We start from the raw sequence: 72,089 nt of genomic DNA on the forward strand, positions 1-72,089 counted from the left end.
AATGGGCTTGACATTCATTTTGTCATTGAGCCCCCTGCCCATACTGGCCCTAAGTCTCACAATCCATTCAAGTTTTTTCGTCTCAACTTTCAATTTCACATCACCTCCCCCCAAGGTTGTCCACAACTCTGTCAATGGCCATGAAGGTGAACCTATGTGTGTCACCAAGGGTTCCTACATGTTTGGCTAAGGCATTTGTCTCTGCCTTCCCCCTATATCATAGGAGTGTTCCCGCATACAATCTCTCAACCTCCTGGTCGTCATCCTTACATAGAATGACGCACAGGCCACACAATGGGCCAAGTACACAATATTTGTACTATTACAGTTTGCAGAGAGTTTAAACTTAAACACTCTGTCCATATCAGGATGCTTGAAATCTCCACTACAATCTATATACATACAGAAATTGCAGGCTTTACAGGGAACGGTACCACCTTTACCCCCACTAGCACGATTCTTTACCAGGCCATGTTGTGACCTAGGTCCACACAGGATCCTTTTCAAGTTCTTTTCATTTTTATATACAGACTTTGGGATATCACCTACTAAACCTTTAATAGCATCATCAGCACACAGGATGTTACAATTCCTGTGAAAAATGTTTTGTAGAAGCTTGATGTTGCTGGAGTAAGTTACTGACATTCTCACTTGTCCATCCATAGTCCCTACCCTCTGCACTGGTCGTTCACTATCAAAGAAGTATGGTCTACCCTTTGTGCTCCTACATTCCATTACACCCCTCAGGGTGTCCTGAAGTTCAGTGGGGGCATAACCCCTCTGTAAGAACCTCATCCCCAGATCACCCAACTCACTTTCAAATCTATCCTGATCGGCTGTCAACCTAGAAGTCCTCAGTACCTGCCCCCTCACAATGTTCTTAAAAATGTGTTGGGGATGCATGCTCTTTTTGTGTAAATAACTATTTCTATAGCAATCCTTCCTGTGTATTTCTGTTTCAAATTGTCCATCATCCATCTGTATAACCTTCACATCCAGGAAGTCAACTGTACTAAAAGAGCTCTTCATGGTGAACCTCAAGAAACTGGTGCATCTATTCAAATGTGAAAAAAAAGGGGGCAAAAGTAGACTCAGCCCCCTCCCACAAAATAAAGAGGTCATCTACAAACCTCCTATAGAATTTCAAGCATTTACCATATTCTCCCAGTTGAAATTCCTTCTCCCAACGGGCCATAACAATATTGGCGTAGCCATTGGCACAGGAAGTGCCCATGACCACGCCATCCAACTGCTTGTACAGTGTGTCTTCAAACAAAAATAAATTATTTTCCAAAATGAGCTCCATTAGAAGAGAGAAAAAATCAACACATCGCCCATTGTACAGCCCATCTTCCAACAGGTATTCCTTAAAATATTCAATCCCCACCTGGTTGAGAATAACAGTAAACAATGACTGCACATCCATGGTAATGAGCAGCAACCTATCATCACTCACATACGTATTAATGAATGAATATAGATCTCTCAAGAAATCTTCTGTATCTAACAAAATAATAGAATTATTCCTCAGGACAGGTTTCAGGTGTTGCTCTACGTAGATAGATAGTGTTTCCGTAGACCAGCCCCTCCCTGACACAATGGGTCTCATTGGTGGTTCCAGGGGGTTTTTGTGAATTTTAGGGAGACCCTGTATTATAGGTACCACAGGAAGTTCAACAATAAAATAATTAAATAAATCAATGTTAATAACACTACACTGTAGACATTCAAATACAGCATTATATATAGAGTCATTGCACCTCTGTACCTGTTGAAAATCCACTTTACGATAAAACTTTATATCATTCAACATGTTGAACATGGTGTCCCTATAATAGGAGTAATCCATTACCACCATAGATCCCCCTTTATCCGCTGGTCTTATAGAAATGGAAGTATCATTGTGCAAGCACTCTAAAGCTATTCTTTCTTCTTTACTTAAATTATTAAAGTATCTGCCACTGGAATCACTGTCATATAAATGATAACTATCTCTAACACACACCCTCTCAAAAGCATCAAGTATTGCACTATTAGTAGTAATGAACCCACTAGGTTTCTTAAAAACATTTACATCAGTCTGGTCATTTACAGTTTTACCAAACTGCATTTTCAACGTTATATTTCATGTGAAGGCTTTCAGTTCCAGAATTTTGTCAGTCACTGTCATTTTGTTAGCAGGTATAAATGACATACCTTTACTCAGCAAACTATCTTCAGCCTCAGTGAGAGCTCTCCGTGAAAGATTCCATACTAGAGTCTGCCCCCTTGTTGCCACATCTTCTTGATGGTCATCGATTGCTGCTGCTCCTCCTCCTGGGACATTTTCCGTTTCATGCGGCCTCTGCTTTGTAAATGGTCACGAAAAGAGGCTTGTCATATAGGATATGGAGTGGTTAAAACAGTGGCATTCAAGTTCTGTGATGGCTCTGTGGTGTGTAAACGCATGGTTACTTCGCTATACTTGCTGCGTGCTCCATTAAAGGTGGTAGGTGCGTCAATTGTATTTTTGTCATGAATCTCAGAGCGCCCAACCTCAGGGCAAAGTGCATTGGAAATGGTACTTGCTCCTACCCCTTCTTGTATAAGAGCACAGCTCTCTACAGCATTGTTAGTTCTATCTTGTGCGAGTGGCGTGCTTGCATCAGACGTTATACCTTTGTTCGTCTGGTCATCTACATGATGTGGAACTGTGGTTGGATGCTGTTGGTTCTTATAAGTGGCATCAGGGCAATTCTGCTCTCTAGGCCAAGCAAACACCTGCCCATTCAGGAAATCCTCCTTGTCCCTCAAAATTTTCTTTTTCTTGTAGGCAAGCAGTTGTCGCTCATATACACCAACAGTTTCAATCAAATTGTCAAGTTTGATGTCAGCCAGATTACTAGCAAAGCATTCATACAGTTCCTCTTGTGTCTTATAGACATTGTCTGAAAGTTCAGCCTCCTCAGGCTTAAAGTAATCAATGAGCAATTGCATATATTTGCGGCTTGATTCTATATTAATACACTGCCACCTTGCCAACAAATCTGGATACAAAGTACCATATGTTGGCATATTTAAAACGCGCAGACCACGAGGGACAATATTTAATTGTCAAAGTAAAGTCTCTGTGACTGCAGGTGTTTGAATTTACACAGATCACTATCCAATTTAAAGCACATTTTCTTCAAAGTCACAGCATCATACTCACTGTTGATATCAGGCAACGCCATACTGACAGTCATTTCTTGATTAAGCAGAGGATTCTCTGTAATCTCCACAAACCTTCTTAAGTGTCCCAGGTCTCGGTCATTCCCTCCTCCTTAAAATATTAGCCTGTTCAGGCCCTTCCACTGAGTAGACCTAAACTTCTCCCCTGATACAGTTGCATGGTTCTCTAGCTATCTCGCTGATATGCTGCAGTCAGTACGATGGGACTCAACACTATCTACCCCTCTCTCAGTAAGAACTGGTGCTCCCCAAGGTTCCATTCTTGGACTTCTACTCTTTAATATCTTCACCAACTCATTCCACTCCTCTTGTCCTTGTTCTAACATTGTCCAATACGCAGATGACTCTACATTCATAACTATTGCTAATTCCCCGTTAGAACTCCTAACAAATACCCAGACATCTTTCAACTCAGTAGAGACATAGCTCACTAATAATCAGCTCATCCTCAACCCTAAGAAAACAAAATTACTACTCTTTCTACCTAAATCTGCAAACCACATTAAACTTTCCTTCTTCATAATGTCCCTAAAGAATACTTCAATAGAAGTCAAAACTAGCACAAAACCCCTTGGCATTACCATTGACAGCCAACTATAATTTGATCTTCACATTAACAATTGTATCAAAAAACCCACCAAAAGCTAGGACTACTGTACAGGAACAACAAATTCCTAACTACCGAAACTAGGATTTCTCTTACCCATGCTACCTTCTACCATGCTTAACCTATTGTTCCCAAATACTCACAAATCTGAACTTCTCCCTACTTACCAAATTAAATCAACCTACCACAAATTAGCTAGATTTGCAGCTCAACAAACATATCAATCTCACCACTGTCTCTCCCTAAATACCTGAACTGGCCCAAACTACCTCACCTGTTTCTACAATCTCAACTCCAAATCATACACTCCATCCAGAATCAGCCTGATTTCTGCACAAGTCTATCTTCTCTCATCTCTCACTACTCCCCTACCAGACTTCTCCGAAGCTCAACTCAAGCCCTACTAAAAATCCATAAACCCAAACCCAACACAGCGTGCAACTTATAGAGCTACCATCCCTCTATTGCAAGGAACAAACTCCCACTAGAAATAAGATCCCTGACTCACCCCAAACAATTTAAGCTAGCAACTAAAGACCACTTTAAAAAATACTGGTCCTGCCATTTTACTCACCCTCCTTGATTATTACCTACCTTTTACAGTACAGTCAAACTAACTTACTAAAACTTACATTCACTACTTCATCCTATGCTTCCTATGCAACCTCCAAAGTTGCTTCTATATTCTGCTCCCTGAAATTCTTATGTAACCTTTTAAGTTTCTGTTACTCTGCATACAAAACCTTATATTTACTAAACTCTCCTTTTAAACCAAAACATACAACTTTTTCTACTTTTTTAACATTCTCCTTTTTGTTTATAGTACTGTTTTATCTGTCAACAATATACATGTATGTAGCTTACATATAACTACCAAAATTCTCTATTGCTATTTTTATTGAAATGTATCTGTATTGCTATTTTTATTGCATTCTATATCTTTGGAGCTTTCTTCCCCGGGCCTCCGCTGAAGAAGGGCAATAGCTCAGCCAGATACTCCGGACAACAAATGTAAAATAAAATAAAAATAAATAAATAAATAAAACAATGTGGTTCAAAGGAGCAAAATGGTACTTTCAGGAAAGTAATAAATTGCATAAATTAATAGTCCAACAGACTTCTCTGTATAGAGACAGAAACATTACTATACTGTAGAGACATTTAATTCCAGTCTGTCTAGATTTATGGTCCTATTTTGACTGAACTGACATTACTAATATTCTTGTGTACAAATTTACCACCAATACCACCTCTGAGACACTTATTCAAAGCACCAAAATATCTAAATCTCCTACTCTCCCAGTTATCTGTAAGGATCATTTACTTAAAGCGATAACCATGATCACAAATGCTTCCTTCATGGGACCTGTCAGTTTACCTGCTTTTTAACTGATAGTCTTAAACAAGTCCTGACAGACATACCCCTAAAACTGTTCACTTAAATTTACTTACTGGTTTTGTCTTCAATCAGTGGCACACAGCAGTGGTGATGCAGCTTCCCAAGGATGACCTTCCAACTGTTCTGGGTAACTAAATGGTTCATAGGTGCATAGTTATATACTAGGTTAACAACCACCAGGGCCTTTATAAGCTCAGGTGTATAATCCAATCCAGTTGTGTCCCTATGATATCATGGGCATTTATTTGGAGGGGGGTATGTTAATTAGGAAGTTTCTAGAGGTAATGGGGAAGGAGGTATGTTAAACAGAGGCAGATGGGGTCCAGACCTGGGATGAATTTCAGATTTTCCATCCATTGTTAAAGGTTATGCTTAAATAGGCTTTGGGTTGGACTCTGCTTCACATGGATGGGGAGCCCTTTCTAGAGCATGGAGATCTTCTGAGACACATATCTTTCTCGCCAACATGTCTTATTTATGTCACAAGCAAAATTTAAATCATTGGATCTAGTTGTTCTGAGTCTGGTTATTTTGTGGATGTGCAAAAGGTCCATCAGAGCTGGATCTGAGGATGCCTTGCATGGCAGGCAAAGATGTCTTCTCAGTAACCTGATGGAGACAGAGTATAGAGATAGGGCTTTAAGGCAGTCCATACAGGAAAATGTGTTTATACCCTGGATTTTCCTGATAAGGAACCTTTGTGGGTGTTCCAACTGCTGTGTATGCCTGGTTAAGTAGATGCTGAAGGGGACATTATACTCAATTATATGTCTGATAAGGGCCAAATAAAGTTGCACTATGACTTCCTTGGACCTGGATGACATTCCCTTACTTATAAGTTGGACAACATAGAAGAATTTTCTTACTACCTTGGCCACATGTTGATCAAGGGCCAGATTACTGTCTAAATATGTTCCCAGATCCCTCACTGCTAGGTCAACTCTTAGGGATGTCTTATCATAGATTCATACTCTGTTACTAGGCTAATGATCCAGGGGGCCTTTCTAGGCCTAGCCAAGTTTTCCTGAAAGAATGATGATGTCCTGCATCCAAATAGGACATTGAGGGCCATGTATTTATAAGCTACCTCTGTCCATATGGGACATGGGTGCCAGGCCTGGTGTACATTTCATATTCCCCATCCAATTGTCTAGGTTGTGCTTAAAGTGAATAATAAATGAACTCAGCTTCACATGGATGGGAAGCCTGTTCCATAGGAGGGGCAGTCTCTGGGACACATATCTGTCTTTCCAGCATGTTCTGTTTAAATCACAGAAAAATGCAGGTCCCTAGACCTTGTATTTCTGGTACTCTTTGACTTACAAATATGTAGTAGATTCATAAGTGTGGGGTTTGTGGATGATTTGTAAGCTAGGCATAGATCATCCCTCAGCAATGTATAGAAGACTGAGTAGAGGAAATGGCTTTTAGTCAGGTTTGTTATGCCTTGCATTCTTTTTGTAAGGAACCTTTGAGGTCACTGTAGTTGCTGCATATGCCTGGTCAGGTACATATCAAAGGGAGCATTGTACTCTATGATTGGCCTGATAACGGTAAAGTACAGTGGGATAATGACCTCTTTTGACCTAGATGCCATGCCCTTACTTATAATTTGTGCAACATAAAAAGACTTCATCGCTACTGTGGCCACATGCTAGTCGAAGTTAAGGTTACTCTCTATGCACGTATCCAGATCCTTGACCACTGGATTGACTTATAGGGGGTGTATTGCAAACATGGTAATTAGCCAGAATGGTTGATTTCCCAAAGGTACAATTATGCATTTCTTAGCACTAAGTTTAAGACCATAGCTTTGTTACCATTTGTTAGTCAGAAATAGACCTTCTTGAAGAATGCTAGTTTCTGTGGGAGAGTCGATGATAACCCTCACCTTGCAATCATCTGCAAATTTAGTAAGCCATAAACCTAAATAGATGCCAAAAAGGAGCAGACCTGGTACCAAGCCCTGGGAGAATCCAATGGTGTCTGGCCTATTGGTGGAGGTGGCCTCACCTATTTTGACCTACTGAGTCCTGTCAGTGAACCAGATGGCTATCCAGTGGGTGATAAAAGAGTATATACCTAAATTAGTGAGCCTGTGTATAATGCCTAAGTGGAGTATTGTATCAGACACCTTGACCAGGTTGAGGTAAGCTGTGTGCACAGTCTTATCTTCATCCAGTCCTTTGGTGACCCTCTCAAAAAAGTCCACCAGATTTAATAAGCATGCTCTTCCATTAACAAAGCCAAACTGTTTTGGACTATAAGGGGGGAATGTGGGTTGAAACTTGAGCTGTACCTGTCAGCCAAAAGGTTGGCAATGGCCTCCAGTTCAATGTGGGTGATGCCATTTACAATAAGTTCTGGCATTGCTGTGTATTTCCTCTGTGGTTACGGACATAGCTGTAGAAAGCTTTGTGATTGTTCTTTGCCTGAGAAACTATTTTTTCTTCAAATGTAGCCTTTGAAATATTAATTAACTCTCTTAGCTGCCTGTTTAGATTAGTCAAGGGGCTTTTAGTATGTATAGATTTGTTCCTATTAAGCTTGACAAGATTCAAGGGGCTTTTAGTATGTATAGATTTGTTCCTATTAAGCTTGACAAGATTTTTGTTTTCTTTTATTGTATAATTGATTGACATTGTGGTTACATCAGGGTGGTTTGTCTTTTAGGTTCTTATTATTCTTAATATGAGTGGGCACAGCTCACTCTGTACAGCTATCAATGTGTCTGTACAAAGATTTTTTAAATAGCTCAGTGTATTTTATGGTGTTTACTGGATTTGGGGGTGCTTGGAATTTAGCCAAAGTGTTGCTTAGTAGAGAGAGAGAGGTTAGCCTTGGAATAGTTCCTAAAGGTTTTTGGTTTCACTGGTTACCAGATTTAATTTCTATCTTAAGTAATACTCATTATGGTCAGATATGATGATTAAAGATATTATATTGGGTGAGGAACATTGGGCTTCCATATTCATGAATCCAAGGTCAGGGATGTTTGTACCCTTGGACCCAGCTGTTCCAGGATGTTGATATTAACAAAGTTTTGGAGTTGCTGGGCTTGTGTATTAGAAGTGATGCAGGATTCCCAATCTATAGAGGTTTATGAGAGCCCCCCCATGAATATCATATTGGGTTGAATGGTGAGGGAGTCTAGTACATTGAGACAGGTAGGTTGGGTTTTCTGGTAGATGGAGGGAGACCTATATTCTGTAAGGATATAGTACGGCGCCCTGTTTATAGTGAGTTGCACATATATGACTTCCAGTGGGTCATACATTGAGACAGGTAGTTTGGGTTTCCTGGGAGATGGGAGGGTGACCTATATTTTGTAAGCATGTGGGAAGACACCCTGTTGATAGTGAGTTGCACATGTACGAGTTCCAGTGAGTCATACACTTTAACTAGTCTGGATGTGAGATTAGACTGACACTCCTCCACCTTTAGTTCCCTCCTGTTCAGTAGCTGGTCTAAGGGTGTGAAAGGCATTATAACCTTGCAATACTGGGGTTCTCTCAATGACTTTAAACCATGTCTCCATTACTACACAGATGTCTACACTTTCCAGGTAGATGAAGGGTTGCAGGAGTGGAGTTTCTTGTAGTACCACCTTCAGATATTCCTTCATAGATTCAGTTAAGTCAGTAGGTTTATCAGTTGGCATTTTCTAAAAAAGGCATTATGGGGGTGAAAAAGGTATTTGCCAATATCTGAAAGCCTAGAGGGGATAAGTGCAGACCATCCCTGGCAAATCAGTGTGGTCTGTCAACCATGTCCTCCAAGGCTGTCCAATATTGTACCACCTGGGCTGTCACCTGAAGCTAAGCCAATTGTTAAAATCAATCATTTTCTGTTGGTAAAGTGTCATCATCCTTGGTGAAGGTAGTATGCTGCCCAGTACTAGTCTCATACCTGCCCGAGACACATAATCAACAAGCTCAATCATGTCTCATTTAATATAGTCAAGGGAGGTACGTCTCAGGTTATTAACACCCATAAGGGCTATGACAGAGTCATACTTGTACCTGTGGTTCAATGACCCGAGTGACTGTGTGACTTGATGGATCCTAGCCCCAGAAAGGCAACTTACTATGACTCTCTCTGGTGAGAGGGACAGCAGTGTGCTTTACTATAGAATAACCAATGACCAGGAAGTTTAGTTGTGTGTTGGTTTGCCTTAAGGGCTTAGCAGTGGAGTCATTGGATAGAGTGATACTATGTGCAGCTATTGGTGGTCTTTTAATGGAGCATTTGCATGATGGCTGGGGACCCTTTCTTTGATTGTACTGTGCAAGAGATCTTAGTGTTTTAGGAAGGTTACCTGTAAGTGCCTCAACATAAGCAGTTTTATGTGTAGGGTCTTTAACTTGTGCAGTAGGTATTGTGCAAGTGTCACTAACAACCTCTGTAGGATTAGTTTTGGTTATATGAGAGAGTTTTTCCTCCAATGTTAATTGTGTACCCTTGGATACACAATCTGTTTTATTAAGAATAAGTGGGTTGTCAGTGTACATGAGGCAATTATTACAATGTCTCAGAATACCCATATCAAAAAGACTGGCTAAAGAGAGAGTTGGGAAGTGCATATCCATGGCCACTGATCTACTAGGGAGGAGTGAGGAAAATTGAAATATTGAACAATTCAATAAGACAAGCAACTTGCTGAGCAATGCTCAAGTATGAGCAAACTAAATGCTCTAGTAGTTAAAAAAAAATCTGACTAGACAGTAATAACACAGGAGTACAGACCACAGACAAGAACAAAGACACTTAGAATAACAGGCACAATAAGCCTTCACCAGAAATTCCCAGCTCAGAAGGGTGAAGGCTACCCTGTCTTCCCACAAGAGTGTAGCCAACAAACATTCCTAATGTAAAATTACTGGTTTGGAGCACAAAGTGCTTAAATTAGAACAAAAGATAGTTAGAATAACAGACACAATAAGCCTTCACCAGCAATTCCCAGCTCAGAAGGACAGAGGCTACCCTCTCCTCCCAAGAGAGTGTAGACCACATACCTTCTTAATGTAAAATAACTGGCCTGTAGCCCAAACGCTTAAACCAGAAGTAAGACACTTTTAGAATAACAGCCACAGTAAGCCTTCAACCAGCAATTCCTAACCTAGAAGGGTGTAAGCTATTTCTCCTGCCACAAGAGTGTATAGTGCAGACCTTCATTATGTAAGATAACTATTTTGAAGCCCAACTGCTTAAATCATAAGATAACTGTTTTGAAGCCTGACTTCTTAAATCCTGTCTAAGAGGCTTAGAATAACAGTTAAAATTGAATCAGGCGACTAACAAGTAATAATGCATGCAGCAGATTAGATGCAACTGAACACTTTAAGAATATGCAGCAAAAAGCAAAATAAAGTAGGAAGAAACACAGATACAGTAAAAGCAGCCGAATAAAGTGCATTTTTTATTGATGGAGTAATTAGCTTGAGTGGCAGTTTTCCTAAAAGGCACTATAATGCATTTCTTGGCATTGAGTTTTAATACTTGACTTTGGCTCCAGTCATTTGTTTGTGTTTGACCTTCTTGTAAGATGTTTCTGTCATGGGGAATCTGTGATGTCCCCACTCCAGGCTAGTAATCAAGGAACCTGAATCCTCACCACTGACACTAGGGAGGGACATTCACTTGGAACAAAAATAGATACACACAGTATTTTCAGATGCAGTGCTCTGCATCAAGCACAATTTCCCTTAAGAGCACATAGGGAACACACACTCAGTTGAGGGTCTGGGTTTCTTCCTCTGTCTCCCTCCAGGTCCTCAGTAGGACTCCCCACTGGCAGCTGTAGAGCTGAGTCCTCAGCTGAGTGTCCAATCTAAGTCCTCCAGCACCATCTCTGTGAAACCAGAGCTTTGTGTCCTTTTTCCAAGCAGCTCACACACACACACACACACACACACACACACACACACACACACACACACACACACACACACACACACACACACACTGAGAAAGGCTGGTGCAGGTTTACCAGCTATGCCCCTCTGCCCAGACTATAAGGTAATTACTGCCACCAGACACTCCAAAGCCAGCTATTCTAAGGCTCTACAAGGGTACCCAATTATATTGAGTGAAATTAATATTGAGAAATGGTAGTGTTTGACCAATGCAGTAAGGCTTATAGGAGTGGCCACACAGAGTCACCAAACAGAGAGAAGTACTCTCAAAGGCTAAAATATTCTCTAAAGGACCAGCCACAATGAAACGTTTAAATATATTTAATAATAAATAAAAGCAAAAGAAAATAAACACCAGAGTTTCAATCACAGGAAATATTAAAATAACACAGATGCATAGATTCACACAGATTCACAAAAACAGTACTTAACTAATCTCACTATATTTTCCTGACTGATCTAAAGAATTACTATTCCCTGGTTACTTACTAGAGCAAGGTAAGATGAAGTAGGTGAGGGGTCCTTCCTTGTCAGGTTCGAAAACAGAGTGCTCTGAGACTTAGTTTCATCTAGTATTAAAAAAACATAATTTCAGTGATGGATTACAGAATGCCATCACACACAACTGGTCATATGATTTCTGGTTCCCATACTACCCCCTTAGCTAGAAGCTAGACCAGAATATTGCACATATGTGTTACCATACACACAGAGCTTTGCTAATATGTGTTATAACATCTGGAAGCTATAAAACTATAAAACACTTCCACTCCTCCTACAAGAGCTAATACACCATTTTCTGGCACAGACATTTAGTCTCTGGCTGCAATCAGAACTTTAAAACACAATCTTTATGCCTAAACCAGATAATTATATTTCTTACTATTTTTCAAAGTTAGCTGGACTGATATTAACCTCTTCTCTTCCAGTATCCTCTGTTAAACAAATACATTTAATCAGTTACAGTACAGTCAGGACCCACTGTTGGTACATTTTTAACACAAGCAGCTTTACAAATACATTTTTCAACACAAGCATCTGTACATATCAATTTGATATACAAATTACATATACTTCTTTACAATTCTGGCTAGCTGTGCTGGCATATGTTACACATCCACTGCTCTACTTCTCCTGGCATAGCTGGCAATACCTCACATCATCACAGAATCTATGATGGCTCTCACTTTGCAGTCATCTGCAAACTTGTTCAGTCAAGGGCCCTTGACATTAGCATTTCCCTCGGAGAAGTAGGTACCAAATAGGTGTAGTCCCAGCATGGACATCTGAGGTATCCCACAGGTGACCGGTCTCTTAATGGAGGTAGTATCACCATTCCTGATTTCCTGGATCCTATCGGTGAGCCAGCTGGCAATCTAGCGAGTTGTGAAGGGGTTTATGCCTAGTTCAGTGAGTTTGCCAACTATGCATGAATGAGGTATCTTATAAAATGCTTTAACCAGGTCCAGGTAGGCAGTATGTACCATTTTCCCCTCATCCATTACATTGGTGACCTTCTCAAAGAAGTCCACCAGGTTTAGTAAGTATGATCTTCCTTGCCAAAACCAGACTGGGTTGTGTCCTGTGTCTGAAGGTTGCTTATGTCTTTGTTAATCATTTTCATGTCTATTTCCACTAATAGGTCTATAGTTTCTAGGGTTGGTTGTTGATCCACCCTTGTGAACTAGAATAACCATTGCAGCCCTCTATTCTCATCGTGTTATGCATGTTTTGAAGCTATATTTGAAAAATGATTCAAGTGGTCCTGATAGGTCATGTTTCCATTTAGCAGGCATTCTGGGATATTGTTAGTGACCACTGAGGCTGTGTTTGGCCATAGTGAAAGTGCCCAGAACCTGTTCCCTGTAAATATGCTTGTAGGTATTTCAAGGGGGGAGGCAGGGAGAGTGGGGGTGTGAAGTTTGAGCTGATTTGTCAATCAGCAAATTCGTATTTCACTCTGTTCAGTGAAGGTGGCACCACTGACCACCAGTTCAGCACACTAATGTGTGATGCCTTTGATGTTTTGGACATAGCTGTAAAGGCCTTTTCATTGTCTTTAGCTTTTAAGGCTATCTTGACCTCATAATTGGCCTTGTTACATTCCTGATTTAAGCCATGACTTTTTTATAGGTTCATAGATGTGTACTAGGCTAATGGCCCTGGAACCTTTACAAGCCTAGCCCATAGGATTACCCTGGTATTGTGCCACCCAACCTTAGTTCCCAGTGCCTTTGTCGAGTAGAGCTGCTGGAGTGATCCCCGGGGTGAATTTTCTAACATTAACTGGGATTACTACTCAAGTACTAACTCCCTTGCCCAACATTTCCTAGAATTTATAAACTCAAATGCCCTGAATCAACTCGTCAACACTCCCACCAGAGGTGACAACATATTGGACCTGGTCATCACCAACATGGGTGACCAGTGTTTCACACCAGAGGTCAACCCCTCGCTGGTTAGATCTGCCCATAAACAAATCACTCTGGATATCGACATTCCGCCCCCATCCCTGGACAAGGAAACCACTGTGAAAAACTTTTCAAAAGCAAACTTCAAGTTACTTAAGACCGAGGTGGAAAATTTCAAAGCCCACATGCTAAAGGATAATGCTATCCAAGCTGCAAAATCCTTTACTAATGCATTCTACGGGCACTTACAAGAATACATGGATCGTGCAATCCCAAGCAAAACCAAGACTCACTCCTCCAAGAAAAGGAAACAAGTCTGGTGGACCCCTGCCATAAACAAGCTATACAATAGGAGGAGAAAACTAGTACAGAAAAGAGTAAAATCCCAAGAAGGGAATGCATCCCTGATCAGTATCAGCAAGAAACTACGATCCCTCATAAAAATCATCCAAGGCGAGCTTCGAAAGAAAAATTGTCAAAGACTCCAAAGATAGCTACAAGGCATTCTTTATCTATGTCAAGAATCTAAGTGGCAGTGCTCAGATCTGCTCGGAGTTAGTGCAGAATGGCACAAAATACACTGAACTGACCAATATCACCAACATCCTGGCAGACAGGTTTAGTGCAAGCTTCACCCCCATCTCACACCCAAAAGGGCCCATAACCATACCAGAAGAATGTAGAGCCCCTGAAATCACAGACACTCAGATTAAAACAGGCCTCTCCAAAGCCAAAAACACAGCATTATTGGGACTGGATGGTGCCCCAGGCTGTGTCCTACATGAGCTCAAAGATGAACTAACTCCTCACCTAAACACACTGTTCAAATTCAGCCTCACCACAGGCTACATGCCCATAAGAGTGGTGCACAGCAATGGTTATTCCGCTCCACAAAGGTGGAACCACAACAGACTATGGAAACTATCGCCCTATAAGCCTGACTAGCTTGGTCTGCAAGGCTATGGAGTGCATCATCATGGAACTCCATAACACAGACATTGGAAACCTCCAAACACCGGACCCTACCCAGTTCGGCTTTATTAAGGGCAGATCATGCCTTCTAAACCTGGTGGACGTCTTTGAGAGTTACCAAGGCTATAGATGAGGGAAAGGTGGTACACAAAGCCTACCTAGACCTTGCAAAGGCCTTCGACACCATTCCCTATTCTGGTATTATAGACGAGCTCACCAGCCTGAACATAAACCCCTATGTCACAAGATGGGTTGCCAACTGGCTCATGGACAGAACCCATATGGTGAGAGTTGCAGGAGATAGGTCCAGCTCTAAACCGGTTACAAGTGGTATTCCCCAGGGCTCAGTCCTAGGACCCCTCCTGTTCAGCATATACTTCTCAGAGGTACAGGTAAGCACAGGAGGACTATGGCTTACCAAGTTCACAGACAACTGCAAACTAGGGGCTATAATTGTCTCTCTGGCTGACACAGACATCCCCCAAAAGGGTCTCACTGAGACAGATACCTGGTGTCAAAATCATGGCCTCAAGCTAAATGCCAAAAAGTGCATAGTCAAAACCTTTGGAAAAAACAAAGTACCCACAAACTACCACATCAGTGGTAGTCCCCTAAATATGGAAGATGTAATAAGGGATCTGGGGACCCAAGTAGATAGTAATCTTTCCTTTGATAATCATATTGCCAAAGTGGTTAGAAAATCCTTCTGTGTGGCCCACCTAATCACAAAATGGTTCACATCCAGATCAAAAGAGGTCATTGTGCCCCTCTACTCATCACTCATCAGACCCATCATAGAGTACCACACCCCATTTGGGATGTACCTTATAAGACATCTGCAACAGCTGGAAAGACCACAGAAGTACCTCACCAAGAGGATCACTGTCCTCAAACAGATGCCCTATGCAGCTCGACTGAAGAAACTCCAGCTGTACTTGGTTGCATACCGTCTAATCAGAGGTGATCTCTGCCTGACATACAAGGCCATGTCCAACCCAGAATTGATGGACATGCTCCACCTAAAGAAAACCATATCCCCTCAAGCCACACACTCTAGGGATCTAAACCTCACCACAACAATAAATAGGACGTGCTGGAGGAATAGATTCCTGTCCCAGAGACTTCCCATGCTTTGGAACAAGATTCCAATCTACATTAGGCAGAGTTCCTCACTAAAACTCTTCAAGAGAAACCTTGACGAGTGGATGGGAAACAGAAAGATCACCCTGGGGATCACTTCAGTGGCTCTGCTGGACAGAGGCACAGGGAACTAATCTAAGGGGGCGGCGAAAGCCAAAACATTCTGGCTAGGCTTATAAATGCCTTTGGACAGCTAGCCTAATACCTACCTATGAACCTATTTCACATCCACTCATAAAGATTTCTTTTGAAGAGGGCCAGTGAGGTGCTCCTATTTGACATGTATGGAAAGTCTGTTCCATAGCATGGGCAGCCTCTGGGTTATGAAACTGTCCCTCCAGCTTGTTCTGTTGATTGTGGTAATGACGTTGAGGTCTCTGGAGCATGTGGTGCATAGGGATTGGGACTTTTTTGATGTAGCATTTTTAACAGAGTTGGGTCAGACATGGCTTTGTAAGTCAAGCAGAGAATGCCTCTAAGTAGTTGATATGAGACAGAGAATAGTTGGGAGTTGTTTGAGTCTGTCCATATAGGACAAATGTTTAATGCCCAGGATCCTCTTTGTGAGGTACTTTTCTGGCCTCTCCAGCTGTTGCAGGTGTCTAGTGAGGTACATGCCAAATGGGGCATTGTACTTGATGATTGGCCTAATGAGGGAAGAGTAGAGGGAGACAATGACCTATTTCTGCCTGGATGCAAAACCCTTAGTAATGAGATGTGCCACATAGAAGGACTTTCTGACCACAGTGGCAATGTGGTGGTCAAAAGAAAGGTTGCTGTCAACCTGTGTTCCCAGATTTCTTATAACGCTTTCTGTGTTCGGTGGACTATCATCAGTGTGGTAATTCAGGGGAACCGGGTTTTTCCCAAAGGGGATGACAACACATTTTTTAGCACTGAGCTTAAGGCCATGGTTCTGACACCAGTTGTTGGTCTCAGTAAGGCCTTTCAGTAGGATGTCAACATCACTTGGAGAGCTAATAATAGCTCCCAACTTGCAATTGTCTGTGAACTGTCAGCCAGAGTCATGTCATGTTGGCTTGGACTTCAGAGAAGTAGGTACCAAACAGGAGAGGACCCAGGACTGAACCCTGTGGGACTTCACTCATGACTGGCCGGCATTCTGACTTGGAGTCAGCTACTTTCACACTGTGGATTCTATCTGTGAGCCAGTTTGCAACCCACCTAGTGATAAAGGGGTTGATGCCTAGCTTAGTGAGTTTTTCTATGATTCCTGAGTGGGGAATGGAATCAAAGGCCTTGGCCAGAGCAAGGCAGGCTGTATGAATCACCTTGCCTTCAACCACAGTTCTGGTCACGGATTCAAAGAAGTCGACCAGGTTGAGCAGGCATGATCTACACTTCACAAAACCAAACTGTGTGGGATCCAGAGTTTGAGATTCCCTATATCATTGTTTCTTGGGTCTATGATGATGCATTCCATAGCTTTGCATATCAGACTCATCAGGCTAATGTGGCGATAGTTCCTAGGGTCTGTAGTCACTCCTCCTTTGTGGAGAGGGATGACTATAGTAGTGCCCCATTTGGTAGGGACAAAGCCTGAGGTGAGGCTGTGATTGAACAGGGCACACAGGTGAGGTGTCAGTTCACTCTATAGTTCATGTAGAACACAGCCAGGGATATTGTCAGGTTCCATTTTAGCTGTATTCTTGGCCTTGGACAGTGCTGTTTTAAGCTGTGCAGCAGCAACACTGGGTGCCTGGAAATCTACTGGTATCCAAAGTTGGCACTGAATCTGTCAGCCAGTATATTAGCAATATCTATTGGCTCGGTATAGGATGTACCATTGTGCAGCAGCTCAGAGCAAATCTGGGTATTGCTGTGGAGATTCTTTACATAACTATAGAAGGCCTTGTGGTTGTCTTTACTATCTGCTGAAATTCTGTTTTCAGCTAGCTTTAGAGGATTTGATGAGGGATCTCAACTTTTTGTTGAGGCTGATATGGGAGTTTTTTCAGTCTTAGGACTTCACCTTATTCCACATCAGTTTCCTCCTTCTGTTGTAGAGCTTATTTATGGCAGGTGACCACCAGATTGGCTTCCTTTTTTTTTGGAGGAGAGTGTCTTGGTTCTATTGGGTATGGCGAGATCCATGCATTTGTGTACATGTTCATACAGTGCATTGGTGTACGATTTAGTGGTCATGCAACTATTCTCCATTTGCATGGTTGCCGTGAAGTTAGCCACCTCTGTTTTTAGGAGCCCAAAGTTAGCTTTGGAGAAGTTTTCCATAGTGGTTGCCTTTGCGGAGGAGGTTGGGGGTGGGAGAGATGTGGATTTCCAAGGTAATTAGTTTGTCGTCGGATCTAACCAGGGAGGAGTTGACTATTGGTGTTGAGCAATGGTCGCCCATGTTAGTAATGTCCAGAGCAAGGATGTTGCTACCTCTAGTAGGGGTAAGAATGAGCTGGTCTAGTGCACTGGAATTAATGAATTCCAGGAAACGTTGGGCAAGTGCATTGGTACATGAGTAGTTTTCCCAGTTAATGGAGAAGAAGTTGAAGTCACCCAGTATGTGTGTGTTAGGTTGGACCCTAATATTCTCCAGGGTGCTTAGGAACATGAAGTGTGAGTCTTGGGACATGGTTGGGGACCTATAGGAGGCTATGACCTGAATCACTGTCTTACCCAATGTTAGTTGCACCTGAAGTATCTCTGATGTATTATGTTGGGCTACCAGTCTGGAGGTGTGCACATCCTTTATGAATATGGAAACACCACTGCCTTTGGAGCTTCAGCCCAAGTTCTGGGACTGAAAGGTGAAATTTACAATGTCAATTTATTCAAAATTTTTCAAGATGAGATATATATTTATATTTATATTTATATATTTACATTTTTTTTTAATTAATATAATGGTTAATTGATATGAGATTACGGGGTACAGTATGTGTGGAATGGTTGTGGTTTATCTAGTGGTTTTGTTTTTGTATTTATGTTTATTCATTTTTATTTTTCATTTTTATTTTCATATATTTTTTGTAATAAGAAAAGGTTTTGTCTTTTTAAGTAGGTTGAGGCATTGCTTTGGCTCATTGGTGCATTCAGATGTGATGTCATTCATTAACATGTCTTAATTGTTATATATATATGTTACTTGTGGTGTTCTAACCGACTCTGATGATGCCTTTTTAGGTGAAAGCGCTTAGTCGGTGGATGTTTTGTCATTAAATTTTCCTGTTTTTTTATTGTTGGTCCTGGCGTTCTGTTTTACTTTTACTTTTGTTGCCTTTCGTATTTTTTGAATTTTTGCTGTGCCCTTTTGTGGGGTTGCTTATCTAGTTCAGATTTTTATTGAGAGCCTTGGCAAAGGTAGGTGTGTGGTTTGTGTTTTTATGTGAGGGCAGTGCTGGTGTGTGTACTGGATGGCTATGTGTTCCATGTGGTGTGGTGCAAGTGTTGACCTTCTCCTCTTGACCAGCTATTCCGGTCTTAGCTGGAGAGTACATGGCTTCCAATTTGGATATATAAGTGCATCTCTCACAAGTCTGAGTGTTGGGAGGTAAGAGGAGAGGGTTGTTAAGTGTACATGAGGGAGTTGCTAATAAGAGAAAGCACAGGGAACTGACATTTAGACATTCCTGGAGGGGTTGTTGCGTCTTTCGGCTTTTCCCGGTTAGGGGTCGCCACAGCGGAACTCCGGTCCGCTAATGATTGGTAGTTGATTTTTACATGTCGAGTTACCAGCCCTGACAGACAACCTTCAATGAAGGTATGCCCCATTCACGCATGTCTCCACGCAGAAGACGCTCTAGCTGAGAATCAAACTGGACAGCATCTTACTGTGAGGCGACAATGGGGTGGGCATTAATAATAAGTACTGGAGCTTGTTTCCTTGTAGAACATTTAGTGCTGGTAGTACTTTTCTGTGCTACAATAATTGCTACAAGAATCTGGTAAAGTGCTAGACTAATAAGCTAGTAAAAGTGCAGAAGAGGAGAGGAGAGAACTAGCAGATCTAATGGAAAAATTGAAGAGCAGACGTTTTGGCAGCACTCGGAAGTTTACAGAATCTGTATCTGGACTAGACTAGTTACAGGAAAGCAAGCGCAAATGTGGGCTTTTAAACAGTATGATTACTGTTAAACCAATACTAGAATTTAGACAAAAACAACACTATTGAAATTTAAAACATGTAGTTTGATATATTTTATATTTTATTTTGTAGTCTTGTACGTTTACAATATATATTTGTTTTAATATATGCAAAATTTAATGAATGTTTGTGCTTTTAAATATTAATTAATTTGGTTTTCAATTACATTTTTATAGGATGGCTGTGTCATGTGGTTTTGGTTGTTTGGTATATATATGTATGTTTAAATTTAAATGCTGTTTAATTAACACTGAAGAAGGGACATTCCCGAAAGCTTTGTTGTTTTAATAAAGTGGGTTTTTCTTATTCTATTTGCCTTCTTGGATACGTCTGTCTTTTGAATAGAGAAGACTAAGAACTTTAGGCTGAATTGTGGTTTTATCTACAGCAAATCTGTATCTGGACTAGACTAGTTACAGGAAAGCAAGTGCAAATGTGGGCTTTTAAACCATAAGGTTAAAAGAGATGGAAAACCTGCCCAAACAGCCAATAAACTACAATTTCTGGGCCAGAAACCACTCCTCTTGTGGTATATAGGCTACCTAGTGCTTACCGCTCCCACTGATAAGCTAGAAGGCTTCCCTCCAACACAGAAAGTCTTGGGGGGCTCAGATGCTTAAATACAGTCCTGGATACAGCAAATGTGTATCTGGGCTAGACTAGTTACAGGAAAGGTGGGAAACAAGCACAAATGTGGCCCTTTAAATCTGAAAGTTGAAGGAGATGGAAAAAACTGCCCAAATGGCCAATAAACTACAATTTCTGGGCCAGAAACCACTCCTCTTGTGGTAGATGGGCTACTTAGTGGTAAGCTAGAAGACTTACTTCCAGCAAAGAAAGGCTTGGGTGGCTCAGAAGCTTACAAACAGTCCTGGATACAACAAGTCTGTATCTGGACTAGACTAGTTACAGGAAAGGCAGGAAATAAGCGCAAACGTGGGCTTTTAAACCAGAAAGTTGAAAGAGATGGAAAAACTGGCCAAATTGCTAATAGACTACAATTTCTGGGCCAGAAACCACTCCACTTGTGGTAGATAGGCTACCTAGTGCTTATTGTTTTTTATATACCCTGTTAAGGTTAGTATTCCACCAGTGTGGTTTGTTTTTACAGTTTATTTTGAGCTTACTTCTAGTAGATACAGCAGCCTCTATACAGCCATTTACATGGTTGTACAGGGCCTCTGTGAAGAATTTCACATAGGGCCTCTGTGAATAATTTCACATAGGTTAGTGTCAACTTGAGGTTAGGAGGGGCTTCACTTATAAGGTTTGCTAGTGTTACCAAGCTGGTTTTTATTTTGAAGGGGACAGCTTTGTGGTCTGGCATCACTAGTGAGGACATGGCACTGGGTGGGGGTGGGGGTGGGGGGGTGCAGAGTACCATGTCCAATATAGTTGAACCTCTGGTGGGTGTGCACACTACCAGATCAAGTGTGTTTGTGTTAATACAGTCCAGGTATCATTGTGACTGTCAGTATGAGGCAGTGTATGATTCCCAGTCTATTGAAGGGTACTTAAAGTCTCTCATGAATAGGGCATTTGCTTTAATGGTGAGTATTTCCAGTAGGTCTAGGTATGAGCTATGGGAGTCTAGGGATATAGATAGTAGCCTATAGCTTGCTAGGATATGGTATGGGACTTTGTCTATGGTTATTTGCACATGGATCAATTCTAGGGCCTGATAACCAACCTAGAGTTATGCTTATTGCAAGTATGGATTAAGCCTCCTACACCTTTTATCCTGGTCTGTGCAGCTGATGGTCTAAATGTGTAGGAAGCACTGAAGTCTTGCACTGCCAGCATACTTTCTTCAGATTTAAACCATGTCTGGGTAGAAGCACAGATGTCTGTCTTTTCCAGAGTGAGGAGAACTTCTAGGGTATGGAGTTTCTTGTTTAGGTTTCTAGCATCGAGCAGTAATACTTTAGGTTTCTTTGGGTTTAATGTGCTATGAAGGGAGATTTGTCAATTTGGCATTGTCTAAAAAGGTTGTAAGGGGTGGATAACGTTTTACACAATATTCAGAAGCCTGGGGAGATATGTACAAACCGCACTTTGCAAAGCAGCGTGGTCTGTTAACCATGTCCTCCCATGCTGACAAATATTGAATCCCCCTGGCAAGACACCACAAACTAAGCCAATAATTGACATCAATCATATGTTGTTCATGCTGTGGTATCATCCTTGATGAAGGTAGAATGCTGCTCAATGCAAGGCACATACCTGCCTGAGAAACATATTTGGAGAGGTCAGCAGTGTCTTTTTTTTCATATAGTTCATTGAAGTATGTCTCAAGTTGTCAATGCCCACATGGACTATGATGGAATCATACTGGTACCTGTGGTGTATTGACTTGAGTACCTGCATAACTTGGCAGATCCTGGTTCCAGATAATCAACTAACCATCATCTTTTCCCTGTTCCCTCTGGTGAATGGGGTATGTGTGTGTCATACAATTGAGCCCCCTATGACAAGAGTTGGCTTCCCTTACTGGCTTTCCTCCTGCATCTCCACTGGGTGTAGGAGCATGTATGGCATTTGGTGAGTGCTTTAAAGATTGCTGAGGATAGGCATTACTGTTTATAGGCTTACGAGGTCTTTGAGGTTTCAGAAGATTGTTTTTTAGTGCCTCAGCATAGGTTGGTCTATGTGTGTGTTATAGACACTGTGTTGTGCATGTAGTATATGTGTTCTTGATGACCTTATTTGTATGGGTGGTTTCTGTGGTTTGCTACTATACTAGGTTAGGTTGTGCTAAGATTTGATAGTAGTGCTGTTTAATGTACAGACTAGTGGATGTGGGTTTTCTCCACATACTTGCTTTGTTTTAGCCACACTAAGTTACATATTTCAGTTTTAAGGGAAGTTTTTATAGAGAATATTTAATTTCTGGGCATTTGTGTCTGTACGGGACACTGCTAACTTGATGTAATAACATCATAAAGACTGCTTTCAAATATAATGCTACAATTATCTCAACAAAGCAGTTTCAAGTATTGGGGCCTTTAGAATGATTTAAGGCAAAATCAACAAATAAAGCAAAAATAAAGCAGTACTACTGTAAACAGCTAACTGAAGTGCAAAGCAATAAAATAAATATCTTATCTACCAATGACTGAATATGATTAACTCAGGACTCCCCCTGGCAAGGGTGGCAAGCAGATGGGATCTCTGGGAAAATGGGCAGGAGACGAATTGTAGTATGAGAGGTTTACTCAAGTGCAATATTGGTTTACTTAGTATTATGGATATATGGAAAACAATGGGTGGGCAAGTACTTAAATAGGTTACACAACAGACAATATCAGTGAAAGAATGGACAGAGAGACTTTGGATGTCAGATTACCATAAGGGGTAGAAGCTAGAGTCACTGCCTTTTAAAACCACAACAAGAAAAACGTGGGAGAGCTGGGAGAAAAATTCAACCTGACCTCTTAGTCCTATGGTTAGAATTTCAGAAACGTTTAGCTTAATGTCTCAGAGGGGATTGGGGCATTACAGACCCAATTGTCCCAGACCTTCTGTTTCTCTACAAGTCCAATAACCAGTACTAGAACCATGGACCTAAATCTTCACTAACACATGAATAAAACATGGTAGAGGGGCAGGTTTATAACAAAGCACCTCCCACACCTCTGTAATAATTTTTCCCTGAATGTCAAGCAATGTGACTACTTATTTTTCTTTAAAACTAGACGGCTTGTTGGGTATCCACAAATATACTCCAGGACTGACTGGTATGGCCCCCTTGAAAAAAGGAGGTGCGATCTGAGGGAGGGTACTGGCAAGACAAGAATGGTCATGAGACTCATTCAACCTGGAATATCCATGAATTCTTATGTCAGAATACTCCTTCTGCAACATCTCCAGGATCAAAGAACCAGAGAGCTTCCTTCCTTAGGTCAGAATACTCCGAACTTCTTTGGTCAGACTTCTCTGCTCAGGTATCTTGGCAGAGACTCCAGTGGCCCACTCCAATGAAATCAGGAATCTGATTCTCTGTGCTACTAACACTCCTAGTTTATATTTCAAGGCAGAGTGCTTCCTCCTGAGCTTGCATTTCTGTCTGATGGTTCTGTATTTCCTTTCAATAAACTATCCCCAAAGAAACACATCTTCAATTGCTGTGATATTCTTGGGTGCTACTCAAGTGCAGTCACCATGTTACATGACCTCCCCCTCTCCAGCATAGACCCATCAGTTCTAGCTCCAACAGAGGGGATGCAGGCACAGGACAATCCATCCACTTGAGATGGCTATGGCTGAGATAGTGAAGAACTCTAAACTTAAAGGGTTGAAAACACAATGTCCATGTGGAAAGCTCAGCATTACAATCCTTCTGTCTATATAGCTATTGCAGAGGGTAATTGTCAGTGACCAATCTGAATTCTAACAGATAATATTTGAATGTGCTGAGACCCCACTTGTTTGCTATGCATTCCTTATCGCTGAGGATTCTCATTATTCCTTTGTATATGGATGATGTAACAAATGGGGTGTTCAGCTCCTTCAACAGTTTGTGGCAAGTCTGTTCTGTTAGTCACTTTTGAAACATCAGTGAAGACAGTAACCGGCTTAGCAAAATCTGTGGCTAATAACAGGGAGTCAGAACATAATATGTCCTTTCTCCCTCTGTCTTTACTATTACCTCTGATATTCTGTAGTCCAAACAATAGGCTTATGACATCCTCAACTTGAATTTTGCTAGGTTGGTTGTCCGTCCAGCTTTATGTAGAGAGTCCAGTAAAACCTGGACATTTGGAACGTGACTTTTCTAGTCTTCTGAAATCACTATGCAGTCAAGGTAGACCATGGAATATCTTATGTGTAGTTTAAGGACCTTGTCCTTTAGCCTTTGGAAGGTTGCTGGTGCTCCATGAGGCCCAGCTGACCTGACTTTATAATAAAAAAGGCCATCAGATATGAAGAATCTTATTTTTTAGTTGATGTACCAGTAATGCACCACTTACACCTTCCCTGCTTATGGATTTATCATCCTGCTGATATTCTATAGTACAAATAGGCTTCTTACATTCCCATCTTGTAATTTGTTTGGTTGTCTCCCAGTCCTGCCTTATGTAAAGGCTAAGGAGTCTGGTAAAACTGGGTCCTTTGGAATGCAGCTTTTCCAGTTTTTCTACAAGATCATTATGCAATTAAAGTAGGCCATGGTATATCTGATCTGTTGTTTAAGGAGCTTGCCAATTAACCTTTGGAAGGTTGCTGATGCTGCATAAATCCCAAATGGCCTGACTTTATAGTATAAGAGGACACCTGGTGTGGAGACTGTCATTTTCTCCTTTCTTCAGAAGCTAAAGGAATTTGTGTGTATCATTTTGTTAAAACTTGTCTTGCCTGACTTGCAACTAATTCATCCACTTTAGGCATTAGGTAATCAGATTTAGAAATGCTATTTAGTTTTTTTGAAATCATTAGAAAACCTTACTGACCCATCTAATTCATCCACTTTCGGCATTAGGTAATCAGATTTAGAAATACTATTTAGTTTTCTGAAATCATTAGAAAACCTTATTGACTCATCAGGCTTTGGCAGGTACAATGTGGTTATTCCACTCACCCAGGTATTCTTTTTAGTTTGAGTATTTCCTGTACCACTTCCTTAACTGCTTGGCAATGGGACTCAGGTTTACTGGTATGGTTTTAGATTTACCTTTTTAGCAGACTAAATTTTAGTATTATGTTGATCAATTGGTCCTGTCAGTTAACTCTAGGAATGTCACTCAAAGCACTTCAAAGTACCAAAATTCACATAAGCATAACATTGACTTTGTCCCAGGCTGGAAAAAATGAAGAAGTGCACAAATTGGTGAATAAAATCTTTTGCTAGTGCATTTTGGTGCAAAAATCATTCTTTCGAAAGGTTGTTTGAGGTGAGGTACCGGAAAGCAATAGTAAAAGATTTTATTCACCAATTTGTGTACTTCTTTGTTTTTTCCAGTCTGGGACTCAGTCATTTTATGTTTATGTGAACTCTAGGAATGTCCCAGATTCTAAGTATAACTTGATTAAACTCTTGTTTATGGGATGTTGGCAAGGTTTCACATGCATATAACTTCAAGGTATGCAGAAGACGACTTATACTGCGAACGTACTCATTACAGAAGTCTTAGTTTCTTTCTAATACTTTAGGATATTTTATTGATTTCTGTTCTGATTTCCTTTTTCCACTTTATAGTTCACTTCATTTAGCTTGTCTTTTACTTCAAATGTCCTTGGGACATTGCTAAGACATTCCTGTCAACAGTGGGTAGCATGACAAGGACTTTGTCCCTAGCTGTAAACTACCTGAGATAGTTATAATCACTCTGTCATGCTTCCTTTCACCTTCCATAAGATGCTTTACTATGGAATTACAATGTATAACCTTTCCTGTAGGTCAGTAAAGTGTTCTAGCACACTGTTAAGGGGCTATTCCCCTTCCTATATTTCCTTTAGTATATCTGCCAAAAATCAGTGATGCCTGCCACATAACAGTTTGAATGGCATGAACCCATTTGAGGCTTGAGGTACTTCTCTTACAGCAGAAAGAAGATACGGTAGCAGTTGGCCCAACTTTTTCCCATCCTCTTCTATAGCTTTCCTAAATACGAATGTCATTTTTTTTTAAGATATTCAAGTAATCCATCTTTGTGAATGTAGTGTACAGTGGTCCTCAGCTATATCACCTCAAAGTGCTGGCAAAGCTCATGAATTAATTGAGGCATAAATGGGGTAATGTGGTCATTAAGAATTTATCAGGATATTCCTGCCACAGAAAAAAAGGAATACTAGTTATTTTGCTATGGCTTTAATATTCACTCTCTGCAAAAATATGCAGTGATCACCTGTATATATTGATGAATTTTACAGGACTTTATGGGCGGGGGGCTTTGGTGTTTATCATATTTATGCAAACAGGACTTCTACTATATATAGGGGTATTAAACAGTTCCTAAAGCCTGAGACAGACACCATCTTTTGACATTCTGGGAAAGCTACACAACAATTTTTCTACCTCATTCATAATACCAGGTCAGTAAAAGTAGAAAGTAGAATTTTGCCTTTGTCTTGCTCATCCCCAGATGCCCCCAAAAATGTGTCAATTTGCCAGCTTCATTAAAAGTGTTCTGAAAGGCTTTGGACTTAAACATAGTATTTGCTCTCTTTCTTAGGTCACTTTGTACAGCAAATATTTTTTAATTCAAAGTAAGGATATTGAATAAGGCTGTTCTGGTCAGTTGTTTCCCCTTCCACTAGTGCTATACTCTCTCTAGCCACACTTAGTGTATTGCCCTCCTATTGGGCTTTTTAAAAATAAACATGAATAGTTCCAACCTCACCACCATGAGTATTGAGGAAAAAATAATAAAAAAAAAAAAAAAAAAGAGAAAATAGTGTTCTTAAAACTTTGTTGATGAGCTCAGTCACAATAATTTCCAAAAGTCAAGTAACCCAGGTAGTGTTCCAAAGCAACAAACCTTTATTTGTCACTGACAAGTGATCCTCAGTAACAAAAAAAAAATCAGAAATATTTTAACAATGTTAAACGTATCAGCTTTTACATACTTAGAAGTAGGTGTGGAAAATATACGTATTGTTTCAATTTTAAACCAACCTGTTTATGGCAAACAATATAAACAAGGCTGTAAAAGTGCATTTTAGAACAGCAAGTAAAACCCTCCTTGAAATTCCTCTCCTAGAAACACCATTTTATCCCACTATCTCTCCGACAGCTCTAACTTCTACAGCTTCACTGCTCCCAAACTGCTGTACTTTATACTCCTTCACTCTTTCGCATCCTCTCTCTATTGCTCTCCCTTTCCTATGCCCCCTTATTCCCTCTCACATAACTATACATTTCCTCCCCCTGAACTTTGCTAGGCTCTTAGTTCCATACCTCTACCATCTCCTCCTACTTTGTATATAAACTTATGATCCTATATATACTGTAAATAGTTACGTCTCTCAATAGTTGTTGTATATGTCAAATTGACAGCATAATTTGTATTTCTTAGTTGTTAACCCAGTGTATTTCTTTTTATATTTGTTCTGTAATGTTTATCATGAATTAACTTTTGCACTCTTTTGAAGGTTTTCTTCCTGGGACTCCTCTCAAAAAGGGCTTTGATTCAGTCAGACATTCCTGGTCTAGACACGTGACATAAATAAAGTACACACACACACACACACACACACACACACACACACACACACACACACACACACACACACACACACACACACACACACCGAACTAAATCCTAGCCAACGAAAACACTACCTACCAAACTAGAGAAGTATAAATATAAAAATACATCTGTCTAATGTTGTTGTTGTGTCTTTCGGCTTTTCCCAGTTAGGGGTCGCCACAGCGGAACTCCGGTCCGCTAATGATTGGTAGTTGATTTTTACGTGCCGAGTTACCAGCCCTGACGCACAACCTTCAACGAAGGTACGCCCATTCACGCATGTCTCCACACAGAAGACGCTCCTGCTGAGAATCGAACCGGACAGCGTCTTACTGTGAGGCAACAACACTACCGCAGCACCACCACCGCAGATAAAAATACATCTGTCTAATAATATCTAGTATTAGACTGAACTAAGTCCTAGCCAAGGAAAACACTACCTACCAAACTAGAGAAGTATAAATATAAAAATACATCTGTCTAATGATATCTAGTAAACATCCATCTGTCTGTATTAGTGTGCATAAAACACTTAAGTTATTAACAGCTCAGAAAAAATGTCAGTGCTTTAGTGCTTTGCAAAAACTATCATGACAGTTTTCATATTTACAGCTCCCAGACCATGTTTATACAATGAAAACTAGTAGAAAAACTACACAAAAATACACAAAATGGAGGAAGTAAACTAGTAATGTATAACATTATGCAGGTGTGTGCGTAAGTATGCATGAATGTCCACCAGTATGGTAAATGGGGGAATTATACCAATACTACATGGTAATAACAACATGAAAAAACCCTGGTGTGATGCAATAAATCTAATCAAAGCTGAACTGAGGTTAAAGTAACTAAACGTATATATACTTATACACATTCTACACATCATTTTTATTTAGTATATTTTTAGTACATAACAATATTTCTCAAAAATTACCTAAAACACCTTTACAGATTATGTGGCAGCTTATGTAAATTAAACACATTCTTAATAGAGCAATAGTAGTTAAGCCCTGGTTTTCTGAATGCATAGTTCTTTTTTCTCCCAACACATCACTGACATCCCTTTCAAGCTCATCCATCTCCACATAGTCCAGAATGATACATTTTAAGCCAGAATGTCTGGGATATTCTAATAAGTGTTTGGATAATGCATTCCTCTGGCATTTATGTCTGATGTCACAAAGATGACCTAAGATCCTCTTTTTCAATTTATTCATAGTCTTACCCACATAAAATGCAGGGCAGCCATTGCACATGGCCCTGTATACAACTTTTTCAGTATTGCAGTTGCCACCTGCTGAAGATTTCACCATCTTTTTAAGATACAGGCACCCAAATGAGTCACACTCCATTAAGCATTCACAAAAAGTGCAGTTTAAGTGGCCCAGAAATTTTAGTGCTCGTGTCATCCTGGTTTTTCTCATTTTTCTTTTCTACATACCTACGTACGCTTCGGTTTTTTATATACAAAAGTAGGGTGAGCTCCTAAAATCCTTACAAGCTGCTGGTTTCCAGTGAGGATGGCCCAGTTGTCCTTAATAATGGCTTTAATTGTATTGAAATCCCAATTGTAAGTTAGAATGCAACTGTTCTTGTTTTTGTCTTCTTTTGGGTTAGGGTGTACGGGTTGCATCATTCTACCAAAAGGCCTTTTCCACATAGGGTCATTGTTAGTTTTAGAATCTCTAATGGGATCCAAGATTATATGTAACATGTTTGATTCATATCCTCTGGTTAAGAAATTATTTTCAAGATCATTCATATCTTTGAGAAAAGAGGCCAAATCTGAGGTAATGAATGCTAATCAGCTGTGCACATTTTTGCAGAATGTCCAGATTTTTGCCTCAAATATTTGGTCTGTTCCTCATAAAATTTGTGTTTTTCTGGCAAATCATTGGATAGATCCGAGGACTGAAGTCATTAAATAATGACATACAATTGTATTAAAGACTTTAAATCCTTCAGAAAATGTGTGTTAACACAAATCCTGTTACTCTAGCAACTGCCTAAGTTTATAAGAGGAATATTTAAAATCTGTCCCTATTTTTAGGCCTTTGTTCCCCCCCCCCCATTTTGTCAGGCTTTGTCCATATTTCTTGCACTAAGAAGTTGAGAGGTATGTGTGTAGCCTTGTGATTTTATTACATTGTGCTTAGTTACTAGCTCTGTGAAATAAGTAGTTCACTCTTCTTGGTTTTCTGTATAAGTTACACATTAATTTTCCTCTGTCTTTATCAATACTGGAAGTCATATCAAGGAACTGCACTGACTCTGAACTGATGGAAGTGGTAAATTTCAGCAAGGAGGTAAAGTTATTGATGTAATGGATAAACTCAGTGATTTTAGATTTCTCACCCCACCAAACTATGAATACATCATCAATAAAGTGAAAGTAGCTGGTCATAAAACTCCAGTATTCACTTGCAGTGCAAATTCTTCCTCTCACTTGCCTAAGGCTGTATTGGCCAGGCTAGGGGCCATAGCTGCACTCATGGCTATCCCCCCTCATCTGTTTGTAATCCTGGCCATTGAAACTGAAAAACGTTTAACTCAACACCATGTTTATTAGCTTTCCCAAGCATTCAGTTTGCCCTTGAGTAGCATTGTTACTTCTGCTATAACCCTTCGTAGCTGCTTCACTACAGTATATGTGTGGTATAGGGATTCAACGTCAATAGTTACCAAAATGCTTTGTTCATTCACATACTCTTCTTTTTCTTAAAAAAAATCAAGTAAATCTAAAATAAAAGATGAGTTTGTTTCAGATGTGGCCTCTGATATGGAACTTCCACTTGCAATAACAGGTCTGTAAGGTGGATCTTCCCCTTTCTTATGGGGTTTGGGAATCCTGAAAAAACAAGGTAACTTAGGGTGAGGAATGTTGAAATACTCAAAAAAGTTTTCAGTAATAAATCCTTTATTAAGCAGCTTATCTTTCCATTCTATATATGCAGTTTTAACCTCCTCAAAGGAATGTTTAGAATAAAACTCAGGTGTGTTCAGCATGTTCTCTATTTTCATTATATAACTGTCAGTATTTGTAACAAGTATGCCACCACCATTGTCGGTCTTCATAACACATCTAGTTCTATCATTGCTCAAATTCTTAAGGTGCTAATATCTCATCCTTTGAAATATTATAAAACTTAAGTTTTGTTGTTTTTTGAGAGCCTTTCTTATGTTGAGCTTGCATTTTCTCTAAAAGGCTACAAGTGTGTGATGCAGTAGGGGCAAAAACTACTGGGTCTTTTAATTTTTTTCTTGGATGGATTTATCTTCCTCCATGTTATTTTCTCTCAAAATAGAAGCTTCAAATTCATCTTCCTCACATACAGTTTTAAATCAATGATGGTCTGTGTCTCATCGCTCCTTCACTGAGGTATGAATGTAAGTCCTCTGTTAAGCACTTTTTATTGAAGTGCTATCAGTGGTTTTTTCAAATGATTCCAGATCCTGGGGGCTAAATCCATCTGCAGGCTCATGGCCCTGATGGGTAGAAGTTGATATTCCCCAGGCACCTCAACTCTCTCGCCCCTCTCCACTACTTCCTCCTCCAATTGTTCTGGTCTTCCCTCCTTGGATTCAGATGGTAGCTTGCTTCTTCTCTCTAGAACCTCTGTGAGCTGTATCTTGTGTTGTAGTTAAAGTTGTTGTGATGATAATTCCTGTTCACATGTACTGGGCTCTGGTGATATGAGCCCTGGGATTTGTATTGCAGCTGGGTAGGATTTCGTGGTTCTCTCATGTCTGTCTTTGGGGTCTGAGGGGTACTGGATTCCATCAGTCAGTCCTCCATTTGTCTGTCTCTCATTTGTTTGTTGGGTCCTGTGAGTGTGTTCACACTGTGAAAAACCTGTTCATTCATAACACCCACTTTACCAGCTTGAACATTCAGATGGTTGTTGCCAATATTATTGTAAATGTAATTACTGTTGGCATTACTGGCATCATAATTATTGTTATTGGTATTATTGGTGATATCTGCAGGTGACTTTGTTTCCTTGTTGCTGTCTCTTCTGTTAAAACGTCTCCTGTAGTTTTGCCATCCATTTTTACCTCCCCTTCTGGATCTATGCTACATGAGACACTGTGGATCGTCTTTGTCTATTTGATCTCTGTTCATTGTCTGAATCTTTCTTTCTTGGATGGACTTCTGATAGTTGTGAACCTTCTCTATCACATTCTGGAATTTCTGTTCATAATCTGACTCCTGTTTACATTCAGTCTCAAGGGTCTCAATTATTTCCTTAGTGGCATCCTGTTTTTCTTTGATGTGTTTGATAAGCAAGTCTACTAGTTTGAAGCTAGCTTTCTCAAGGATGTCAGTCCATTCTTGTACTAGTTCTTCACACACATTGTTCCACATTAACTTTTTATTAAGTCTCAGTCCCCTTGGTAATCCTCTTTTATCTCTACACTGTTCCAAATATATTTGCTCCCAGAATAGACCTTGTAGCAGTTTAAGTTGCAATCAGAGTGCATATTCACATTATTACCATGTGAGGTGTCAGTTGTAGTAATGCTGGCAGTTGAAATTAAATGCATTCAGAAAACCAGGACTTAACTACCATTGCTCTACTAAGAGTGGGTTGCATTTATGTAAGCTGTCACACAATCTATAAAGGTTTTTACGGAATTTTTTTAGAAATATTATGTACTGAAAATATACTAAATTATAATACAAATGATGTGTAGAATGTGTATAAATGGGTCACCTTCAGATGCCCGACAACGCGTTTCGCTGACGCGGTATCCGACGGGATGAAAACACCGACAACTCAGATGACCGACAAGGTGAGAATCCGATGGACTCGGTAAGTGTGCGATAGAGTGAGGGATTTAGTGTTAGGGAGCGGACAGGTAAGTGTGCGATAGTGAGGGACTGTGGGTTTAGGGGTGGGTTAAGTGAGTTAGGGTTAGGGTGCAGGTAGGGTAAGTGTGCGGTAGTGTCGGACCTTAGGGTTAGGGGTGGGTAAGTGAGTTAGGGTTAGGGTGCAGGTAGGGTAAGTGTGCGGTAGTGTCGGACCTTAGGGTTAGGGTTTGGGTTAGGGATAGTGGATATTTTATGTAGTGTACTGTGTTGTTTACGTGTAGTGTGTTGGTGTAATGGTTTTCGGTGTTTTGCGTTGTCGGTATTTTTTGTTGTCGGTCTTTTGGTGTCGGTGATTAGTGTGTCGGCGAAACGCGATTTCGGGCATCTGAAGGTGATCCATATAAATATATACAGATGCTTAATTACTTTAACTTCAATTCTGCTTTGATATTTATTGCATCACACTAGGGTTTTTTCATGCCATTGTTACCATGTAGTATTGGTATAATTACCCCATTTACCATACTGTGGATGCTAATTCACACTCATGTACACACCTGCACAATTTTATACATTACTAGTTCACTTCATCCACTGTTTTCTCTATTTGTGTGTGTTTTACTACTAGTTTTCATTGTATAAACATGTTTTGGGGGCTGCAAATTTTTATCAAGTTTAGTATTATTCAAGCCTCAGGGCAGCACAGTGGTGTAGTAGTTAGTGTTGTTGCCTCACAGCAAGAGGTTCTCCAGGTCAGTTCTTGGCTGGGGTGCCTTCTGTGTTGAGTCTGTTTGCCCCTGTGTTCAGGTGGGTTTCCTCCAGGTACTCTGGTTTCCTCGCATATTCCCAAGACATGCTGCAGCTCAATTAGACATTCTAAGCTGGCCATAGGTGTGCATGTGTGTGCCTTCTAAGGAAGGTTGGGCACTGGACTGGCAACTTGACACCATCAAACCTTACTGCCACTTGTTTTGCAGACCGATGATCTGCTGTGGTGACCCCTAATTGGAGCAGCTGAAAGAAGTATTATTCTAGCCTCAGAGTCGCACTTCAGTAACTATTTTGTTCTTTGCTTTGGTATAGTAGAGACAGAAACTAAAGACTCTGTTCAGCATTCTAAATTCTTACACCTTTTCTTTTGTAGTTTGGGCTACTGGAGACTCAGCATCCAGTCTGACAATTCTTTGTACCCATATCCAAACCTTAGTGTGTCTGAAAGCTTCTAGTTCCACAGTTTGATTTTATTAGGTAGATGTACTTCTGACAGTATATCAGGTTGTATACCTGTCCTTTCCTTTCACATTTCTGTTGTTCTTTAAAGTAGGAAAATCCTGACCAAATATCACATCATGTGATATTGGGCACTAAATCTACCAGGTGTAATATTTTTCCTAGAATACTTCATATTTCTACTTGGGTTATATGGTACTCTTTCTTGCATCCATTTATAGTATGTCAGAAAAGTAAGTATTAGTATATGTATTAGTAATATGCTTAGTGCATTTAGAGCTTGAAAAGGGTTAACACATTTATTCTATTTTACACTGCATAAATCTGTACAAATTGCAGAAGCTTTCTGACCTTGTATTGTCATGAAATATGTGCAGCTAAAATCTTTGCTTATGCCTTGGAAATTTACTGAGAAGCAGATGATTTCTGCTTGTGTCAGGAAAATAATGAATAGAACAATACCACTTGTATAAATGTTATGAAACTTAGACAAGGAGTTCCGCTTGTGCTGTGAGAAAATACACAGCTGCAGAAGCTATAGATAATTAGAACAAAGACTGCTTGAAAATATGAACTGCAATCAGCATTTGCTTGTGTCTGAGCTAGAAAAGTACCTTGAAATGTAACATATGCATTAGAACTATACAATAGAAACTTGTAACGGGCTAGTCCCCACCAAGGCCAGGTTGTTTTTCTCAAAAGTTTCTCAAATCTAGTCATGTCAGCAGAAAATGTGAGTAACATCTGCTGTAGAACAACACTGAAAGTTGTGTTTGATTACATCAGCTATAGAAGGCTATGTCTTATAAAACAGTATAAGAATAGCATACTTCCTGTTATTAGTTAGACAAAATCCTGTATTTGCATGTTTGTTGTCTCCTTGCTGCAAGTTATTAAATGTGCCTTAACTGAACCTTACGTGTATTGGTCTTTGAAGTTTTTACCTTTGACATATTACTTCAATTTTCTGGTTGGTAGAAGTTTTATATTTATACACATATAAATTAACTAGTATAGTCATGCTCCCCAAGTCTAACAATGCAAGCAATCTCTTCCCATCAACTACAATAGTACATTTAATATTTGATAACAGCACATTCGATTGGTACACTTTCAGGCATACATTATTTAACAACTTGCTGACAAACATTATTAGTTTGTTTAGGTACAGCAGTTTTGCCACTAGCTGTACATTACCTACTTATGTGAGCTGTCCTAGAACATTTTTAAACAAACTAATTCAGTTGGCCATACTTTTTTCTTGTTTATTGGCATTGACACATGCTTAGGTGAAGACTTGCTACTGGCCCTTGATGCAGACAAGGCAGCTTTAGGGGATGTGCATCTGTTTAAAAAATCCTGGCTGGCAAGGATTTTATTAAAATTGAGTGCTTTCCTCTGTACTGATACAAACACCTTTTCAGAATAACAGAATTTATTTATTTATTTATTTATTTATTTATTTATTTATTTTTATTGGGTTAGTGCACTGATCTCAAAGAATTATTTGCAGGACAGTCTGGGTGAATAGGATCACATAAGAAATGAATAAAACATATTTCTAGATACAAGATTATGCTATAACATTTAGTTTAAGAAGCTGTTTACAATGTCAAAACATAGATGAAAAAAATGGAATTATGCTTCGCAGAGCTTTATGGATAATATATAGACAAGCACAAAAGACAAATTCATTAAAACTCAAACGATCCAAGCTATGGTTTGCAAGTGGTTTTTCCACATCCTTCCTTTTCATAGCTTAATTATGCCGATACAGTCTATGTCTAAAAGTATTTTGCATCTTTCCTATGTCAAATTCTGTGCATAAAAGACGTGGCACATAAACCAAAACAGTAGCATTACAATAATTATAGCCAGTGCATGCAAGTATTTTATTCGCACACCCAAAAATAATAAATTTCCCACAGTGTGTGGGCCTACATTGTTTGTAAGACCTATAAACAAACATACCTGGTGAATGTTTACTAACATGAGTATAAACATTGGATTCAAAAGGGCATCTAAGTTTATATCTTGCCTCATAAATAAAATGGGGTTTATTACCCACCCTACTACTCAAACCTTCTGAAAGGGTTAAAGTCTTTTAATGTTTATTAATAATACTGTGAATAGCTTTATTGTCCAAAGAGATATTCAAACACATAGCCTTACCGTAATCCCCAAGTGAGGATTCACAAACGTAAGAAACATTTTTTTTTCAGAGTAATTGCAAAACAACCTTTCTTTTTTATAGAAATTTCATTAATAATATCTTTCAAGATTAACCCAGGGTACAGCCTGTGTTTTTAAAACACCCATCTCAGATTTAAATGTCTTAATGTCAGAGACCATTCTAGAAAGTCTAATAAACTGGCTTATAACAAGTCTGCTTTTACTGTTATGAAAGTGTCTGTAGGAATCCCTGAATGTAACCTTACCACAGCAATTCTCACTATCCCTACATCCACACCGTCATTAGTTCCAATTCAGTAACATTAATGTCTCAAGTCCCAGACCAGTCTCCTCCGATTCAACAGAACCCAAAATAACTGCCACCATTCAAAGGCCCGTACGATCATAAGTGACCAATGTGATCAAGCAACCACAGCAATCCTCACCATCACCACCTTCATCTCCAAAAACTGGATCACCTCAAGACCCAGACCAATCCCTCCAACATCTAAACAAGCAGACCAAGCTGGATTTCCTCCATTTACCATTGGCACAACTACTATAGTCCCCAAATGGCCCTGTTAGACCCAAAACAGCCATGATTCCAAAACAGAGCAAATCCATAGCCTAAGCCCACAAAAATACCACCATTGCAGATGACTGCACATTCGACCAGCAAATGGACTCCCAAACAGATGGTAAGTCAATAAAACGTACATAAAAATATAAAATGCACACCAGGAGCTAGTGTAGCTCTGCCACACAAAACAACTACATTTTAGCTCAAAACTAAAAAATAAATCTATTTCTTTCAAAATTCTGAAGAAGCTTAACATCTGAAAACTAATACAGGTAGTCAAATGCCTAAATGTGAACCCTTGAAAGGAAGTGATACCTTCAAAATACTTAAAAAATGCTCCAAATGTAAAATGGAGCCCATCTACAGAATAAGTACATCATCCATATAATGTAAATATAAATCCACCAATATAAAATAATCTGATGTGAAAACATATGACTTCTCTCATTCATATTTAACTAAATTGGCAAAAATGGGGGCAGCTGTCATTCCCACTGCAACACCAGGACACTGCATAGAATTCAACCTCAAAATGAAAAAAAAATGCTCCCCTTACTGATTTTGTATCATGCAAAGCAAAGAATGAGTGCATCTTTTTGTATTATAAGCAAGTTGCACAATGAACAGAAATTGTTTACAGGTTAAAACTATAGTTGCAGCTACATTATGAAAAGTAAAAAGCTATTCTAAGTCTTTACTCATTATCATTTCAGTTTTATTTTTCAAGGATATCCAGTTTTAAAACTTGTAAGACACAGTTTCATGTAGCTAAACTGTACTGCAATCCACACAAATTGATACAACCAAATGTAAACTGGCTACTTTGTTAAAAAATGTATACAAGTGGGGTCTTTAGAAAAGGGTAGGAGTAAATTACATAGAAAAAAGTGGGAATTGACAGAATAATACACGCAGAATAATGTTTTGGAGAAATGAGGTTTAAGGGAAGGCAGGAATTGAATGAGCTTTGTAATGTTTGTATAATGTTTGCAACTGAAAATATGTCAATATGGTTTGTTTTCATTTATATAAATGTTTGATTGCCTATGTCTTAAGTGATAATTTAATAATGATGTTTCTTTAAACAAATTGTATAATATTCTATATTATAAAAACTTATAACTGCATATGAACTTTCTTAAGGTTTGCAGCTATGCAAACCTATTACATTTGATGTGTATACCTTGGATTTACTTCCACTGTTTATTGCCTTTGAGCCTGTGTCACAGCTGAAGGTGGTGTTTGGACCAGTCCACTTACCTTGTTACCAAATAAATAAATACATACATACATTTTATTCTTGAACTAGACAAAAAACATATGGTTGCTATAATGCTACAGGTTGACATGCTGAAATTTTAAGCTACAGGAGTGCATTATGCAAATAAAATACAGGTTGATAACTTTGGCAACTGCCAGCAGATGTAGCACATATTTTTAGATACTATATTTGGGTCCCTGATTCATGAATTATGGCATGCAGTTAAATATCACCAATAACCACAAACACTATGAAAATATTATTACATGGTCAATGTGTGCCAGCATTAATCATGCACCATCTAGAAATGCACAAAGTCACTATTATATGTGGAAAAGAAAAATTAAAAAGCAACAGCTGCAACCTTCCTGAACTGAGATGAACAAATAGCGATGCTACAAGTAACAAGTTAAAATACCAAAATATGCGAAAGCCACATTTACTGAGACAAACTTGGGCATTTAACTAACAGATGGTAAGTATTTTGAACCAGAACAGAATATGTATGCTCCCACACCATTTACTGTAGTAGTATCATACTGTAGTTCCATCAGGATGACACACTTATTGTAAAGTGTCAGCCTTAGAAATAGAACTACAAAATGCCAGCAACAGTAATTAATGACAAAGACCTGCATACTTCATTAGGAATAATTTGGGTCAAATGTTTAAAAAAGGAAATTATTTTAGGTTTGAAATACCCATCTGGATAATATGGCACTGAATTAGGAAAACCCTTATTAAACCTCTAGGGCTCTCTCTGCAGGCTGTGATTAGTTTACATAAAATAAGTTACATGTTGTTGTTGTTGTTGTTGTTGTGTCTTTTGGCTTTTCCTGGTTAGGGGTCGCCACAGCAGAACTCCGGTCCGCTAATGATTGGCAGTAGATTTTTACATGCCGAGTTGCCAGCTCTGACGCACAACCTTCAACGAAGGTACGCCCATTCACGCATGTCTCCACACAGAAGATGCTCTAACTGAGAATCCAACAGGATAACATCTAACTGTAAGGCGACAACGCTACCGCAGCACCACCACCGCGGATCTTCACATAAGTTACATACATACAAATATTTCAAGCATGGACATTAATGCCCTTATAGCCTGCCAATATACCAAAAACAGTTGTTTCAATAATAAGCATCCAGGCTGTTTTAAATGTCTAAACTAGTGCTTGCTCCAGTGTAGTTTGATAGTCTGTTCCAGGCAACAGCTGCTTTCGCAGAGAACCAATTAGTCCACTTCTCATTCCTATAGAATCTTCTGCATAGGTTGTCTGATGATTCTCTACTACTTTTTGATAACCCCAAACATTTCCAGAGGTAGTTGTCTATACATACCCTATATACCTGAATAAAGTCTCCTCTTAAATATCTGTATGAGACACTATACAAGTTCAGATATTTTAGTCTGTCATAATAGCTTAAATCTGCTCATCCATGGAGGCTTTACTATATTTATGCTGTACTCTTTCCAGTTTACTCATGCTTGTTTTCTTATAAGGTTTCCATATTGTCATTCCATACTCAAGTTTGGGTCTAATGTAACTAACACATAATAACTTCATTTCTGATTTCTTAGACTTTATAAATCTTTTTATGCAACCTATAGTTCTATAACTATCATTAACCAATAGGTTGATGTGATTAGAAAAACTCAAAGCTGGATCTATCCATATACCCAGGTCCTTAAACAAATCTATAGTTCCAATCACTTTGTGCTGTATTAAATATTCAACTTTCAATTTATGTCTCCCAAATCTCATATGTTTAGTTTTTCATGTATTTATTGGCATATTATTCTCCTGTGCTCAAATGTACAATTTAGTCAAGTTCTTTTGCAGACATGTCCTATCCATTACACTTGTAATCAGTTTACCCAATTTCAAGTCATCTGCATACAGACAGCAAAACACCTCAGATGAAAAAGGTAGATCTGAAAGATAAAATCTAAACAAATATGGGCCTACGACAGAGCCCTGTGGACACCATGACTGTAACCAAGAATTTCACCTGTCCAATTGCTCTATGATAATTGCTATGTCCTGTTTATAAGTCATGCAGCTATCCATCTTATCAAAAGTACATCAATGCCCAATTTATTGATCAGTGTTTTGTATATGACCATATCAAATTCTGAAGTTAAACCTATATAACTTATATCACAACACAATTTTTATTCATAGCTGTTATTATATTGTTATAGAACATCATGTTACAGATAGTAATAGATCTATTTTAAACATATGCAAGCTGATATATGGTTTCAGGTCCTAACCTTTTCGCTTCTGGCAGTAACATCCAATATTACCTTCTCCATTTTTTCCACAACATGAAACTAGACTTAAGGATCTATATGACTCTGGGTTTGTCCTACTCTCCTTTCCCTCAAAGATAAGTTTAATAAGTGCATGTCACCAATCTTGAGGAATTTCCCCATATTTATACAGCCTCTTAAATAATAGATTTAATGGTACTATATGTTCTTGCTGAAATGTTCTCGGGTCATTATAACTAATTCTATCTCCTCCCTGTGCTTTGTTGGGATGCAGTTTGAATGGTTCTTTTTCAGTATAATCTAATTTGAATTTAGTATCTGAGGTTACCTGGATACTAGGACAATTTATCCACCCTCTTTGTGGAGCCAAACTGTTTTGGATAATATATGTATAATTTATGGTGTCTGAGAATGAATTTTAGAATCTACACACAGTTTATCAATTTGTATGCCTTTAGTCCTTCCACATCTTATGTATCTATAAAATAGTTTTCTATTATGGTCAATATCTTTATATAAATTTTCTTCATTTTTTTTATCTTGTCTCGCACTATCCTTAATTTATTCATCCAGCTTGTTTATTTCAGGTTTCAAAGTTGTAGTTCGACCTCTTTTCCATTTCTTATGTTTTTTTTTGTCTCTCACCTTAATCAAATATCTTGTTCTTATGGAAATATATCCTCCTGATGTTGTGTGCCTAGATCCTATGTTAATTTATTATTTTTTTTGTATTCAAACAATTTCTCTTTTAAGCCTTTCCACATCCCTTCTGCAGGTTTCCACTGAATGCCTCGCACCAATTAGTTTTACATAATGATTGTTTTGATTCCATATAATCTGTAATTAACCGCCTGTGGACTGGATTAGATTTCAGTTTGGCAGAATTATCTAGCAACAAGTTAACCTTTATAACCTCATGATAATGCACATCAATGGTGGTAAAACGTGACATGAAGTAACAGTAATTTCTTTAGGAGCACAAACAATGTCTAGTATATTCCATTCCCTGTTATTTGTTTGCAGTCTGAAGCAATTATTGCTCCTTAACATATGTTTTGAATAGTTTTCTTACTAATGTTGTTGAACCAATATTATTCCAGTCTGTTTATGGTAAATTTAAGTTCCCAGGTAGTATTATCCTTCCCTCCTGTGTTTCATGCAAGAAATATATGAGTTTCTCTAGGTTGTTAGCACTTGACTTTGTCTATACACCCAAAAAATTGTTATGTTCTAGGGTTGCTTTATTGTCACAGTTACACAGTCTATAGTATTGTTATCACTGAACATGCAATAATCACAGGTTACATAACTATCTTTAAATCCTATCATAACACCTCCACATGATAATTTGTTAGAATTTCTGCTGCAGTAAAAACACTTCTACCCTGACAGAACTGGCTTTGTATCATTGTTCTTTAACTATGTTTCACAAACAATAACAATATCGGTCTTGTGGGAACAGAACACATTTCCAATAAAATAAACTTTATTATTAATTTCATGTTCATATTTCTAGTAAAAAAAATATATATATTATGAATGAAAAACACGAAGGAAGAAAACAGTTTGTGTTTTGAATTTGAATCATGGGTAGGGCTGGAGAAAAGTGACTTAGCCTGGTGTCTGTATAGTGGGGCAGCTGGGTAGAGATGACACAGATAATAATGCAGTTTTTAGGCTAAATGAAATTCAAGGCATGGACCTCCCCAAACTTAGCAATCATGGGACCCTGCAGCTGAGAACTTTGTATGGTGATGTTGGACACATCCAATGTTGTTTGTCTTTCGGCTTTTCCCGGTTAGGGGTCACCACAGTGGAACTACGGTCCACTAATGATTGGCAGTAGATTTTCATGAAGGCCGAGGTGCCAGCTCAATGTCCAACCTTCAACGAAGGCATGCCCATTTACACATGTCTTTCGAACTCCCACCCAACCACGGGGAGGACATGCAGACTCCACACAGACGGCACTCCCCGCACTCCTGCCGAGAATCGAACGGGAGAACCTCTTGCTGTGAGGCAACAATGCTACCACTGTACAGAAATAAAACAGCTGAGGAAAAATTTATATACAACAGAAGACTGTTTCATTTCTTCAGGCTGATAATAAGAATTAGATGCCCCAACGTTAATGTTATGACATGACTAAATTATTGAAATATAGACATGTTATGCAAACCACATAATCCGGTTATGAAAGAAAGGCAAGTGTTAAAAGTGTCAATTAATGATCATAAACTGTCAACATCTAGTGCCACACTGTCCTGAAGGAAGGATGAATAAATAAGTAATTAGAATGTGACAGCTGTTTTTAATATTTTTTTATTTGATGAATGAGGAAGTGAAATGGTCATTTGACCTTTTTCAACCCAGTTACACAGTAAAAGAAAATGAAACAGATTTATGACATATAAGACACAATATAAATCGGTAACATTTACCAACACATTATGTATAAAGAGCCACATTAGGCATTAAGTAAACAACTAATAAAATATTAACAGTATTGGTACAACAACTACACATCAGTGGTCACATTTATGCAGTAATTATGAAGCCCTTAGTGAGGCATTGTATTTTTTTATTTTAACCATGGACATATTTACAGTCAAGACAGTTTTTTTTTTTTGTTAATGTTTGAGAAGGGTTACAAAACACAAAAATCATTACACTGAAATCTGGCTAAAAAGTAAATCACTAATGTTTATTAAAATGTAAAATGATTTTTAACAAATGTTTATTTATCACAGAGATGAAACCAGGACATGTAATGCAGATGGTTTAAAATAAGGGCTTAATCAACCAGTGCATAGTACAATGAATGAAGCAATCAATGTAAAAGCACTACAAAAAGGGAAGTTTAAAATGGTACTAAGTTATATTTAGTGTTTAACCTATGCTTAATGCAAAGCCTGCAATGCAATCTGCCATCTAGATTCATGTTTTAAAAGTTTATTTTAACATTAACCCCCCTTATACAACATTTCAAAACCTCCAGAACTTCAAATTTAAATGTTTTAGCACATGGTTTGCCAATACATTCCTAGTGATACTCATATGTATGCTTTTCGCATAGTCACCGATTTTTTTTTTCCCTGTGTGTGTGGTCTGCTTTGCTTATGTAAAAAACTTTAAAGAAGAACAAATAACTGAATAGCACAGGGAGTGGCACTACAGGTTGCATACTCACCTTCAGTCCAGAAGGCTGTGGACTCTATTTCCACACTAGGCAGATGGATTGCTGACAGTGCAGTGCAGCATAAGGGGGGGTGTTATACTCCTCGTTGTGTCATCTTTTAGATGAGATGTCAAACCAAGGTCCCATCTGCTTGAGTTGGTGGTAGCTCAGGTGGATGTATAAGATCCCATAGCACCTATTGAAAATAGAGGGGAAGTTCTCTGATACCCTGACAAAATTGTCCCTAGTATTATAAATATCTCCTCAGGTCTCCACTGAAAAGAGGCTACTAGTTTAGTAGGACTTTCTGTTCGACAAGGAATAAATAAATAAATATATGGTATTAGTTGAGCAACTAGTAAACTGTCTGTTAGTATAGTGTTTGCCTGTTTTTAGGATGTAAAAAAATACTTACCTCCATAACATGCTGACCAAAATGACAATGATCATACATATTTATTGACAGTTGGAAAATGTACTTGCATGGTCACTTGTTTCTTCATACTGGAATGCACTAAATCAGAGATGCAACTAGTTCAGTTAGCACCCTGGGCAGTTCATAGACTTGTACCCCATAGTCCAAAGCTGAGGACAAAAAAAAAATGCCACTTTAGCAAGGAGTGTCTAATAGCTCCTTGCTGCAGTTACTAACTTCTAAACAAATTCATTTAGGTAGCTTCAATGTCAGCCATGGCTTTTTAAATGAATGCCAACACTCAAGCCTAGTCAACAACTCTTCTAACATGCTGATCACACCATCTAACAGTTTGTGCCTAGGACAGCTGCTCCTTTTGTACCACGTTAGCTATGGTACTGCACTAAAAGGTCAGCAAGTGACCTCCTCTTTCTATAAGTAATGGAAGGAACACCCCCAACAGATGAATGTGTCAGAGCTAACAGTATTCCAAGTTATAGTCAAACACTATGTATATAGTTAGTATCCACAGTAAACTTTGTGGTAAGTCAAATACGTTGGTCTTTAGAGTTTCTAGATGTATCAACATGTAGTAACAGCTCCCTACTGACATCCAAAATACCTTGAAAAGGTGTTCAGCTTGTAGAGTTATGACTCTTATGACACAATATAGACAATTGCACAGTAACCTGAAATTGTAGAAATAAGTGTTCTGAAATGATTAAACTGGCTTTTTGAAATGTTGTACTTCGGAAAGCCAGGGTGACGGAAAGCCAGGGTGACAACTATTAAATTGCATAAGCAGTTAGATTGCATCAGTTTGTAATGAACAGGTGTTAACTAAACTGTTATCAGATTCTGTGATAAACACATCCAAATATACTTATTCACATAGGGATATGTTAAAACTCATACAAATAGCCATGTATAAATGATTATGAAAATCATAAATGCCTGCTGCCATGTCAGAGCAAAATATTTCCAATAAAAGTGTGTATACCAGAGTACAGTGCTAAAAACACTAGAGTTAGTATACACAAACTGATTTCCTAAATAGGACATAAATAAGCCTCTGTGACCCCCATGAACATTATTTTTACTTGTTTATATAATTAATATGTACAGAGAAATATGTCATTTTCCAAAATGTTTTCTTTGTTATGATCATATCTATTTTGCTCGAAGAAACATCAGTCTTCATGTATGAAATGGTTTTTAACATTTCCAGGTTAGCTTAATGTGATATCAAAGTACAAAGATTCTTAGTGCCAATAGCAAAGAAGTCACCTAATAAATATAATTACTCACGCTCAGAAATGCTGTAGTGTCTTTAAAACATGATGACCATTCACTAAATAAAAAGGCTTCAAAATTGTTCATTGAGCCAGCCACTTCCTGATTTTATATATTTTGGGTAAATCATAGAGAAAATGTGGTATTAGAAATAAAATATCAGTATGAAAAGAAAGTCAGTCTTATATTTCTTTCAGAGATGATAAAAGATGTGTCCAGTGTTCAGTGCTGGCAAAATAACTCAACTCTAGCAACTAAAATGACAAATGCTTTAAAGGAAAAAATGAATCACATCTGAAAATAGTGAAGTGCAAAGAAAAGTCACAAGATCTACTGTATTAACTGGTAATGTTGACTCAGAACAAACAAGAAATGCAGTTGCATCATTTCTATGCATTCTATAATGACGTTACAAAGGAAGAAATCATAGCATATTCAGTACCAGGTTACCTGCAAAGTATAATGAAAATTGATTATTTTCAATTCAAGGAAGCTATGTAACTTTTCTGTTTGAACTTTTATTCTAAGTTACATAAGAAAATCAAAATGAGAGACCCAACAAATGCCAGTGTGATTAGTGCATTAAAGTGGCTGTTCGTTAGACGTGAGACACCTAATGGTGTCATAAGCAGCAGTCATTTGCAAGCCAAAAGTAAGGATTTATGAAAATGTGCATGGGAATTCAAACATAGACTGTCCAGCTCATTGAGTGAAATGAATAAGTACAAGTGTAGAGAGCAGGAGAAACAGCGGTAGGAAAAGTTATGAGCAAAGTCATCTTTAAGTTTGGAATGTAAAAATAATCAACTACAGGGATTCCACCTTCTTACCAACTCAACTTTTAATGAACAGAATATTGAAAAAAGCAAATTACGTATTTTAGCCACATTGATGTTGCCTGAAGCCAAATACAAATAAAGGAAATATAGGAAAGAAACCACCAGAGACAGAAATACTGTTGTGTTAGAACTGTAGATAACTACTTGATTTACAAGCTGGATCCAGAGTTAGACAACAAAAACAAGGGAAAGTTTGTGGTCTGACAGTGATAAACTGGACAAAACAGTATCTTACGGAGCTTGTGGGAAAGATGAAATGAGATGCAGAAAAAACATTTCAGATGTCTTTATAAGGCAGATATGTCAAAGCCAAAGTTCTAGGAAGTATAGTATACAGAAGAGCCATGACCATTTTGGGTGGAAGAAAAGATAATGTGAAAACTGTGATAGTCATGAGTTGCCGAGACGTTACAGCTGTACATAATGGTGTAGTGCGCCGAGGCAAAAGGGTCTCAAATGTAAGATCAGAGTCAGGTGTCTAAATAGTCTGTTAAGTTCTCCACTTGTCGTAGACAACTAAACAACTAGTTTGAAAGTCAAAATAATTCTAAGGACTGAAAATGTTCATTTACTGCATTTTAAATATGTTGAGCATACTATTTTGATATATGGAGCCCATGCCATGCTTAATACAGAGCTAGGATGAATTAAAAAATATGCAATTTCTATTGACTATTGTTATATATAATAACTTGCAACTATTGTTAATCTGACTTTTAATGTATTTTTCTGTTCAATGTATTTTTTATATTGTATGTTTTCTATGTGCAGCTTTTCTCCCCGGTCCTTTGCTGAAAATGGGTTACCACCCAGTTGGGCTTTCCCGGTAAACAAATGTAAAATAAATAAATAAAATAAAAATAAATAAATAAATCAATGCAACCTCTATCTATCTATCTATCTATCTATCTATCTATCTATCTATCTATCCAGATGTTTAAATGTTTTATTTATTGTACAGCCAGACTTTACACTCCACACATAGTGGGGGGATAAAGGAATAAAGGATACAGCCCCCAGCAAAAAGCATGCCTAAAATATTGGAAATATATATTATTTTTTATAATAATTTTCAGTCTTGACATATATTATTCATTTTGATTATTTGGTTTTGATCTGTTCAGATGCAGTGTATACTGGTTCATTATTCTGTTATATACCTCCACTGCCTAAAATTGCTCTTTCAGTCTTCTAACCCCTGAAGTAAAAGCAACTGGTAAACTAAGTGATTTGACTACATACCATTTACTCCTTCTGCTGTGGTTTATTAATATCAGCTATCAAAGGTGTTGTGAATTCTGCACTCTGTTTCATCTGACAACATTTCTTTGTTTTCATTTATTTCTAACAGTTCATTTAGAACTTTTCTTGTGAGAATGGACTACTGTCAAGCATTTTTACAAGTGTATATAGGCTCATGTGCCTCTCCACTTTATTTTTGTGAATATCAAAATCAAATACACATTCTTTATTTCTACTTTCTTACTTTGAAATGCTTTATATCCTTTTTAGTATTGATTCATTCTCTGGTTAACCACTTAATTCAGTACTAATTCATATGGGAACTGGAGCCTATTATAACAAACAGTGAGTAGAAGCAGAGAAACTAGTACTAAACAGAATGTACACGTACACACACACACACAAACACACACACACAGTTGTGCACATGGGACATGTACACTTGTAGACACTTTGGAGGATCACCAATTCTCTCTATGTCTTTAGGATAAAGAAAGAAACTAGAGTGCCCTGCAAATATTCACAAGCACATAGGAAGAGCATGCAGACTTCACAAGAAGGCACCACAACTGAGAACCAAACTGGAGAATGAGCAGTCTGCTGTGTTCTCCCCACTGTGGATCTTTGGCATTTTGAATGACTTGCATGCCCTCTTCTTCTTTACATATATTCCCTTTCACTTAACAACACCCCTATTTTGCATACTTTGTGCACTGTCTTTCATTTCCAATTTAAAATACATTATGATTTCTTTTGAGAATCTTACTTGCACCATGCCTTTAAGAAGCTAGGATTAATATGGGATGTGAGTCATGTACAATGTTTGGGTTTAGTAACTTGTGAGTAAAGCTTCAAGTGGAACACCTTCTATTTTAAAGTTTCTACAAGTGTTGGTTTTACCCTACATTATTAACTGTTAATTTCTCCATTCTAGATAAACCAAACTTGAGTCTGGTGCCAGAATATGGTGTCAGAAGAAACTCAAAATGTGAAAAATATTGTTTTCATTGGGTTTTGCTTGCCAAGATACTGAAAGCTGCATACTTTTTTTTCTCTGCTCATTTGTTCTAATGGTGGAGAGATGCCCTTTATACTTTTCATGTCCAGCTTGCTTTGAACAATATTTTATGATTTAAGTTCCATTTTCATATTTTACTTACAAGTCCACCTCAGTAAAACAGTTTTGACATACAGATAAGGTCCTTGCTTCCAGAAAGGCAGACAAAATATATATTTCCTTGAGTGATATGCATATAACTCAAACTTAAATTTTTGAGATTTATCTTCAATTTTTGGGTTAAAATGGCATCACTTTAACAGCTGATGACTTGGAAGTTACAGGAAACCTATCAGAAAGTTTTAGCCTGAAGACACAGTAAACTAACCTTAAAAGGGCTATCTTCTGTGACCTACTATACAGAGGCACAGTCAACTAATCTAAAGGGGTGGTGAAAGCCAAACACACTCTGGCTAGGCTTATAAATGCCCTAGGGCAGATAGCCTAGTATCAACCTATGAACCTATGAACCTAAGACAGGGATTTGACCTGCATCTCATTTCAGGTAGCGTCAGTTACAAGCCACAGAATGTCCAGAGTACCATGTTCCTTTATATCATACCTCTCAACTTCTTAGAGCAAGATATCTGGACAAAACCATAAATAATGGGGGGGGGGGGGGGGCAAAACTAGGGACATTTTTTAAAATATTGCGAAAGTTTAAAAAGTAACCCCTTCTGAAGGGTATAAAGTCTGAAACTAAAATGTCTGTCATTATTTTCTGATATCAATCCTCATTCATTTGCCAGTGATTTGTTAGAAAATCAAACTTTTCTGAAGAACAGACCAAAAATATGAGGCAAAAATCTTGACATTCTGTGAAAATACAGACCAAAAATATGAGGCACAAATCTTGACATTCTGTGAAAATCTGGACAGTTGAGAAGTATGTTTCATACTGAAGTCTTTATTTCTGCTTTCTTACTTTGAAAGTGTGGTCACCCAAGATATATAAGATTTTGCTATGAAAGAGGAGAATGAGGAAAGAAACGGTTTGGTAGTACATTCTGCAAACCAAAGAAGAACATCCCATTGTTAGGGAGTTATTTGTTTATTAGAAGTCAAGGAGTGCAAGAGGGGGTTCTATATTATAACATCGAAGTGTCAAAAATTTGAATGCTATAACATTGAACCCAAAACCATGAAAGCTGAAAACCTCGAAGATTGAGAACAGTGATTTTTTTTTTTCCTGGGAAAAAAAATCGCTGTTCCACTACAAAACACACAAACACTACAAACTATTTTTAATGTGGAGGGCTTTACCCCCCCAACTTGGGGAGCTGTGCCCCCCACACCCCCCTACTTAAATATACCAACTCTGAGATCTCACCACAGTGGAAGAAATAGCGAAGCCGTGGAAACGGCCCACCAAATTCTTTCCCTGGGAAAGAATTTGATGTTCCATAGCTTCGATATTGTCAGTCTTCAAGGTTTCCGGTTCGATGTTATAACATTCGAAGTTTTGACACTTTGATGTTATAATATAGACCCCAAGAGGGGATACATAATATCATTGTGAATCTGATCAACTGTGTGATTCTTTAATCAAAAACACAATATATTATGGCATAATAAATGATCGCATAAGGGGTGGACTGATGAGGAAAACATATTTCACACAACAAAACAACTATATAGATATACATATATACACACATATGTGTCTATATATAAAATGTACATGTATGTGTTTGTGTGTATGTGTATATGAATATGAATATGAATATATATATATATATATATATCTAGGGCTAATTACTGATGACACATTTCAAACGGTCCAGCACACTTTTACAAAAGTCTGCAAAAACCAAATAAAACACAACATTTAAAAAAAAAAACAGTAAACACATTTATGCAGGGGGGCAAGCCCCCCCTGCACCCACTATATGGGGGGCAATGCCCCCCACTCCCCCTACTTTTATATTCTCACTCCGAGATCGCACTATAGTGGGGAAAAGGGGAATATTCCCTTACCCCCACTGTACCGTGATCTCAGCAACAGCCATTCTGTCATGCTTTTTTTTTTTTGAACTCACGTTAGAGAAAGTGCATTTTCGGTGAAAATACACTTTCACGAAAGTGTGGTTGCCCATTTTGACTTCGGTGAAACAAGCTTTCGCTCAACAGTCCTAGACCCATATATATATAATATGCATGTGTGTATTTTGCCAGCAAATTAGCAAGCATCCATTTAAAATCTATAACTGACAACTTTGAATTGTATAATGCAAGCAACCTTGTGAGGGAATTCATACATTGGACTGATGGGTATTGCTCATGAAGTTATAAATAACTGGTGACAGTGCAAATTCCTTAAGGTTCTCAAAGTACCCCTATAGCAGTAGGAATGCTAGTGATCTGCTAGCCTGGGAGTAAGATATAAAAACAAGACTGATAAAAACTGAAAAGTCTGAAGGATCACAGTGAGAAGCTTGAGCTAATCATTGTTCAGACAGATGTCAACAGTTTTATGTGTTCTACTCTCTTGAGATGTAGCTAGATATGACAACGCTTTTCAGATATAGTAGTCCATAATAGTACTACTCATGTGCTAAGCAAGATGTTTTCATTACCTTGACTGGATCCATAGTTCTGGGAAGACATTTTGCATTTAACAATTTGCTTTGAATGTGGTGCCATTGAGTAGGATTACATGCCTGATGATCTAAAAGGAGAAGCACAAGTCCTGAAAAGATGCTTAGTAACTGCTAAGTGATATGGAGTTTATATACTGAGGAAGACATCTGCTGTCCACAGTTAGACTCTTATGGTAGAATCTAGCTTTTGAAGACCTGAGATAATTGAAAACACACACGAAATTAGGTGAGGGTGGCACTCATAAATGCCCAAAATCTAAATAACCATGGAGGCAGTCTTGGGAGATTTCTTTTCCTGGGGACATAGAAATCTGATTTGAAGGCATCTCTACTATTCCATATATTATGCAGTATTGCCTATTACTTTTCTCCCCAGGATTCTGCTGAAAATGGGCCTTGTTGACCCAGTTGGACTTTCCCAGTTACCAAATGTCAAATAAGTAAATAAACAAGTAAAACAGAATCATCAAGTTTTATTATTTATATTTCTATGGCAAGTGTACAAAAATGAATAGGTCATTCAGAATGTTTGCCTTCACACTGTGGTAATAGCAATAACAGAATCATTGCAAATGTTCAACATTACATTAACATTGTGATATTGCCTGGAGTAGATGTCAGACTCATTAGGATCATACTCTTGACCAATTCCTGTAGTGGGAGACTTTTGTGTTATGTAAGACCAAAAACCTGTAGTGCTGGATAGCTTTGCTTATTGTCAAGATCATCTAATAACAGTGAGCTTAGATTTCACTTTGGAAGTGAACTAGTGCAGGGCCTCTTCAGCAGTTGAAGCATGGGAGTCAGGGGGAGCAGCCACAGAGAATGGACTCCTTGTATCCACAACAGTGGATTTGTATATCACATAAGGATGGGTTTCTCATTCTTTTGATAACCCCTGTTGATAGGTTCATAGGTTGGTACTATTCTAAGTTAAGGTTGTAAAAATACAAAGTGGATAGCAGTATATGAAATCTTCTATTTATTTTCTGCTGTTTTTTTTCTGTAAGAAAGAAAAACCTTACATAATTATGCCTTGTTCCATTGGGAAAGAAATATTAAACTAATATATTTTGAACTGAGGAGTGTGTAAAATCAGTCCTGCTAGAAGACTTTGTTTTGTCAACATCTATGTAAACTGCTGTTCTACATCTGTTTGTATAACTTCAATATTCTTTAGCTAGAGTCAGTCAAGTCATTTAGTTATCATTAGTTAGAGGTTTTATTTTAAATATTCCATCTGTGCAATTTATTTTCTATGTTTTTTTCCAGCTGTATACGCCATTGAATATTTAACGTGTATCGGTATTATCTACTTCTTTATTTGTCAAGTTTTATTATTTATTTTTGTCAGTTTTAAAATCATGTTGCTGTTATTTATTTATACATTATGAATTATTTGATAAATGGATATTATTTAGTGCTGTAGATTGCCAAGCTACTGGTATCTGCCTCTAACTGGCCAGATCATTCTGCAGATTGTCATGTGTGTTATTTAGTATCATTTGGATATTGACTGAGTGGCATAGTAGCTGGTGTCTCCCTGTCCTTTAATTACCACCATTCTAAGTGCTGAAGTGTTCAGTATACTTCACCTGTAGGACTAAGCAAAAATTTGCTATAGAATTATTTATCAGCTGTATATATGACTCGGTAGTAAAATGCAAATCAGGCAACAGGTACAAAGATCATACCGGTACCACTCTGAACTATGAAAAACAGGACCTCTGACACATCCATATCTTGGGAGAAGGCACTAGTTAGGCAGATTTATTTCTAATCTGTTCATTACAGGCTCAAGTGTACTAGAACAGGATCTGGTCTGGACTTGACTGAAAAAGACGGAAGCTCTTTAAAACAATGCTTGAGTTCTTCTTGCACACCACAGCATTTAGACTAATTTCCCAGCATGATGTTGCCTAAGCAATTTTATGTGCCTTATACATTACTAAGGGGTAAGAGCAGTTAGCAGCACAAGTGTCCATGTGTAAAGGGCATTTAACATACAGGGGTCTGAGCTCAAAGTTTAACAGGTGGTATGCAAGTGGGAGATATGAAAGGAGTCTGCTGAATGAAGGATGGAAAGATGCTGACAAATATAGCTGAAATACAGAAAAGCTGTTGCATCCCAAGTAATTCTGGGAGGGCTGACAGATGTTTTGGGGGGGGTGATTTTTGTAGTGTACCTTGCTCAGAGTGAGGTTTTATGTAAAATGTGCTGTCATTATGTCCTTATCTATTTAATCAGCTGAAACTGATGCAGCAGTACACAGCTACTGTTGTTGCATAAGGAGTTCTGGAAAGGCTGACAGGTGACTTTCTAGCATGTTGTGTAGTATATCTTAATCAATGTGGTCTTCTGCATGCCATCTGCTGTAGCTATGTCTTTCTTGCTTTGCTCAGCTGAAGGGAATACAACAATCTGTACTAACTCTGAACCTTGAAATACAGGACCTTTAAGACATCCCTACCTCTGGAAAATGGCAGATATATTTTATATGTTGTTATAGTGACTGTAAGGACTGGTTGTAATAATTATAATCAGCTGAATGATCTAAAGGGAAGGCTTAGGTCTGATGAGAAATTCACTTCTGCCTTAAGGTTGCAAGATATCACCAATGAATAGTGTTGACATCCTTTGTTTATTACGGCTTATTTTAAAGTCTGACAGTTCCCAGAAAAGCTAAATAAGGCTGGCCATTTGAAAACTTGGGACCCACTACAGCAGGTACCGAAATACAATGGCTGAATGGATGAAAAAACAGACGTACCCGTCTGACGAGCCTGGTGTGTAAGGCCATAGAACATGTCATCATGGAACTCATAAACAAAGACATTGGAAACCTCATCCAGTTTGGGTTTGTGAAAGGGAGATCATGCCTTCTGAACCTGATCGACTTCTTTGAGGCAGTCACCAAAGCCGTAGATGAGGGTAAGGTGGTTCACACAGCCTATCTTGACCTCGCAAAGGCTTTTGACACCATCCCCCATTCTGGAATTATAGCTAAACTCACTAAACTAGGTATAAATCCCTACATCACAAGATGGGTTTCCAACTGGCTCACTGACAGAACCCACACTGTAAAAGTTGCAGACTCCAAATCTGACTTCAAACCAGTGACAAGTGGAGTACCACAGGGTTCATTCCTGGGACCTCTCTTGTTTGGTATCTACTTCTCCGAAGTACAGGCTAACACAGAAGACCTCTGTCTAATGAAGTTCGCAGATGACTGAAAACTAAGAGCCATAGTAGAGTCTCCAAATGATGTGGACATCCTACAATAGGGTCTCAATGAGACAGATGCCTGGTGTCAGAGGCATGGCCTCAAGAACAATGCCAAAAAGTGCATTGTCATCCCCTTTGGTAAAAACTCTGTATCCATGAACTACCACATAAACAGCAGTCTACTTAATGCTGAATGTGTGATAAGAGACCTTGGGACCCAGGTGGACAGTAGTCTCACTTTTGATAATCACATCGCCACAGTAGTCAGAAAATCCTTCTATGTGGCACACCTTATCACTAAAGGGTTCTCATCCAGGAAAAAAGAGGTAATTGTTCCCCTCTACTCGGCACTCATTAGACCCATTATTGAGTACAACGCCCTTCTGGAATATACCTCACAAGACATCTGCAGCAGCTGGAAAGGCCAGAGAAGTACCTCACAAAGAGGACTACTGGCCTCAAACAGATGCCCTACACTGACCATCTTAAAAAACTCCAGCTTTACTCTGTAGCATATCGCCTACTCCGATGAGATCTCTGCCTAACATATAAAGCTATGTTAAACCCAGAGCTGCTGGACATGCTACACCTAAAGAAGTCCCAATCCCTCCGAGCTACACGCTCTAGGCACCTAAACCTTGTCACCTCAATAAACAGGACATGCTGGAGAGATGGATTTCTGATACTCTGGAACAACCTACCCATCTATGTCAAGCAAAGTTCCTCATTAGCACTCTTCAAGGAAAAATCTTGATGAGTGGATGGGAAATAGGAAATACACCCCAGGGATCACTTCTGTGGCTCTGCTCGACAGGGGCACAGGAAAATAACTTTCTTGGGTGGCATAAGCAAGGGTACCTTGTTGGCTAGGCTTACTTAGGCCCTTGGGCCGATAGCCTAGTACCTACCTATGAATCTATGAACATATACTAAGTCCAAGATGCCATTTCTCAGAATATTCCCTTTTCTCTGAGGTATGGCAATCTCAGAGTTGGCTTGACCCATTTTCTGCAATAAGAAGCTTTAAGGAGAAGAGTGATTTTTGAGATTCGCTCTTCTCCTGTGTTTTCAAGACAGACTTATATAATGGCTTGTTGTAACTGCTCTGAGTGAACAAGTGGAATGTGCATGCACTTTGTCATTTATTTTTATATAAAATTTGTTGGCTACAGTATACTAAGTTTGTAGGCAACTACATCTCTACCTCAGATCAGTATATCAGGTTACTAAAGACATACTGAGGCAGTTGTTTGTTAAACCACCTTTCAGAGCAGCACAGCACTCTGACCTCTGTAATCAGATATTATGAGGGGTCCAGTGATCTCTGTGTAAATTACACTTTCAGTAGCTAAGAGGAAGGATTCAGCAATCTAAAATGCCTGTGGTGCATGAAATGCACAAGGCCACTGATACCCTCTATTTATTTCATTTTCTGTAGCTAGGAGTGTTTTGAAATGTCAGTAATACAAACATTGTACAAGGCCCCTGGACCTTGGCCAAGCCTTTTTTTACATCAAAAATAAAAAGGCTGATTGTAAGACATTAATTATGGTTAACTGCCATATCAAGTGAGTCATTTGTCAGTTTTCAACAAGTTCACACTAATTCTGGTGCAGAAAAAGGTTTTGTTCTTGACTGTCAGGCTAAATTAGCATGAAACATTTGTATTTGGTGTTAAGGAAAATACCCTCTAAAATGCCAAGTCGCCAAGTCATTCCTGAATTTTAAAATATTAAAGGTGTGTGTGTGTGTGTGTGTGTGTGTGTGTGTGTGTGTGTGTATGTATGTGCTTTCATGTCCATTGTGGTTGACAAATATGCATGAAAATTAGTGAATATTCAAGAAAAGAGACCTAGCACTGCTTTTGTAAAAATCTGCTGCTGCTGTGTGGTATGTGACTGGACCCTTATATTGGAAATCATTCCTAAATCTTGTATTACATTACCGGCTCTGTTAATGTTTGATGGATACCTGGAGTGTGAATACGAAGGTATATATAAAAAAAAAAAAAAAAAAAAAAAAAGGTAATTTTATACTTGCATTTTGTAGAGTTCTAATGGCATGAGGCAAGAATGCCTAATGCTTCCTTCAAGGTGTCAGTTTTCATGTAAATGTATAGCTGGTGTACTGAGTAATTTGCATGAACTTCCTTTTGTAGGTTAGACAATGTGCCAGTATAGAACAAGTTTTTACATCACTATAATGTAGTAAATGTCCAGGCTGTATATTTGTTCATTGTGCTTTATTGTCTAGTTTTACTTCAGACATTTTTCTGATTTTTTTGGAATAACATATTGAATACTTCCTCATTAATTATGCTACATCATTGTTGTGGTTGTTCTTTAAACAGTGTACACTGTGCCAAGGAATTGTGCTTTATGCAATACGAAGACTGAACTGTAGTTTTTACATTGTCCCATAAGGTGTCTGGGTCTAAATTTGTTTCTGCTTCCGGCTAACTACACCCATAGTTCCCCAGAGACCATAGCTAAAGCCTTTAATAACTTAATAACTTTTTCACTGAAACAATCCAATCCCTAGCAAATCAACTAACCCCCTCTAACTTAAACCACATGCCTAATCTATCTAATAATCACCTGGAATTTAGCTTCCAACCAATATCCACTAGTTTTATCAAAACACTTCTAAAAAAACTAAAACCTACCACCCTTGCTGCTGACCTCCTCCCTGCAGAGTACTTACAAATATCTGCAGATGCCATTGCATATCCCATATCTATCCTCATCAACAGAACCTTGTCTGAAAATGCTATCCCCTCCCTCCGGAAAATATATCACGTCATCCCACTCCATAAAGGTGGTAGCTCCTCAGACATATATCCAACTATAGACCCATTGCCATTCTTTCCCCACTAGCCAAAATAATGGAGAAATGTGTACACAAGCAACTAATGCAATACCTTACACAGAATAACTTACTATCTGACTCCCAGCATGGTTTCAGGCCAAACATAGCACCACTTCAGCCCTCCTTTCCTTTACTACTGTCATAAACCAAAACAGGGATGACAATAGGCTAACCTCTGCCCTCTTTCTTGACCTATCAAAAGCCTTTGACATGGTCAACCATGAACTTCTCATTCTTTCATTAAAATATATTTCCCTCAACAAGCCTGCTATCCAATGGTTCCAGTCCTACCTGACTGGTAGACAGCAGGCGGTACTATGGCAGGGCAAATCTCCAGCCAGTTACCTCTCACACTTGGTGTCCCTCAAGGGTCAATACTAGGTCCACTACTCTTCTCTATTTTTATCAACAACCTCCACACTGCTATCCCTAAAGCCACCTGCATTCAATACGCAGATGATTCCACTCTCATCTGCTCAGCTACCTCCCCATCCGACTTGCAAATCCTAACCCAAAATACATTTAACACTATTGAGACCTGGCTCACCAACCAACACCTACTTCTGAACCCCAATAAAACTAAACTTCTACTCTTCTCTCTCCCACTAGTAGATCCACCACACTTTCATTCTCTGTCACATCTAACAATGGTACCACTATTTCCCCAGATAATCACACCAAACTGCTAGGGGTTATCATAGACAATAATCTCAAATTTGACCTACAGGTCAACAAAACCATACAGACCATCAATAAGAAGCTTGGATCACTGTATAGAAACAAGACATTTTTAACCCCACTGGCTAGGACTGCAATCACCCGATCACACCTACTCTCTGCTCTTTTATATGCCTCGCCTGTACTCTCAAACCTCAACAAATCCGAACTAGGTAAGCTGTCCCATAGCTACAATCATATTGCCAGATTTGTCACTGACTCCACCTATAGAACCCACCACTGCCAAAACCTTAAACAACTAGAGTGGCTAGAACTGCCCAGCTTAATTCAATTCAATCAACTCTTAATAGCGCACAAAATGTTGTACCACCCTGAGGATACCCTCTCACTTAAAAATATTAAGCCATATAGCAACCTAAGATCCCTACGGTCAGCCGATAAGCTACTGGTCCAAACCCACAAAGCTAATAACTCTGATGGTGAATCCCTGTTTGCCAACTTCATTGGCAAAACCTGGAATTCATTGCCAAACTATATAACCCTGCATCTTCCAAAAGTCTCTTCAAAAAAAAACCTCAAACAGTATCTCAAAGTGAATTGTCTATGCCCATGTACCAACCCTGATTAAGTTATAAACTAGAAGCATATTCTGCAATTATCGTAACTTGTAACTACATCACCAAGCTCTGCTTCCAATCTGATGTCTCTTACTTTTAATTGTGTGTCCATGAGAATTGTGAGTCCCTACTAGGGAACACTACTAACCCATTTATATAATCACTTTGTTTTTATAATTGTTTGCTAACTTCTGTGTAATCTATGTAAGTTTGTCTATGTGGAGGTTTTCTCCCTGGGCTTCCTCTGAAAATCGACATGTATCCAGTCGGACTATCCCGGTAAACAAATGTAAAATAAAATAAATAAATAAATTGAATATTTCAGTCCATCTGCAGTGGAGACACTGTGCAAATGTAAATGCCAAGCAGGTCACAAAGTGAAAGTAAACGTTACTGTCATCTCAAAGGAGCTGGTGTAAGTTTTTTTTTTCTACACAGACAGGTAGTATACATTTATCTTATATATAAAAACATACATAATGCTAGCAGATGGCTATATCTTTTGATGAAAAAGTTACCTGTTCTTGCATTTATGCGTGTTGCCTCTGTGGAAAAAGAGGGCGAAGGCTTTGCAAAAAGATAATGCAAACACATCTTTTGACTAGATGAAACAAAATTCTGTTAAGCAGTCTTTATTGTCTAGTACTGGGGCACATCTTGTTCATCATAATTAAAGAGATTAAAGCCACTCCCACAGGATTACATGACTCAAAGCAAAAGCTTGAGCAATGGTAATTATGCCTAATGTTTAGAGGTTACAAGTTGTGTAGGCAAATACAATGAGGTACAAATCAAGGCAAATCCTTTGTTCTTGCAGCTTCCAAACAGTTATTGTTTACAATGCAATTTGTTTGGATCAGTACCTTACAGCTCCTTCCATACAACTAGGATGAGAGGAAGTACCTTGTAACAGAAAGGCACCATTCACAAGTTATTGCTGTTTCTGCATATTCACCTTTCTCTTATTCACACAATATATTTGTGCATTTTATTATGCTTACAACATAGTGTTTATTCATGCCAACATATATATCATAGTGCATAGAAGTGCCACAATTATGCTCTGAATGTGGGGAAAAAAGATAACTGTAAAGCAACTTTGTGAAGTAGGAAAGGTGCTTAAAGTTTTAAGTTCATTTCAGCACTGTTGAACTGTAGCCTCGTGTTAGAGCATGGTTGCGGGTTGGCTTAATGGTTAAGGTATTTACTTTACAGACACAAGGTGCAGGTTGCTCCTTACCTTTTGGAAGCATGGCTAGGCCCAAAAAAGCCCTGTGGGATCATTAGGCTAGTAATTACCTCCATCCACCCACAACCCTCTTTTCCTATTTTGTACATGGGGTTGGGGTGCCACTTCAACAGTGACAATCATCTTGAGCCAATGTTTACACATTAGTTCTTCCACACCACATGCTCACATGCACACCTATAGCCAATTTAGAGTGCCCAGTCTACCTACTGCATATCTTTGGAATGTGGGAGTAAACCAGAGCAATTGGAAGAAACTGACACAAACCCAAGGAGGACACACAGACTCTGTACAGAAGGCACCCCAGATGAGAATCAAACTGAGGAACCTCTTGCTGTGAGGTAACACTATCCACTGCACCAGTGTGCCATTAAAAGCAACCAACACAGAATTGTCAAGTTCTTCTGCTTAAGTTGTTAAGATCGAGTATCGCGCCAGGCAGTTAAACCTGCCAGTAATGACCAGCAAATGGCAGCGGCAGAATAAAAAACAGATTTGTTACTGCCTGCTGTCTGTGCCAGTGACTGTTCCTGATTTTCTGTAACAAGAGAATGTGATACACTGTCTTTGTGACAGCACTTGCTAAGTGCTTTATGGCTTTAAAAACTGGCAAAACAATTAGCACTGTTTTTTTTTCTTGTAACTAGTAGTACAAGGAGCAGATAAAGCTCCATGTACTAGAGTCTTCGATCACAACCCATTATTATGCATAGCTCTCAACCAATCAGGGATACATTTAAAATATTAGTACTATTAACTTGAAACACTGACAAAATAAGAATGTGAATTACTATTTATTTTCTAAAGAAAAATAAGTCTATATCCCTAATTTTGTCATTATTCTTTACATGTAATTCATCAGCTTTTCTCCAGAAGTCACCAGTTTTAGCATTTAGGCGGTATTAAGAGAGACAGAGCTAAACTCTGAGTCAAAATCAGGGACAGATGAGAGCTATGTTATTATGTGTTCTCAGCATAGATGCCATGATTAACCTTTCAAGCTTTGCTCTAGGGGTGAATTTTTTGGCATCCATGTCTCCAACATGTAATAAATCATAGGTTCATAGGTTCATACTAGGCTATCTGCCCTAGGGCATTTATAAGCCTAGCCAGAATGTGTTTGGCTTTCACCACCCATTTTAAATTTATTTTGCTATGCCCTTTTTCGAGGTTAGTATACTGTGCCTCTGTCCAACAGTGACACAGAAGTGATACCCAGGGTAAACCTATGATCTCCCATCCACTCATCAAGATTCCTCTTGAAGAGAGTCAATGAGGGACTCTGCCTAACCTGGACTGGGATTTTATTCCAGAGTGAAGGGAGCCTCTGGGTTATGAATCTGTCCCTCCAGCATGTCCTATTTATTTCAGTGCTGAGGTTCAAGTCTCTCGAGCGCGTAGCTCGATGGGATTTGGATTTTCTGAGGTGCAGCATGTCCATTAATTCCGGGTTGGACATGGCTTTATACGTCAGGCACAGATCACCTCTTAACAGGCGGTATGCCACTGAGTAGAGCTGGAGTTTCTTTAACCGGGCAGCATATGGCATCTGTTTGAGCCCTTTGATCCTCTTGGTGAGGTACTTTTGGGGTCTTTCCAGTTGCTGCAGGTGTCTGGTAAGGTACATCCCAAAAGGGGCATTGTACTCAATTATGGGCCTGATGAGGGATGAGTAAAGAGGCACGATGACCTCCCCTGATCTAGATGTGAATCCCTTCATGATTAGGTGGGCTATATAAAATGTTTTTCTAACCACTTTGGCCACGTGGTTGTCAAATGAGAGATTGCTATCAACTTGGGTCCCCAGGTCCCTAATTACTTCTTCTGTACTTAATGGATTTCCACCTATGTGGTAATTTGTGGGCACTTTGTTTTTGCCAAAGGGATGACTATACACTTTTTGGCATTTAGCTTGAGGCCATGGCTCTGGCACCAGTTGTCTGTTTTATGAGGCCCTTTTGGAGGATGCTTGTGTCAGCTGGAGAGTCGATTATGGCACCCAGTTTGCAGTCATCTGCGAACTTGGTCAGCCACAGTCCTTCCGTGTTGGCCTGTACCTCCGAGAAATATATACCGAACAAGAGAGGTCCCAGGACTGAGCCTTGTGGGACATCACTTGTAACTGGTTTGGAGTCTGACATGGCTCCAGCAATTCTAACCATGTGGGTTCTGTCCTTGAGCCAGTTTGCAATCCATCTAGTGACATAGGGGTTTATATTTAAGCTGGTGAGCTTATCTATAATGCCCGAGTGGGGTATTGTATCGAAGGCTTTTGCGAGGTCCAGGTAGGCTGTGTGGACCACCTTCCCCTCATCAATGGCCTTGGTGACTGTTTCAAAGAAATCAACCAGGTTTAAGAGGCAGGATCTGCCCTTAAAGCCGAACTGGGTAGGATCCAGTGTTTGTAGGTCCCCAATATCTTTATTTATGAGGTCCATGATGATCCTTTCCATAGCTTTGCAGACCAAGCTAGTCAGGCTTATGGGGCGATAGTTTCCAGGATCCGTTGAGGCACCACCTTTATGGAGAGGGACCACTGTTGCTGTACGCCACTCTTTGGGCACATATCCTGTAGTAAGGCTGAGACTGAACAGTAGTTTTATGTTTGGGTTTAGCTCTTCTTTGAGTTCATGTAGGACGCAGCCTGGGACACCATCTGGTCCCATTGATGCTGTGTTTTTGCTTTGGAGAGGGCGGCTCTTACCTGAGCATCTGAGATGTCAGGGGGGCAGCACTCTGCTGGGATAGATATTTGCCCTTTTGGTGGGGAGGGGGGGAGAAGTTTGCACTGAACCTGTCAGCTAGGATGTTGGCAATGTCTGTGGGTTCGTGTATTTTTGTCATTTTGGACTAATTCTGAGCATATCTGGGAATTACCACCCAGGTTCCTAACATAACTAAAGAAACCCTTGTGATTATCCTTAGTGTCCTGTGCAATTTTTCTCTCGAAGCTGGCCTTAGACAATTTTATGTGTGCCCGTAGATTTTGCTAATACTGATCAGTGATGCCTTCCCTTTTGGGATTTTGCTTTATCATTTAGTAGCTTCCTCCTTCTATTGTATAGTTTGTTTATGGCTGGGGTCCACCAGACAGGACGTCTGCCTTTGGAGGATTGGGTCTTGGTTTTATTTGGGATCGCATGATCCATGCATTCCTGAAGGTGTTCATAGAATGCGTTTATAAAGGATTCTGCAGTCTGGGCCATATTTTCCACAGGCCGGGGCTTTGAAGGATTCCACCTCAGTTTTGAGGAGTGTAAAATTTGCTTTAGAGAAGTTTTTCACTGTGGTTTTCTGGGCAGGGGGTGGGGTCGGGATGTGAATATCCAGTGAGATTAGTTTATGGTCTGATCTTACCAGTGAGGGATACACTTCTGGTCTGGAGCATAGAGTCCCCATGTTGGTGATGATCAGGTCCAGTATGTTTTCCCCTCTTGTGGGAGTGGTAACAAGTTGTTCCATAGCATTTGAGTTTATAAATTCTAGGAACCTTTGGGCTAGGGTGTTGGAGCTAGAGTAATGCTCCCAGTCTATGTTTGGGTAGTTGAAGTCACCCAATATAATGGTGTTTGGAGAGACCTTCATATTTTCCAGTGTTCTCAGGAAGGCCGAGTGGGGTTCCTGGGTTTGGGAGGGTGGTCTGTAGCAGGCTATAAACTGGAAGGCAGTTTTACCCACTGTTAGTTGCACATGGATAGTCTCTGATGCTTCGTGCTTTGCCACCAACCTGGAGGTGTGGGTATCTTTGATGAATATCGATACTCCCCCTCCTTTTGTGGTTCGGTCCAAGTTTTGGGGCCGAAAAGCATGGTATGAGGTATAACCTGGTAGTGCTGGGGTGCTCTCTGGAGCCCTGAACCAGGTTTCTGTTACTGCACAGATATCAATGTTCTCCATGCTAAGGAGAGTTTCGAGTGTGTGCATCTTGAGGTTTAGACTCCTGGCGTTGAGTGGCATTACTCTTAGTTTCTTATCCCTTGTGATACCTATGGAGGTCTTTTGAGGCTTGCCTAAAAAAGTTACTATGGGGGTAGCAAGAGCCTTTGCCAATATCCGAAAGCCCAGGGGTGACAGGTGCAAGCCGTCCCTAGCGAAGCATCGTGGCTTGTCGAGCATATCATCCCAAGCTGACAGGCATTGGATCCCCTTTGAATGACACCAGTACTTAAGCCAATTGTTGAAATTGATCATCTTGTCTTCATATTGTGGCATCATTCTTGGTGAGGGTAAGATGCTACTCAAGATCAGGGTCATACCGGCCTGGGCTACATGCTCAGAGAGCTCCTTTATGTCTCTTTTCATGTAGTCCAGGGAGGTACGTCTCAGGTCATTCACACCAGCATGGACAATGACTGAGTCATATTTGTACTTGCCTTGGAGTGACCTGAGTGCTTGTGTTATGTGGCGGATCCTAGCACCCGACAGGCTGCTCACCGTGACCCTCTCCTTGTTCAGCCTGGTGAGCGGGACGTCAGTGTGCCTGATGATAGTCACCTATTACAAGTGTATCAGGTGTGTTGTTTAGTCTTAAGGGCTGTGACTGTTTGGCACACTGGCTTTGTGAGATATGTGTTGCATGTGTTTTGTTTTGGGGTAGCAGCTGCTTGGGTGTCTGCTTTGGAGGTCTCTGCTGCTTCGGCAGATCTTTATTTAGAGCCTCCGAGTATGTTTTTGTGTGATTATGTGTTTGGTTTGCTGTCGTGGTAGGTCTATGTGAGACTGGAATTGTAGTGAGTGTGGTTTCCTTCTCCTCCTGACTGGTTATGCCAGTACTGAGTTGAGAGAGCTTAGCCTCCAGTTTGGCTATATGGTTGCATCTCTCACATGTGTTGGAATTTGTTGGGAGGAGGAGAGGGTTGTCTGTGTACATGAGGCAGTTGTAACATTGCCTCAAGATTCCCAGATTCACCAGCTGGACCGGAGAGGAGATTGACAACTGACCTTTGGACATGCTAGAATAATATTGGGAATTCCTTAATAATTGAAAACCAGGGCCAGTGGGGAGTGAGGGTGCAGTGCTTTTAATTTTTAGTGCTGACTTATATAATTGCTTTAGTGAGCAAGTGCCAGGTAACTTAAGTGCAATGTGTTACAGGTAACTTAAATGCAAAAATGACAAACAGTAACTTTCTTTCAAGTGAAACAAGGAAATAAGTACAGTAAGCAATGCAGATATCACTAGTGATCCACAGAAGCGCTGAGAAGCCACGTATTAGGTGGAATTAGTGTTCCAGGGAAATAACAAGCAAACAAACAACAAGCATATATACAAAGCTATATTCAGCAGGCCTGGATCTAGTCTATGCTACAGCAAACAAGGTGTACCAATTTCAGTAAGATACAGTTCAAATATTCAGGCACTATAAACCTTTAACCAGAAATTCCCAGCTCAGAAGGGCAGAGTCCAGCCTCTTCTCCCACAAGAGTGCAGACCACGAACCTTCTTAATGTAAAATAACTGGCCTGAAGCCCAAGTGCTTAAACCAGAACTAATACACTTTAAGAATAACAGACACTGGGCTCTCAATCAGCAGTTCCCAACTTAGAAGGATGAAAGCTACCTGTCCTGCCACCACAGTGCATGCCACAAACCTTCCTAATGTAAAACAACTGGTCTGAAGCCCAAGTGCTTAATCGATTATGATTAGCAACCTGAACATAATCTTCTATACTATATGTCCTCATCATAGATCTCAATATTCACGTCTCAAGCTTTACTTCTCTTTGCTATTGAGCTAAATTACTTGACATTCATGTCTTAAACATTTAACAATTTGATTAGGATCATAGGTCTGAATATAATCTTTTATACTGATATTTGAATACTGATATTTCTCTTAACTAATAGTTTATAAGGTAATTCTAGTCTCCTCTTAAGTGCTGAAGTGTCACAGAAAGTTTTTTATGTTAAAATCTGATAATGGATCATCCTTTATGAACTTAAACATCTTTGTACATAATAAAGATAAAATTTTAAACTACCACTTATCAGAAAAAGATTAATTGGAAAAATTAAGTCATCTATTTAAGCAGGGGTATGCAAGGAATCAACAAATTATCTCAGAAGTGCAGTGAAGAGACTTATGATGTTCTGCTACATTTCTGATTTTCTCACTATTCTGCTATATTTCTGATTTTCTCACTGGTAGATTATTTATTTGGATATTGAGTAAACCCATTACATACATAACCACCAAAGCTAGTGAAAGGAAGATTTATTTCCTGGCACAGTCTGTCAGAAGAATCTTCAGTGCTGTTATTCGGTGCAAAAGTATTTTCCAGTAATAATTCTGTTATAGTTTTCAGCAGTTGTGATAGATTAGGGTCACTGCCCTATACCTTAATCATAGATAAACATGGTAAAAGACACATTAACAATTACATTATTTCTTTTCAGCACCAAACTATTCCTACCCATATACCTTTAAGCTTTTTTATTATTGGTAATCAGGGTGCTAGGATGACGAAAAAAACCCTTGCGACCAAATAATACAAGTGAAAATGTACAGCTAATATATATGAACATGAATTTGTGTTTCTTTTTACTTAATGAAACTTTAAAAATCTTTCTCATGATCAAAATAGTTCAACTGCTGTATTTAAAGTTCAAAGGAAATGGGTCAATACATTCCAAAAATAAGTTTATGGACTACATTGATACTTTAACAAATGCATAATTAATTGTCATATATTTAAAATTTGATTACCATTTGACATCCATAAATTTTCAAAATAATGTTTAATACTGTATCATTATTATGCTACGCTAACATAACTATGCTGATGTGCAGTTGTCCTATCTCACCCTCATTCTTGACTGATGGGTTCAGAACTGATCCTCTGTTCCAACTCGGCCATTTTCTAAAGCTCAAGGTCTACAGCTAGCTTGTGTCTCTATCCCTATCCTATGATGCCATAGGACATTTCCCCAGATCTCGTTTGCCGCTGAAGCATTTAGGGTCATTGAGAGCTAGCTCTGGCTAAGTTTAAACTTTATTTATCATTTTTTCCATTAAAAACTGCTGAAACTTAATGTTGATGTTAAATAACATTGTTATTACTTAACCGCGTTTTTATACTGGTTCATATTTCATAGTTAAGCCCAGATTTAAATAATATTAGTGCTTAGCAGTAAAATATACATTCATATATTACAGTGTGACTACTCATTGTTACTTGAAAGGGCTATAGTTTAAAACTTCTATAGCCTATTTCTTCTATTTAAATTCCTTCATATCATGTGTTTTTTCTCGTAGATATACATATATACTAGCCGTATATCTAGGCTTCGTGTGTGAGTGTAATTTCTCTTACTTCAGAAGGCTATAGTTTAAGCTTTTGATAGCCTTAATTCTGTCAGTTTAAATACTAATGCTTTGCTACTGTTGGCTTTACATACTTCGCTATAGTGTACCTACCCATTTTTAGTTAGAGGGCAATATTTCTCACAAATGATATATTACTGTGTGTCCTATTTATTGCACTTGTTTGATTTTTGTTAAGAACATAAGACTGTTTAAGTTAGAAGGCTTTAGAAACCTTTTTCTTGTTGATTTGTCTCACTACATTATGGCCACCTGATTTTGAAAGTATTCCTGAAGTCTTCACTTGCAGAGGATTTGGAGAAGAGTCAAAGTCCTCCTATAAAAAAAAAACTATGTCACCAGCTCAGAAATATGAAAAAAGCTCCAAAAGACCATCTTCAGTGTCTTCAGATGGTTCAGAGCCATCTAAAAAGGTTTCGAAGGTCTCGGAACTGAAAGTACTGGCTGAGACATCTACCTTGGCTCCATCAGTGTCAGAACCAATGGTAATTCAAGCTAGGAGCCGATCACCTGTAGTGGAACCAGTGTCTCCTACGCTTAGATCTATGCTTAGATCTCTTATCTTATAGCCTATTGCATCACTGGCCCTATCCTCTTGTTCTTCCTCCAGAAGTCTGTCTGATTTGGATATAGCCATTTGGTGCAGAAATTATTGAGGACACCGGCGCTAGCAAAAATGTTAGAGCTGACCCTTTTGGCCTCAGAGCCAACTAGACCTGTTTCCTCTATTCCAAATCCTCCTCCAACCCATACTGTGGCTTCGGAGATGGAATGCATGGATCTGACTTTGATACTCCCATTGGTGCCAAGACCAGCTTCAGCATCTTCAGTTCCAACCACTCTGACCACCTTGGTGCCACCCCAGGGGTCTAGGAGCTGACACTCTCTTTGGTCAGCTCTGGGGGAGATAGTCGAACCAAGATTTTATCAGTTCTGACTTTACTTCTTGGAGCTTCAGCTTGGATTAGTTTGGCTCCTACCTTGGCCTCGGAGCCTTCTCCTGTGGTGCTTGGGGGAGCTACCAGTTCCTTGGAACTGGAACTTTCTTTGAGCCATGGGAAGGAGGCTTTTGCAGTCATGAGGAGAGCTCTGTCCTCATGGTCAGTTTCTATGTCAGATCCATCTATTCTTCCCCTAAAAAAGCTCCAGTTCCTACTTCTGCACATACTCACCCACAGCGTAGAGATCCAAAGCTTCATGAAGCCCCAGAGGGTGAACCCCTGTCTTTTAGAAGCCCCATCTGAGGAGGCACCCAGAAAGAGGTTATGCAAGAGGAAGCATCTGGAGTCACTGGAAGAGTCACTGGCATCTGACATGGACTGCGATGAATCAGAGGGGTCCCCATGGTTGTCTTCTGAAGATGTGTCATTTGGAGACATCTTGGAAGTCCTTAAGCAGAGAGGTGGCTGGAAGGCCATTAACCCTTCTGAAGAGGAGTCCGTGTACATGAAGGCTTTTGGTTCTCGACCTTCCACTTCTTGGGTTTCTGTGCCTTTCGATGAACTCATGGATTTGGTTTGTCAAAGGGCACGGGAGTCTACAGCTACAGTGGAACCTGTCCCTAGGAGGCCTAATAAATTTATCACTGTGCCAGAAGACAAAAAATTTCTGACTAAACGAGTGAGTACCTGTAGATGCTATGGTGGTGGCGGCGGCCACCAAGAAGAAGTGATCTGAGACATCCACATCTGTCCATCCACTGAACAGAGAGTCGCATATGATGGACAGGTATGGGAAGTGCATGTTCTCATCAGTGACCTTTACATTGCCATCTCTGAACTACCTTACTCATTTTACAAGATTGCAGAGAGATCTCCTAAAGGAGTTTGGAGATACTCTCCAGGGTAATGTAGCTGAGGGAGTCTCAGAAAAGGTAACTTCCCGGCTTTTCACCCTAAACTCAGTAATCATCTCATCCATGAAGCTCATTTCATATGCAGGTGATGGAGTGAGTAGGTCAGCGAATTCAGGAAATGCCCTTAGCAGACATTCCTGGATGCACCTGTGTTAATTTGTGGAGCCTTTCAAGTCATCCTTCATTAATACCCCTTTTGATGGCTCAACACTCTTTGGGCCCAAAGTTAAACAACACTGACCAGGTGTGAGCAGGAAGGGAAGACTCTATCTACCATTGGAGTCCATTTTTCTACTCCTTCAAGACCCTATCCCAAGGGTCAAAGGGGTGGAAAGATGTGGTTTTGGAAATCCCAGAGAGCCTTTCAAGACACACATGGTGAACCCCCCTCTAGAGGCAGAGGAGAGGGAAATAATGGAATATGCTGACCATACTGTAGAGGGGGTCTGCAAAAATCAGGGGTGATTGGGATCCTTCTCCTGCAAGCCCTTTCAGTGTTCCTGAAAGGAAACCTGACTGTTCCACTCTGGAGGCAGTCACGGAGCACTTGTCTTTGTAGCCAGATGCCTGGCTAAAAATAACAAAAGACAACTGGGTACAAAGGATCATATTCAGAGGTTACTCTATATGTTTTTTCTTCCCACCCCCAACCATGAAAGAATTCCAGGTGTTCCACCCAGTCACAGGAATCAAGCAACCACCGAAATTCAAAAGTTGCTAGACAAAACAGTGCTCCAACCAGTCCCCACAGACCAGATAGGATCGGGAATTTACTTGAGATTCTTTTTAGTTCCAAAGAAAACAGGGGACTGGAGACCAATATTAAATCTCAGCAATTTAAACAAATCAGAAAAGAAGACACATTTCTGGATGGTCACACTACACTCAATCCTTCCCTTTCTGGGAAAAGATGATTGGATATGCTCTATAGACCTCCAGGATGCGTACTACCATATAAAGATGGAGAGGCCATCCAGGAGTCACTCGCACTTTTGGCTGGGAGCCAGTTACAACCAATTCCGAACACTGCACTTTGGGCTCACTACAGCCCCCAGAGTGTTCACCAAATGTATGGCAGTGGTTACAACCCACCTGAGGCATACAGGATTCTGGGTGTTTCCATACCTAGATGACTGGCTCCTTACCGCCACTACCAAGCAGCTATTACTGCAGGCAATAGACCACACTTTGGACCTATGTGCTCAACTTGGGATTACAATCAACTATGAAAAATCTGCCTTATTGCCATCGCATCATATCGCATTCATCGAAGAGTTAAACTTGGTAACTATGATGGTAACTTTCCACAAGAATGAATACAAACTCTTTGCTCGCAAATTCAAATCCTACTTCTGAGAAAGAGAGTACAAGCAAGAACTGTTCTCAAAGTTTTAGGGACAATGGCAGCAACTGTCACCATACTCCCCTTAGCTCGCATGCCCATGCAGATTCTACAATAGCTTCTCTTTACCCAATGGTCAATGTAGGACTTACTGATGTCATACCAGATAATTCTGACAGAATCTCACAAAAGGAACTTAGCCTGGTGGATAAACACGGATCAAGTCATCATAGGCCTTCCTTTCACCCTACCTCCCCACCAGCCACAGTGACCATGGATGCTTCCCAGATAGGGTGGGAGGGCGGCATTATCAGGGACAGACAGCCCAAGGCACTTGGCAAGAACATGAGGCTCACCTGCACATCAATGTGTTGGAGATGAGAGTGGTTCTACTGGCATTGCAAGTATTTCAACACTCTCTTCTTCCAGACATGATTGTGATCCAGATAGACAACATGTCAGTTGTATGATACATAAACAAGCAAGGAGGAACCAAGTCTTACCCCCTTTGTCAAGAGTATGGCAATGGGTGACCTCATGCCAGCTCTTTTTCACAGCAATGCATATCTCAGAGAAATCCAACGTGATAGTGGACAAGCTCAGCAGAGCTATTCTAATGCCTCACAAATGGCCCCTGAGACAAGATGAAGTGAAAATTATTTTTCGCAAATGGGGCCAGCCTTGCTGTGATCTCTTTGCCATGTCCATGAACACAAAATGCATCAACTATTTTGCCCTGATCCCTTCACTGGTGGAGTCACCGAGGGACGCACTTGTGCACAATTGGCCCCGGGGTCTCCTGTATGCCTTCCTCCCCTTTCCACTGATACCAAGAGTACTTCTGAAAGCCAGTTCACTGGGAAGGACATTAATCCTGATAGTGCCTTGCTGGCCTCGTCAAATTTGGTTCCCCTTCCTACAGTCTCATCTACAGAAAGAGCCATGGATATTGACTCAGTACCAGATCTCCTGACACATTCTTCAGGGGCTCTTCATCCTTCTCTCTCAACCCTCAAGCTGACAGCTTGGCTGCTCTGATTCCCAAGATAACCAGGTCTCAGAATCTTTCATCTGCAGTTACACATCTTGATCTGTTCTCACAAATCATCTACAAGGAAATTGTACCTCAGTAAATGGAGGAGATTTTCTATCTGGGAAGCTCAAAATTGTATCGACCCATATTCAGCATCCATTTCATCGATTCTTGAGTTCTTGACTAAACGTTTTGATGAAGGAGCTGCAGCATCCACTATCAGAGTTCAGTTAGCAGCTATCTCAAGTTTTCATTTGGCAATGAAAATTCAAGTATAATGTTTCACAGGCTAGCAAAAACCTCCCTAAGAGGTACAAACTTACTGAGACAATATATTAGGCCACCCTTACCCCCATGGAATCTCAACTTCCTTTTGTCCAAAATAATTCTTCCCCCTATTGAACCTGCATCATCGTGTGATTTAAAATATTTAACCTGGAAAACTTTCTTAGTGGCCATCACTTCAGCCAGAAAAGTATCAGAGTTGCAAGCCTTGTCCATTAAACCTCCATACATGCTATTACATGCTTTTCCACAATGATAGAGTATCATTATGTATCAACCCATCCTTTTTGCTAAAGGTGTGCTCAAGAGTTTAGCTCAATCTATTGAACTACCAGTATTCTTCCCCAGATACGGCAATGAGGTGAAATACAGGCTACACCAGTTGGATGTTCATAGACAACTGCGTTTCTACCTACATAGAACAAAAGACTTTAGAAAATAGGACCAACTTTTTGTATTCTATTTAGAAAATAAAAAAGGTCGTCCAGTAGCAAAAACTACTTTGCTGAACTGGCTGTCAGTGCATTTTGTTTGTTTATAATTCAGCACATAAAGAATTACCACAGGGAATCAAAGCACATTCAAATAGAGCAGTATCTACTTCCTCTGCTTTACGTGCTAGTCTACCCATTGATACTATTTGTGCAGCACCTACATGGGCTAAGCCTCATACCTTTATCACTCATTACAAAG

Source organism: Protopterus annectens, chromosome 9.part0 (genome assembly GCF_019279795.1).
Source record: "Protopterus annectens isolate FY-2018-M chromosome 9.part0, PAN1.0, whole genome shotgun sequence".
NCBI lineage: Eukaryota > Metazoa > Chordata > Ceratodontiformes > Protopteridae > Protopterus > Protopterus annectens.